Source organism: Nicotiana sylvestris, chromosome 12 (genome assembly GCF_000393655.2).
Source record: "Nicotiana sylvestris chromosome 12, ASM39365v2, whole genome shotgun sequence".
Lineage (NCBI taxonomy): Eukaryota > Viridiplantae > Streptophyta > Magnoliopsida > Solanales > Solanaceae > Nicotiana > Nicotiana sylvestris.
In genome coordinates, this window is record NC_091068.1 from 160,821,941 (window position 1) to 160,894,029 (window position 72,089).

The 72,089-nt window shown below is 40.9% G+C and overlaps 2 protein-coding genes, 1 long non-coding RNA gene and 1 other non-coding gene across 4 annotated transcripts in view; 2 read left to right on the top strand and 2 right to left on the bottom strand.

Annotated features, from left to right (window-relative positions):
- Positions 1-5,721, bottom strand: part of LOC104244694 (cyclase-like protein 3) — a 6,309-nt gene extending 588 nt beyond the window's left edge. The window contains exons 1-4 of the mRNA XM_009800165.2: positions 5,222-5,721; positions 5,085-5,129; positions 791-863; positions 485-659 (exon numbers count right to left, since the gene is read on the bottom strand). Of these exons, the coding sequence (XP_009798467.1) occupies positions 485-659; positions 791-863; positions 5,085-5,129; positions 5,222-5,600 (672 nt within the window). The 5' untranslated portion in view covers positions 5,601-5,721. The remainder of the gene's footprint in view (positions 1-484; positions 660-790; positions 864-5,084; positions 5,130-5,221) is intronic.
- A 28,659-nt stretch (positions 5,722-34,380) lies between these two features.
- On the top strand, positions 34,381-36,090 carry LOC104210571 (uncharacterized). The gene is made up of 4 exons (XM_070164760.1): positions 34,381-34,686; positions 34,911-35,174; positions 35,267-35,359; positions 35,446-36,090. The coding sequence occupies exons 1-4, from the start codon at positions 34,381-34,383 to the stop codon at positions 36,088-36,090; spliced, it is 1,308 nt and encodes a 435-aa protein (XP_070020861.1).
- Positions 34,606-34,712, bottom strand: LOC138884450 (small nucleolar RNA R71). Its single transcript, XR_011404644.1, has one exon. It is a non-coding gene; the product is annotated as a small nucleolar RNA R71 (small nucleolar RNA).
- Positions 36,091-43,224: 7,134 nt separating the features above from the next.
- On the top strand, positions 43,225-45,509 carry LOC104210570 (uncharacterized). The gene is made up of 2 exons (XR_706919.2): positions 43,225-44,016; positions 45,186-45,509. It is a non-coding gene; the product is annotated as an uncharacterized lncRNA (long non-coding RNA).
- The last annotated feature ends 26,580 nt before the right edge of the window (positions 45,510-72,089 follow it).

Sequence of the window (72,089 nt, forward strand, 5' to 3'; positions counted from 1 at the left end):
AATCCTGAAAAGTTGAATTTATAGAAGTGAAACCAGGTCTTTCTGAACACAACAACAACAATAAACCCAGTGTAAGGTTTGGGGAGGGTAGTGTGTACATTCAGATCTATTCTAAATACACATATTATTTCATTAACAGACGTTTGCTTTATTAAAAAAATATTAACTATTGTTCTAAATTACTTGGAGAGCTTTACTCATAAAAGCCTTCAAAAGGCCTTTCGGCCACTAATGTGGGACTTCTCACTTTATATTACAAACTACAAAAAAAGAGGACTCTATTAATAATTCTAAGAGAAAGAAGAACACTTGCTGCTCAAGACAATGGAGTGCCACATGGTTGAGAAGCGAAAAGGATTAGCAAGTGAAATTTGTTGATATTATGCAGCTGGTAGCAAACAAGAAACTTAAAATACTATTCTTCAACAAAGGGGTTTTCAATCTTACAGGTAAACCGAAATGGGCAAATGGATGCTATACTTACTTTAGGAGCAAAAAGTAGTTGATGAACTTTAACGAGCTGATCCTTGGGATTAATTGCAACAGACAAGTAATCAACACCGACCAGTTTGATGTCGGTATTCTGGACCAGATACTCTGCTCCATCTGAGGTGAATGCTGTATAGGAGGAATCAAATTCTTTCTTGTACATCAACCTCCTGTTTACATTCAAAATATATATACACATTCAACACAACACGGGATGAAAAAATGAAAGAACTAACTTGTTGGGCATTTTAGCAGGGTTGGACCAAAGAAATACCTCCAATATGAACAAAGGAATAAGTACCTGTCGGTGTTTAATGTTCGAAAAAGAACACGTTTTACTCCTCGGGGTATGTTTAATGACCTCATCACTTCAGCTGATTAACAAGAAAACAAGCAAAACTCTTAGGTTTCGTCCCATTGAGACCAAAATATTGTGCAAGGAGAGAAAAAGCTTACTGCTTGGTTCCAAACTATAGCGTATGGGGTAGAACAAGAGATGATCTATTCTCTGTTTTGTTTGGTTTTTCTTTTCAGAAAGACTCAACTAGTAAGAATTTTGGCAATGCGTATGAAAAAGAATGTCAGTAGGCCTTTAAATTACTTTTTGGCTAGATAGTCAGCGAACAAAATGACTTAGTGTAGTTTTAGCCATCCCATTTACTCAAGTACATTAAGACATCTCTATACCAACATCTCTTAAAGGGTGTATTGTGGGCCGGGCCCATCCCGGGACCGCTAGCAAACGGTCTGAAATTTAAAAAGTAGGCGTTGGCCTGCAATTTTAGCCGTTTAGCTTTTTAAAAAATAGTCATTTGGCCCCCAAACTTTTTATAATTATACTTTTTCCTTATTCTCAACTATAAATACTCCCTCATTCTTTCATTTTTACTCACAAATTCATCAATCTCTCTCATTTCTCAAACTCAAATTGAAGTATTCAAGTTTTCACTCATCTTTCATTTCTCAAACTCAAATTCTTAATTCAAGTTAAATCATGCCCGGTAATTCTAGATTGCACCCATTTGTTTTGGAACACTTTAATGTGGTAGAAGAAAATGAAGAAGTTTACATAATAAAGTGCAAGAACTGTGGTCGAGTCTACACTCGTCGTCCAAAGGAGCAGGCAATTTAAGGAGGCATATAAAGAATTGTCTTGCGCGTTCTCCAGACATTCGTATTTAAGATTTTAAGTTGATTTGAGACAATTTGTGTTATTTTAAAATTATTAGACGTATTATGCTTAATGTTTTAGTTTGTTAGATTAATTTGAAGTATTATGTTGAAGGCATTGAACTTTAATTTGAAGTATTAAATGTAAACTTTAATTTGCAGCTTTGATACCGAGTTCATATATATATATATATATATATATATATATAGAGAGAGAGAGAGAGAGAGAGAGAGCTAATGTATACAATCTTATATAAGGCAATATATAAGATGCGACATTATACTAACTACTAAGTGTATAGTATATAAGCTATATTCGAATTTCGAAATAACATTAGCTATATTAAGACATATATATATATATATATACACCAAACTTTGTTTTAACCCCAAACCTTTTATAATTACACTTTTTCCCTATTCTCAACTATAAATACCCCCTCATTCTTTCATTTTTACTCACAAAATCATCAATCTCTCTTATTTCTCAAATCAAATTGAAGTATTCAAGTCTTCACTCATCACTCATTTCTTAATTCTTAAGTCTTCAAGTTTTTCTTTACGTTTTAACAAATGTCTGAACCCCTTTATGTGCCAAGGTGCGAGTGCGGCAAAAAATGCATGATGCAAGACTGTTGGGATGATGGTGAAGTTGGACGCCGCTACTGGGCGTGTATGAACAAGTTTTATAGGGTTCTCGACGAACCTGTTTGCAATTTTGAGGTATGGATTGATGAACCCTGTTAGCAGGAATACTACAAAAAAAAGTTGCAGTATTTTCATTGTTTGTGTTTGAAGCAGTGGGAAAGAGAGCGACAATACAAACGAGAAGTTGCGGAGTTGAAGGAGAAACTCAAAGAGGTGGAAGAAGAAAAAAATAAGCTGGAAGACAAATTTAAGTGGTTGGAGCAGAGAATACTAGGTGGTCGTGATTAGGGCGGTGCACGGATCGGATCGGATTTAGCACATTTCGGATTCGAATTTCGAATTTCGGATTCTAGAAAATGCAATCCGAATTATATCAGATTGGATTGGATTTTAAAGTTTGGATTGGATCGGATTTCAGATCGTATTATTATACCTCAAAGTTAAACTAATATGTATATTTTCTTTGTAAAAGAAGCAATACATTAAGAAAAATTCATGTTTATGCAATTATGAGAGTACTATGGTGCCAATATAGCTAAATTTAGCAATTGTAAAAGTAATAACTTGGAGGTTGATGTAAAGGAAGTACTGACTATCTGAAATTAAAGTGTAGTAATATACATGCCCTAATAATTTCGGATTTCGGATTTCGGATTTCGGATCGGATTAAAATATACCAATCTGAATCCGATCCGAAATCCGAAATTTTAAAAACACAATCCAAAATCCGATCCAATCCGAAATCCGAAATTGAATGGATCGGTTCGGATTTCGGATATCCGATCCGAATGAACAGCCCTAGTCGTGATTAAACAATGACATGTACGTGTTGAGCCTAGTAGTGTATCTTTATGTTTTCCCTGTCATGTGTTTTCATTAGTTATACTGAATTTAAGTTATGTTAAGTTTCTATACTTGTGTTGTACTGTTAAAATAAAGAAGAAACGGGCCTTGACTATTTTTTTTAAAATTTTTTTATCTAAGACAATTTCTTATAAATTATATAGCTTATATATATATAATTTACAAGAAATTGCTTTAGATAAAAAAATTCAAAAAATAAATAGTCCGGAACACTTAGGCTCGTGGGCTCGGCCAATTTAGCCCGGGACCATGTGGGCTTAGGCCCGTAGTGGGCCGGTTCCACCCTTCAGAACCGCTAAGCCTGGGACCGCCAGAGACCGGGACCGTTTGGCCCGGCCCATTTAGCCCATTTAGGCTCGGGCCCAGCCCACAATACAGCCTTAGCATCCCTATATAACAACACATCACTATAAAAGTCAAACTTGTTCGGAACCAATTTTTAAGTTATGTTAAAATATATGTTCTATATAATAGAACTTCACTATAACATCCAAAAATATTCAGAACAAACGAGGTTGTTATAGAGAGGTTTAATTGTACGAGTAATAATATAAACCATTTCAATTGAGTAAATTTCTTCATACCATTATACTTTTGAGGCCAAATTATTTTGTCTCGTCAACTTACTAACCTCGGAGGGTTTATCGGAAATAGCCCCTCTACTTTCAAGGTATGGGTAAGGTGTGCGTACACGCTACCCTCCCTATAACCCCCTTGTGGGATTATACTGGGTTTATTGTTAACTTACTAACCTACTGCATCAGTGGCGGATCTAGAGTGTTGTTACTGGTTTCATGGGCGGCTCAAGTATATGTGGGGCCTAAAGCCAAAGGTTAATATGAGGCCTAAATATTTAAAAGAAAGTTATAAGATATGTTTTTATTTTGAAGTTTATTCTTTTAGCTTTTTGAGATACAAAGTTGTTAATTTTATAATCGATTTTCTCTAATAATTCCTTTTCATTTGATAATATAGCCAACTCATTTAATCTTTTTTGAGACATTGCTGATATTAGATAAAATTTTATCTACCAATAGAAATATAGAACTATTAGAAGCTTAAAAGTATTGTTGAACACTTGAGTAATGAAATCTTGGATAACGAAGGTGAATAAGAATATTTAAGAGAAAGATAGAAAATATGTAAGAGTTTCTAAAATATGAAGAGATTTGAAAAAAGAAAGATGACTTGGACAAATTAAATAGGAAAGAGTAATATTTTTACACGCTATCTAATGAAGGAGTAAGAAGTGAAAAATTGAAACCTTGGGAAAACTATTCATTTACCCATTTTTAAGTAAGCCAAATTATTACCTTATTTATATATCAAAATAGCTTTCTTTTCTTTTATATTAAAAACTCTATTTTTGTATTAAAAGTATTTATATTTTTAAATACCTATAAATTATTATTTATAAAAAAAATGGGCCCCCCAAAATATGGGCTACTCATAGCAGTAGAGCAGGCCCTGGCTGGGTTTCTGAGAACCCAGTAACTTTTGCATAGACGTTGTATTTTCTATTAAGAAATCCACTAAATATTTATAAATATCTAAATGTGAACCCGGTTATTATTATATATTAATTTGAGATTAAGGTAGAAACCCGTAAACTTCAAATCTTAGATTCGTCTCTCTACTACATTAAGCACTACAATCTAAAACTAACACGGGTCCCAAAGAAATACAAGTTGTAAGGCAACTAAAGTTAAAAAGATAGATTAAAGTGATTAAATTTTGTATATTAGAAAGAAAGCTGTTTTCCATAAAACAGCTGAAAAACGAAAAACAGAAGAAAATGCCCTTCAACAACGAAAAATTGCCAATTTTTTCAAAACCAAATCCAAACAAAAATTATTTTTCAGAAATCAAAATTAAACCGATACATATGCTTACTGTTTAACAAAAGACCATACCTGTAATATTCTTGTTCCGTGGAGTTTCCACTACAAGAACAGGACCTAAATTTACAAAACTAAAGTTATCCCAAAATTCTGAAACAGATGATTTTCAGTTTTATAGAAAAGAATAAAGAGATGGGCAAAAGCATTACCATTTAAGGTTCGGAGATCAAGCGAAACGACATCGTAACCGAGCTCGAAAAGAGTCTCATTGAAATGTCCAGGAGCATCAACGTGTGTACCAGAATGAGTAGAAAGGTTGAAGACTGAATCATTTGAGAGATCACCCAATTTGATACTTGTCTGAAGTCTTATGAAGTTGCCTAACCCATTTTTTGAACCGAAAGCTGGCAAATCAGGAACATATTTATGGGAAATGTCAATTACTTTCTTTTGCCTGTAATTTCTCTCTTCTCTCGTGATTTTTTGGAAATCAGAAGTGCTTACTGCCCCGGCGGCGCTGACGACGGAGACAAGTGTCACTACGGCGGCGAGCGACAGCAGGAGGGCGAACAGTGTGTGACTGGTCATGGTGATGATGGGGTTTTTTCTTTTTTTTTTGAATATGAAGAAGAGAGGACTGAAGAGACAGAGGTGATGAAATAGTTGTATGCAGAATAGTGACTTGTAGTTTTGACATTTCAAAGCAGATACATTCAACTATGCTAAAGTCTTTGGACAAATAAATGCAGTTGAATTGGGCAAAACAATTATTGAAATTGGACAAAAAGTTGTTGTGGAATGTCCTACTTTTCTAAGAAAAAGAAAAGTCTCTGAAGGTGGATAATTTGTGAGTGAAGGTTTAAAGATATTGAAATTTTCATTTGAAATACTCTTAAGATTAGCTACATCATTTCCTGCCATTTAGAAACTAGCAACTTCGCTCTTGGGCACCTGCCCCCCTCCAAAGTCAACAAAATTGGCTTTTTCCCCTTTCCCCGTTGGAAATATGGTATATCCATGCACAACATAAGGGGTCTTTTGGCACTATAGATTAGATAGAAACTTGGGATTATTTTATCTCATCTCTCGTATACTACAAATTAGTCCTGAGATTATAATTGGGGATAATTTAGTCTGCGCACCAAATGAGCCATTAGAATTTAGCTGAAGAACGTTTGTGATTCATACATTGATCATATCAAATTCCCCTGGTATAAATGTGAAAAAATTTGGGCCAAATGACTGTAAAGTCCTTGGGCTTCTAATATCTGATAAAACATAAAAGTTTGACAGAAAATCCAATGCTGAATTAACCCCCCACCCCCAAAAAAAATAAAAGCCCATAAAGATTGTCAAGTGGGATTTTTGCCTTCTTTTAAAATATTTGAAACTTATTTATCAAAATTGTTCTAGTTTTGTATATTACCTATTTTAAACAAGGATTACTTACAAATTATATACAATCTATTATTAATGTCTTAAATTAGAGGATTCAGTTACATTTTTTTCTCTCCTCTTCTCTTTCCCTATTCTCTGCCGTCTCTGTCCATACACAATCCATTATTAATGCCTTAAATTAGGGGATTCAGTTACACTTTTTTTCTTTTTTTCTCTCGTATCCTCTCCTTTTTTTCCTTTTTTTTGCTCATCTATGCTCTTCAGATCTATACAATCTGCTCTTACAAAACCCACTTCCCTCCGTCACTCTATTTTTCTAACTATTTCAGATTTCTTTAAAGATACATAGAGTATTTTTGTGGGACAAAACAAAGAAAGAAATCGTGTTTTTTTAGCTATAAATTTCAAAGTAAAATGGAACTACTGTTAGTAGAAGTAGTAGAAATTTGGGGCAACGCCATGTCTGAAAGTACTAACTGTCACTGTTGTTTGCTTGAGATTTACAGGCAGGAAGACTACTATTTATGTCGTGTTTTTCTATTTTGTTTTTCTTTTCTTTTCTTTTTTTCAAAATGATTTTGTCTTTTTCTATAACCAATGTTAACTCGGTACTTTTTGATTTCTTTTCTTTCCTTCCTTTTTTAGAATTTAACTTATGTATTTGATGGCGTCCAAAAATATTTACTCTCTCCGTTCCAATTTATGTGAACCTGTTTGACTGGGCATGAAGTTTAAGAAAAAATAAAGATTTTTGAAATTTGTGGTCCTAAACAAGTCAAAAAGGGACCCAGAGTATTTGTGTGGTTATAAAAGTTTCTCATTAAGGTTAGAATTATAAGTTTAAGCTAAATTGTTACCAAATTTAGAAAGGGGTCATTCTTTTTAGAACAAACCAAAAATGAAATAGATTCACATAAACTGGAACAGAGGGAGTATAAGTTATTTATTAAGTAACTAGACTCATGACACGCGCGTTAATAAGCTTTTGAAAGTCATATTAATTTTTGGAAGTCCTCGATCAACCAACAATATATTAAAAACCCTTCAATAAAATATTGAAAAAGTTGAATGCCGAAATATTTAAATTTGATAAATCTATAACAATATATAAACTAAAAATAAATTTTATATAACTAATTATATAGTATAAAACTTATTTATAACTTATCTACAACTTTCACACATTATTTTTACCTTGTTGAATACAACTATAACATCATACAACTTAAATACAATTTTCATACAAATTTTATACAATATGCATTTTGTATGTAGTTTGTATATGATTTGTATATATTTTGTATGTGATGTGTTCTTCTTTCTCTCTGAAATTTCAATCAAAATTTCCTCTCTTAATACAATTTTGATACATATCAACAGCTTTATGTTTAAAAAAATAGTATTTATAACTTAGATACATATTTATAACTTTATGTAATTACTCCGGGTGTCCGGTCCCACACAGGAGGCGTGGGCTATAACACATGAAATTCGGAAATCGGGTGAAATTTTAGTTTTATAGCACTAAAACGCCAAAAAATGAGTAAAGATCATGTCGAGGCGGTGACTATTGTTCTTTAGATCATTTTTAATGGTCCGACAAAATTTGGCGCGATCCGAATCCGGGCCCATATAGGAGGCATGGGCCAAAACACATGAAATTTGGGAATCAGGCGGAATTCCAATTTTATGGCACTAAAATGCCAAAAAATGAGTGATGGCCATGTCGAGGCGGTGACTATTTCTATTTAGGTCGTTTTTTATGGTCCGACAAAATTTTAGGCGATGCGGATCCGGGCATCGGGGTCCAATCAGGAGGCGTGGGCTATAAAATATAAAAATCTGGGAATCAGACGAAATTCCAGTTTTATGGCCATAAAATGCCAAAAAATGAGTAACGATCACGGCAAGGCGGTGACTATTGTTCCTTAGGTCGTTTTTTATGAGCCGGCAAGATTTTAAACGATCCGAGTCCGAGCACCCAGGCCCATGTAGGAGGCGTGGTAGCACACAAAAATTTGAGAATCGGCGAAATTCTAGTTTTATGGCCCTAAAATACCAAAAACGAGTAACGGTCATAGGAGGCGGTGACTATTGTTCCTTAGGTCATTTTTGATGGGCCAAAAAAAATTTGGTGATCCAAGTCCGGGCGCCCGGGGCAATGCAGGAGGCATGGGCTATAGCACACGAAAATTTGGGAATAGGGCGAAACTCCAGTTTTATGGCCCTAAAATGCCAAAAAATTATTAATGGTCATGGCGAGGCGATGATTATTATTCCTTAGGTCATTTTTGATAGGACGACAAAACTTTAGACGATCCGGGTCCGGACGTCCGGACTTATGCATGAGGTATGGGCTATAGCACACTAAACTATGAGAATCAGGCAAAATTCTAATTTAATAGCCTTAAAACGTCAAAATACGAGTAACGGTCATGACGAGGCGGTGAATGTTGTTTCTTAGGTCATTTTGATAAGTCGACAAAAGTTTAGGTGATCAAGGACTAGGCGCCCGCATGCAGGAGGCATGGGTTATAGCACTCGAAATCTGGAATCTGGTGGAATTTCAGTTGTATTTCCCTTAAACGCCAAAAAATGAGTAATGGTCATGGAGAGGCGGTGACTATTATTCCTTATGTCTTTTTTGATGGGCAGTCAAAATTTGGGCGTTCTGCCCTTGGGCCCATGCAGGAGGGTGGGCTATAATCCACGAAAATCTTGGAATCGGGCGAAATTCAAGTTTTATGACCCTAAAAAGCAAATAATGAGTAATGGTCATGGCGAGGCGGTGACTATTGATTCTCATGTAATTTTTGATAGGCCTAAATAATTAGGCGATCTGGCTCCGGCATCTACGCCCATATAGGAGGCATGGCTTATAGCACATGAAAATTAGGAAATCGGGAGGAATTCCAATTTTATGGCCCTTAAACGCCAAAAAATAAGTAACGGTCATGGCGAGACAATGACTATTATTCCTTAGGTTGTTTTAGATAGGCCGAAAAAATTTTAGGCGATCGGGGTCCGGGCGCCCAGGCCCATGCAGGAGGTGTGGGCTATAGCAAAAGAAGGAATCGGGTGAAATTTCAATTTTATGGCTCTAAAATGCCAATAAATGAGTAACGGTTATGGCAAGGCAGTGACTATTGTTCCTTAGGTCGTTTTTGAAGGGCCAAAATTTTTTTTGGCGATCCGGGTTCGGGCGCCCGGGCCCATATAGGAGGTGTGGGCTATATGATACGAAAATTTGGGAATCGGGCAAAATTCTAGTTTTATGACTCAAAAATACCAAAAAAGGATAACGGTCATGGAGAGGCAGTGACTACTGTTCCTTAGATCAGTTTAATGAGAAGGCGAAATTTTAGGCGATCCGAGTCCAGGCGCCCGGGCCCATGCAGGTGACGTGGGCTATAATACTCAAAAATCTGGGAATCAGACGGAATTCCAGTTTTATTGTCCTAAAACGCCAAAAAATAAGTAACGATCACGGCTAGGCGGTGACTAGTGTTCCTTAGGTGGTTTTTGATTTGCCGACAAAAGTTTAGACGATCCGTCTCTGGGAACTTGGGCCTATGTAGGAGGCGCGGGCTATAGCACATGAAAATCTGGGAATCAGGCATGATTCCAGTATTATGGCCATAAAATGCCAAAAAATGAGTAATGGTTATGGCGAGACGACTGTAAGCACGCAATTTTTGCTTCACGGACAGTCACTCCAAAAGAAAAAGTGACAAAGGACCTCGCTGTACAATTTTCAATTTTCCGTAACGTGTGCTGCTAGTCATGTGTGGTTCTGTCTATTTTTGCTATTTTTTTACATTATTAAACAAAATACAAAACCATAATTCGTTCAGTAAAAGAAAATTCACAAAAAATATTCTAGGGTGCGATTTAATCTATTTAAATATTTTGATAATTATGTTAGGTGTTAAATTAATGTTTGCTTGAACTTCATTTTATTTTTAGTTTTAAAAATTAGAAAAAAAAAGAAAAAAAAAGAGAAGAAAAGAATGAAGAAAACGGTTTGGGCCAAGAAAATAAACCAAAAATAGGCCCAAACCAATTCGAGCCGACCCAGTCCAAACCAGGCCTCAGGCAAACCCCCCCAAACGACGCCGTATAAAGGCGTTTGATCTGAGCCGTCCGTCCAGGCCGATCTAACGACTCAGGACCTCTTTCAGCAACCCGTTTTCAAAACCCGACCCAATAACCGGTCTGACCCAACCCCTCACTTAAACCAAACGACCCCGTTTAACTACCAAACGACCCCGTCTCATTTCTCACCATCAGATCCAAGCCGTTGAGATCATCTGATCTAACGGCTCAGATCCAATCCCTAACCCGTATATAAACCCTCTATCACTCCCCACGCCCCCTATCCGAACCCCCCCCTTCATCGTCCCCAAGCTCAAACACTGAAACCCTAAACCCTAGCAAGCCGCCCTAGCTTCCCTTTCACCAGAACCCGGCGGCACGAACGTCGGTGACCACCTCCTGAACACCCTAAGTCCCCCTCACTCTCCTGAACATGGATCTGCTATCCATTTGCCTCGAATCACTTTCCTTCGTCTCGAATATTCATTTGAAGATTTGAGTCAAGCCCGGACCTATGCCAAATTACCCCATCTTCATACCAGACACTCCCCTGACCCTCCTCGTGACCAAACCAAGCTTGGTTTGGTCCGAATCTACCCACAACTCCCAAAAAATCAGATCTGAAGATCCAAAACCTAGAACACTAATAGCCTTGGAATCCGGCCGGTCTTAATAAGGGTTTGAGGTTTAATGGATCTTAACCAAGGTGTTCTCATGTGAGAACACCCTGGTTAAAATTTGTTCGGCCTCAAATGGTCAAAGTTGAGTCTGATTTGGGTCCGTTTTGATTTCAAACTTTTTCGGTAAGTTTCCTTTTCTCTTTGTTTGGTTCTAATTAAGTTGTCAGCATGCTTCATTGTGTTTGTTTGTTATTTTGTTATTTTCATTCGGATTTCTTCCATCTCTGTCAAAGGCCTCTTATTTGGTCAATTGTTTTCTGTTTGTGTTCTAAATGTACTCTGTGATATACGTGTGCGTCAATTAGATTAGTCGTCAAATGAGTTAATTCATATAGGCCCCCAGTAATTGAACAAAAGTTGTCTGATGCCCTTTAGGTCCCTGAATGTATTGTTTATATGAGCGACTGATTATTACCTGCTATAATTAGTATAGTCGACCTGATAAATGTCGTCGATTAGTTTTCTATAAGTAATGAATCGAATGAGCTAATAATGTCACATGACTAATTAAACCTTGTCACTGACTGAATGCCCAGCATTGTCTGAAATAAGTTTGTTTGCATTGCAAAAATGACTGAAAAGGTTCAGTCTAGGGTAGTCCTGAATTTGAACTTTCACGAGTTCAAAATACCCTGATGATGCAATGGGCAGGGCAGTAATAATCAAGGTTAAGCAGGGGTATTCTGGGGTGTTTAAAAAGAACAGAAGTAATTAGTTTAAGTGAGCTGACAAATAGGGTACTAATTTAGGATTAAACTAATGCTCAATGGGGAACAAGATACGAGGGTATGGGGTTTAAAATGAATAAATAAAATGAGCCCATAACTCTTGATTAAACAAAAACCAGGCGTGGGGAACAGGGGGCTGGCACCAAAAGATGCTTAGGCATGGGCTTAAAAGAGTATGGGCAGACTGCAAGTTGCAGCATGAAGGCAGCTTAACTGCACTGGGTCATTTGGCTTATAAATAAGCTGTTTTAGAACATAAGAAGGGGGGAATTTTTAGTCTTGAGGCTGAAAACTTTTAGTCTGAAAAGAGGTTTTACTGAGTTTAAAGAAAACTGAAAACATAAGGTAGTTTCCAGTAAACATTGTAACCAAACACTGTCTGAAAGTGGTATAAGAGTTCATATTGGTCAAGCTGCCTTGGCCAAGTTCTGTCTGTTTGCATTGACTGAGCTGTTTGTGTTTGTTGAACTGTTGGTGTTGCTGCATCGAATACTCTGTTACTGCTGTTGTTTCCTTACTCTTTCCTGGGATTGCTGGTTTGGTACTCGACTATCTGCTAGTTCTTTTGTTCTGGGAAGTATTGCTGGTTGTCTGTGGGCTGTGGAAAACATTTGATTGTTGGTTTGTTGCTGTGCTGTTGCTGTGTATCTGCTGTTGCTGTGTTTACTGCATACTGCCCAGCTGATCATTCCTTTCTTCTTTGTCCTCTATACCAGGTACACAATTACACTACCAATGTAACTCGAAAGTTTGAGCAATGAGTATAAAAGAGAAGATCTGCAGATGTTGTTTATATACATGTACTGTTGTGTTGAATGTCATGTAGTGTCTAATAGCTCACATTTTTGGATACTGAAGGTAGCTTACAAGCCTAGTTGATGTCAATGTAGGGGATCGAATGATAGTTGTATATGTATGCTGTGAGATAAAAGTATTCTCAATGAATTAGGTTGCATCTCAGATTTAGTTTACTTAGCAGTATATGCTGTAACGTATGCCAAGCATGAAAACTGTACATCATGGGTTAAGTTCTTCCTTTTCTGATTAATGGTCTCATATAACTAGTAAACCACTTGTTAAGACAAAGAACATAAAACTTGCAATATCAACCCCATGAAGGTCGAGTTCAGGTCAAAACAGGCCAAGCAGGCCTGCTTCGAGCAAGCAGTGGCCCAGGTTTGGCCCATCACGCATGGGTTGGATTTGGGCCCATGATTATTTATTCGACTGACTGTGCACGCAGCCTCGTTCCTGATTTTTTTTTTAGCATTTCCGAATTCCGTTACAAATAACTTGCAAGCATGTAATTAATTAGGACTATCTACTGTTTTCAATTGATAGAGACAAACACGACAAGAAACGTAGTTGCTATAGGATACCCCTTTAAAATAAGAACGAGATGAGCCTCGACGAAAATAAACAAAACGCGCAGATGCGGGGCCCTTGTTAAATGCATATTATCGAAGCATTTAGTTTTCAGGACGGGTTGTTTAGCAAATCTCACAACCCTCCTAAAATAACAATACATTAGACTCTTTAGGACGCGCCTTAATAAATCTTACCTTCTTAAATCCGGGTGCACATTTATGTGACCCAAATCCAATTCTCAACGGAGTCGAAATGTGTTTCTAACCACGGGTACATTGATTGTGGCGTGGTTCGAGGTGCGTGTCCATGACGTTGCAAATTCATTTTTAAAATAAGAATGAGATGGGCCTCACCAAATAAAATACAAATTACGGGGCCCTCAGTAAATATTTGTTTTAAAAATTGTTTAGATTTCAGGATGGACCGTTTAGTAAAATTCCACGGTCCTACCCAAAATAAATACGCTAGTCGCTTTAGGCGCGCCTTTAATAATTTAATTTCCTTAAACTCGGGTGCACATTGATGTGACCCAAATCCAAATCTCAACGGAGTCAAAGTATGTCGACGACCACGGGTACATTGATTGTAACGCGGTTCGAGATACATTTTCACAACGTTGCAATTCTTGATAAACACAGTAAATGATAAAAGCGGTTAAAAGTTAAATTTTGCACATAAGTTCACACTTGTACAAAATCAGATAATCAAGCCGAATATAACAGTTGAGAGACCGTGTTAGAACCACGGAACTCGGGAATGCCTAACACCTTCTCCCGGGTTAACAGAATTCCTTATCCGGATTTCTGGTACGCAGACTTTAATATAGAGTCATTATTTTCCTCGATTCGGGATTAAAATTGGTGACTTGGGACACCCTAAATCTCCCAAGTGGCGACTCTGAAATAAATAAACAAATCCCGTTTCGATTGTCCTTTAATTGGAAAAAACTCCCTTGCGCCCTATCGGGTGCGGAAAAAGGAGGTGTGACAGCTCTGGCGACTCTGCTGGGGATTCCTGTAACCCAGAACCACTGGTTCAGGGTTAAGAATTCGAGCTTAGTGTAATTGTTATTATTTGGCTTTATTTATTATCTGATTTTATTACATGTTTTGAGCCTAATGTGCTAAATGCTGCTTTTACTGCTTTGATATTGTTGGAACTGTACATATAAACTGTGCCGAAACCCTTCTCTTCTCTCTTGAGGAGTGCACGCTGGTCGTGACTTCTTTCTGTTAGTGTCATATACCAAAATAGAACGAGGATTCGGAGGAGTTGCAAAATCGGATGGCCTTTTGGTTACCGGTACACAGCTCCCATCCTTGGCCCGAGTTGTCCGCTCGGGTAAGTCAGGTCTAGAACAAATACCCAGGTTATGAACTTAGTATAACAAAGCCACATGCCGGATCCCTAGTAAGAACGTTTATTTGCATCATGCGCATTTGACTTAGGGGACTCAACACAGGGGTTGGGTCCGTCTAGGGCTAGCAACCTGATATGAAAAGACCGTCCTGCTGCATCTTGCTTGCTTTATGCATTTACTTGTTTCAAGGCTTGCATGCCGACCGGTTTCTGAATAACGGATAAGGAGATAATTATTTTTGAAAGATCAATATCCGAAAAATGGTTAAAACTCTGCCAGAATCATGAAAAAAAAATGTGTCTTATTAATTTGTTTTAGTAAGGGTCTTTTATTCATTTCTAAAGAGAAATAGTGTGTCTCTAAAATTCGGCTTATGCCTGAACTACGTCAGTTTGATTCTCGCAGGGTGCAAGATACGTAGGCAACCCCCATCGGGCTCAACTTGTTTTTCAAAATATAGGTACAATCCAAATAACGAAAGTTTTTAACATCGTGCTTTTTCGGAAACAACCAAAATTTCGTTTTTCTAGGAAAAATAGTGTGTCAATTTGTGTATTTGAGTCAAATGAGTCTGGATCTTCGTTTAATCACCCCAATAAACATGCAGAATGAGCATGAGTCCAAGTTTGCCGGTAACAGTTAGAAGCAAAATCCCCCTGGAAGTGCGATTATGGTGGGAGGATTTGGAAAAGTCAGAGCAAGACAAGGTCAAACTGCACCTGGGAGGTTTGGTTGATTTGTTAAAAGTCAGGCCTCGGTGCGACATCATAAAGGCTTTGGTTACATTTTGGGATCCGGCCCACAACGTGTTCCGTTTCTCAGATTTTGAACTCACCCCAACCTTAGAAGAAATGGCGGGTTACATGGACGTCACTGAAGGTTTGAGACACAAATACCTGATCGCTCCAAGGGCTGTGAATTCACACAAATTCATGGATCTGTTGAAGATAAGCAAAGGAGTCCCATACGCTGAACTGGATAGAGGTTTTTCTACCCTACAATTCATATACCAGAGGTACGGGAGCAAAGGGGGATTTAATGATCCAGAAAGTGGTATTTGCAGCAGGGGAAATCTGGTAAAATGGAAGGAGCATAGGCGGTTCGCTTTTATGGTGGCATTTTTGGGCCTTGTGGTGTTTCCCTGAAAAGATAGAAATATCGACCTGAAGGTGGCTGGAATCGTCAAAATCCTGATTACCAACGATAAAAGCATTCTTGCTCCTATGATAATGTCAGAAATATACCGAGCCCTCATGGCTTGTAAGGCCGGAGCAGACTTCTTCGAAGGGTGCAACTTGTTGTTACAGATGTGGATGATCGAACACTTGTGTCACCATCCTCAGTATATGCGCTACATGTCTACAAATGGGGGCTACATCGAGGGTTATAGCCTAAGGGTTTCAGGTTTCCAATCACTGGGAGGGTTTGAAGAATGGATATCCTATCTCCGGGTCATCACCGCAGACCAAATAAACTGGACTTTGGGTTGGCTTTCTGTGGAAGAAATCATATACATGCCCGCCACTGGTCCTCATTTCCTCTTGATGGGACTCAGGGGTATTCAACCTTATGCCCCTTACAGGGTAATGAGACATTTGGGAAGATGTCAAGTACTACACCCGGACGAAGATCTCAGCACTTATGCAGTCGAGGTCAGCAGTGACGGCCAATTTCCTGAAAAGACAGTTCGTTGCATATGGAGTGAATGCCAGTACTTGACGGCAAATACCCGGGTAAATGATGTGTCTAGGGGTGAAGTCTCGCCGGCCTATCTCACTTGGCATAACAAGAAGAACATTGTGAAACGGCCCACCAAACGGCCTCACCTCCAAGAATTTGTTGAGTCATCGCAAGAACAATGGGACTGGCTCGCAAGAGAAGAAGGTTACCTGGTTGAAATCAGGAAGCTGAAGCGACAAGTTGAAAGGATTGTATTCGAAAACAACGTGCAAGTCGCCCAAGAGCAGGCTGAAAAAGACAAGCTAGCCCAAGAGAACCAAACCCTGAAGGCCCGCCTTCGACAAGCCAGTAATAATAACATCGACCGACAAAGGCACTGCTCCGACGAAAGAATGATAGCCAGTTTGAGAAATCAGGTCATCTAGAGCCAAGAAGAATTAGACCAATCAGAGGCTTGCATAGCAAGGATGAGGGTCAAATGGGCAGAAGGTACAATGGCCCGGAGGAAGCGCATACAGCAAATCATGAGGAATTGTGAACTGAGCGTCAAAGCAGCAAAGGAAACAAATTCCGCCCTGCAAGGGCGGATCTTCAAGCAAACACAAGATGCCCAAGCCGACAGGAGACGCTATTACAATGCAATGACAAAGATGGAAAGGCAAATGGATATGTTCCAGGATCAGCTCGCCACCAATGCACAGACGCTAGGATTAAAGAGCCAACAGATAAGGCAGTTGTTCGCAGAAAGGGACAACATTCGAGCAAGAATTGACGAAATCGGGCATTACATCTACCTAAAATGTTTGGCATGCGAGCAAACACCTCGGGAAACCCTCATTGCTTCCATCATGGGCTGCGTCCACCGGATTATGAACGAGTTGAAGAGCTTGCAAAGAGACCTTACACCTAGGGCCGCGAAAGGGCCGAAAGATGCCTCGTGGGTCCCTAAGTTGGAAAATTAGTTGTTGATCGAGTCCTGGTTGTTTTGTTTGTTGTTTCCCCAATGTTGTTTTCTTTTCCTCAAACCAAGTTTAAAACCCTGGAGTCTGTACTGTTGCTATTTTGTTTGAAGCGATGTGTAATAGCAAATTTTGATAATGAAATTAAGCGACTCCGGAAGAATTTCTATGTGTCTTTACTTCGAGGCAGAACTACGCCTGGTCTGATTCACGCGGGGACGTGATACGTAGGCAATCCCCATAAGATTCGACCGCTTCTAATAAAAAAAAATACATAATAACATAAAACACAGGGTTTTTCCAAAATACTTAAAAGGGGGGACGAATGAGCAAACCGGGATGACGCATGTTGTTTGAAGCAAAGCATGTAGAAACGGTTAACTGCCTAGGTGCATTGCATCCTCTGTGTGTTATGATCAAATCTGTTAAACTCTAACGCTAACAAAGTTTGTTGCTGTCTGATTCAGACAAGTTAGTTGTTAAAGAACTCTGGCAACACACTCCTACCAAACCAGATCCAAAGGACCGGTAGCAACAAGCATGACTACTTCAGAGAATAGTAATGAGGAAGAAAGGCCAATGAGCCAGTTGCTAAAAGAAGCGATGGAAAAGATCGAAAGGATGGGACTAGAGATGAATGCAATGCAGCTAGCCCTAGCCAAAACACAAAAAAGCCCTGAAACACTGGGACACATGCCGGAATACCCTCACTCTGGCCCTTCCACAAGCCGTCCAAATCCCCTTTATCATCAAGAAAGAAGCCCTCATGATTCCCAAGCTCCACCACCCCATCAACCTCTCCCAACACCCAATATTCCCATTTTTGTGGGACCAACATCAGCCCCTTTGCAAAGAACGACCAGTGAGCCATTGTTTCAGGCTCACGATACACAATACTATCCCCCCGAGCCTACGTTTCATGCACCCGAACCACAGGCTTACAATCCACATTTGGAAGTACCGGTAGAGGTTGAGAAACCGGTTAAGGCCCCTGAACAGGATGAAGTGTTGAGAAAGTTCAAAAGCCTGGAGCAGTCCTTCAGGAACTTGCACGGATTGGGCAATCAAATCAGTGTAGCATACAAAGATCTGTGTCCTTTCCCAGACGTCCAACTCCCGGCTGGTTTTAAGATGCCTAAGTTTGATTTATATGAAGGGCACGGTGATCCCATGGCACATTTGCGGGGATTCTGTAGCAAAATGAGAGGGGCAGGCGGCAAGGATGAGCTGTTGATAGCTTATTTCGGCCAAAGTCTGAGCGGATCTGCACTAGAATGGTATACCAGGCAGGATTCCAGCAGGTGGTACACGTGGGATGATCTGGCGCAGGCTTTTGCAGGTCATTTCCAGTACAATCTCGAGATAGTCCCTGACCGTCTCACATTATTGAGAACTGGGAAGAAACCCGGGGAAAGTTTTCGCGAGTTCGGGTTCCGCTGGAGAGAACAAGCAGCTAGAGTCGATCCTCCCATGAGAGAGGGAGAGATGGTGGACTATTTTTTGCAGACATTGGATCCAACCTACTTTGGTCACTTGGTGACAACGGTTGGAAAATCTTTCAACGAGGTGGTCAAGATAGGGGTCATGATAGAAGAGGGTTTGAGGTCTGACAAGATCTTGAACTATTCGGCACTCAAGGCCACAACCCAGGCCATTCAGAACGGCACGGGAGGTGCGTTGAGAAGAAAGAAAGAAGAGGTTGCCACGATCGAGGCAGACAGTTGGTCCAGGGCTGGCAGGCCACACTACAACCAACCCAGACCTCACAGGTCAGAATACTCATACAGCCCACCACAAAATTTCTATCCACCTCGAGAACCACATTGTTCCGTACACCAAGCCCAGGCATACACTCAGCCTCTGGTTCGCCCACAATGGCGCGCACCGGCCCCCCACAACACATACCCAGCTCCACATAATAACTACCCACCGCAAAACACCTACCCTCCACCAAGGGCATATAGAAACCCTTCAGGGATAGGCTTTCGGGGAAATCCAGATGCTAGGAATGACAGGTTGCGGAAGCAGAGAACCTTCACGGAGCTGGGAGAAACCTACACCGCTTTGTTCCACAAGCTGCGGCAATTGGGTTTGGTTAGTCATGTCCAGACTCGAGAACCAAATCCCCCACCTCAGAATTTGGATCGATCAATCAGTTGTGAATACTGTTCAGGGATGCTCGGGCATGATACCGAGAAGTGCTGGAAATTAAGGCATGCCATACAAGATCTTATTGACACCAATAAGATCGAGGTCCAGACACCAGAAGCTCCTAACATCAACCAAAACCCACTGCCAGCGCACCACGAAACTCACATGATTGAGTTGGTGTGTGAAGGAGGAGAATTGAGAAAACCCTCACAAACAGTGATGATGATCCAAGCCGCCCCAAAAGAAGTCTCAACCAGTGGAGGAACGAGTGTACAGTCGCAGGGAGAAGGCGTCAAGCCGGTAGTGATATTGGGAAAGAGCCCGTCCGCCATAACAAGCAAACCCGAGCCAAGCAAGTTGGTAATACCAGGGATCCCGCCCACACCGGCGGTCGTGTTGAAAGGGGTATGTAGAGAACGGGTGACCATAAAGCCTGTGGTCCAGCTGCCGATGATTGACAGCAGGGTTGTGCCTTGGAAATATGAAAAGGCGGTGGTGATGTACAAAGGAAAACAGGTGGAAGAAGTCAGTTGTGAAGCGCAAGGGCTGACTCGATCAGGTCGATGTTTTGCTCCGGTGGAGCTAAGAAGAACCAACCCAGTTGCAACCAAGAAACCTGTGTCCGAAGAAGAGGCTGAAGAGTTCCTGAGGAAGATGAAAGTACAGGACTATTCTGTGGTCGAACAGCTGAGAAAAACACCAGCCCAGATCTCACTGTTGTCGTTACTGATCCATTCTGAGGAGCATCGCCAGGCCCTGCTGAAGATATTGAACGAAGCTCATGTACCCAGTGAGATTGCTGTAAACCACCTGGAAACCATTGCCAGCAAGATTTTCGAGGTGAACAGGGTAACATTCTCAGATGATGACCTGCCGGTGGAAGGTACGGAGCATAATAAAGCTCTATACCTAGCTGTCAAATGTGAAGACTCGGTGGTAACTCGAGTATTGGTGGATAACGGCTCAAGCGCCAATATTTGCCCACTATCTACTTTGAACCAGTTGAAGATCGACCACGGAAGGATCCATAGGAACAGTATCTGTGTCCGAGGGTTTGACGGAAATGGAACAGCCACTGTAGGGGATGTTGTACTTGAACTGACCATTGGTCCAGTCCTGTTTACCATGGAATTCCAGGTGTTAGATGCCACAGTTTCTTATAACCTGCTGTTAGGACGACCCTGGATTCATGCAGCCAAAGCGGTGCCTTCCACCCTACATCAGATGGTGAAGTTCGAGTGGGAAAGACAGGAGCTCGTGTTACACGGCGAGGATACAACGTGCACCATGGGCAGAACTATTGTACCTTTCATAGAGACCGCTGATGACAAAGGTCCTTGGGTCTACCAGATTTTCGATACAGGGTCGGCCAACAAAATTTCTGAAGGAGAAATCATCCCGCACCCTAGGGTAGCTGCCGCAACAGTCATGATGGTCTCAGAAATGCTGGGTAATGGATTTGTGCCAGGAAAAGGCCTGGGAGTCGAGCTTCAAGGGATTGTCCAACCTGTCTCCCTTCCTAAAAATCTGGAAACTTTCGGATTGGGGTTCAAACCAACCGCAGCAGATAGGAAGCAAGCGCGAAAAATGAAGAAGAGGGTCTGGTTTCTGCCTAAACCAGTGCCACGCCTCTCAAGGTCTTTTGTTAAAGCAAGTGCCAAGGGGTCACCGGTCCCAAAGATTCTAGGACCTTTGATCGGTATAAATGAAGACCTGAATCAGAGTTTTGAAAGGCTATTCGCGGATGTCAGTGTGGTGGAGGCTGGAGAAGGGTCCAGCAGAGCAGAGATACAGTTTGTGGGGCCTGAGGCCAAGACCAACAATTGGACGGTTACTCCTCTTCCTGTCCGAGGGGAGTCTTGGTAGTAGGCTTTGATTTATGTTTTGTGTGTTTTGTTTTGTCCGGATTATTCAAGGGTGTAATCCAAATTTTACTTTCGTTTTTGTAAAAGTGTGAACCCTTTTATCCCGCAAGTTTAATAAAGTTCTTTTCTTTTGTCCCATTTTAATTTTGTTTTGTTCTTTTTCTTTCTGAACAGTTCTCTTTTTACTGGTTCTAATGACATGGCATGCACAGCGGATCTTCGACCTAGTCTAATAAATCAATCTGAATCTGACTCAATGATGCAAGAGGTCGTTTGTGATGATGAATCTGAATGTGATGAAGGTGAAGCCTTCGAAGAGATAAACCGAGAATTATGCCAATTTGAAGAAAAACCCAAGCCTAACCTAAATGACACTGAGGCTGTAAACCTAGGAGACGCTGATAACGTCCAAGAAACCAAAATCAGCATCCACATTGAGCCGAATGTCAGGGAAGAATTGATCAGAACCCTCATGGAATTCAAAGATGTTTTTGCATGGTCCTATGACGATATGCCTGGATTAAGCACAAATTTAGTGGTTCACAAATTGCCCACTGACCCGGCATACCCTCCGGTCAAGCAAAAACTAAGGAAATTTAAAACAGAAATGAGTGTAAAAATCAAAGAAGAGGTGATTAAGCAGTTGCAGGCAAAGGTCATTCGGGTCACTCGATATCCCGAGTGGTTGGCCAATGTGGTACCAGTCCCAAAGAAGGATGGAAAAATCAGGGTGTGCGTCGACTACCGCAACCTCAACAAAGCAAGTCCCAAGGACAATTTCCCGTTACCCAACATTCATATCCTGATCGATAATTGCGCTGGGCGCGAGATCGGATCCTTTGTGGATTGCTATGCGGGTTATCATCAGATCCTAATGGACGAAGAGGATGCTGAGAAGATAGCGTTTATTACGCCATGGGGAACTTACTGCTATCGGGTAATGCCGTTCGGATTAAAGAACGCCGGGGCAACGTACATGCGAGCAATGACTGCCGTGTTTCATGACATGATACACAAAGAAATCGAGGTGTACGTCGATGATGTGATCATCAAATCTTGGCGTCAGGAGGACCATGTGGCAGACCTAAGGAGATTTTTCCAAAGACTCCGCAGGTATGATATCAAGCTTAACCCGGCCAAATGCGCATTCGGGGTTCCATCAGGAAAGTTGCTGGGATTCATCGTCAGTCGACGGGGGATTGAGTTAGACCCCTCCAAAATTGAATCCATCCGAGATTTGCCGCCTCCAAGGAACAAAACAGAGGTAATGAGTTTGCTGGGTAGGCTCAATTACATCAGCAGGTTCATCGCTCAACTCACAGCGACTTGTGAGCCCATATTTCGGCTGCTGAGAAAGGATGCTGCGGTAGGTTGGACGACAGAGTGTCAGGAGGCTTTCGACCAAATCAAAGGGTATCTGTCTAATCCACCCGTATTGGTCCCGCCTAAGCCTGGGAAGCCCTTAATCCTTTATCTAACGGTCCTGGAAAATTCATTTGGTTGTGTACTGGGGCAGCATGATGACACATGAAGGAAGGAGCAAGCCATCTACTATCTTAGCAAGAAATTCACAGTACATGAGGTCAAGTACACTCAACTCGAAAAAACATGTTGCGCCCTAACTTGGGTAGCTCAGAAGTTGAAGCACTACCTGTCGTCATATACTACTTATCTCATATCCCGTTTGGACCCATTGAAGTATATCTTTCAGAAACCAATGCCCACGGGAAGGTTGGCAAAATGGCAAATTCTGCTCACAGAGTTTGATATCGTCTATGTGACGAGGACAGCCATGAAAGCTCAGGCACTGGCCGATCATTTGGCAGAGAACCCCGTTGATGAAAAGTACGAGCCTTTAAGAACATACTTTCCCGATGAGGAGGTAATGCACACTAATGAGATGGAATTAACTGAGGAATCGGGTTGGAAGCTTTTCTTCGATGGAGCTGCAAACGCAAAGGGGGTTGGAATAGGAGCGGTACTCATTTCTGAAACAGGACGCCATTATCCTGTTACAGCTCAACTACGCTTCTATTGCACCAACAATATGGCCGAGTATGAGGCTTGCATTCTGGGTCTGCGCTTGGCTGCTGACATGGATGTCCAAGACGTCTTGGTCTTGGGAGACTCGGACCTCTTGGTACATCAAATTCAGGGTGAATGGGAAACACGAGATCTAAAACTCATACCATACCGACAATGCTTGCATGATCTGAGCAAGCAATTTCGATCGGTGAAGTTCAAACACATCCCGAGAGTTCACAATGAGGTTGCGGATGCCTTGGCCACCTTAGCATCAATGTTGCACCACCCTGACAAAATGTATGTTGATCCTCTACACATCCAGGTCCGTGATCAGCACGCCTACTGCAATGCCATAGAAGAAGAAGCAGACGGCGAACCCTGGTTTCATGATATCAAGGAATACCTCAGGATGGGGATATATCCAGAACATGCCTCTGGGGACCAAAAAAGAGCCCTTCGGCGTTTGTCTAATGGTTTCTTCCTCAGTGGGGGAATATTGTACAAAAGAACCCCGGATTTGGGATTGTTGAGATGCATAGATGCCAGTCAAGCAACGACGGTTATGGCAGAGGTACATGCTGGAGTTTGTGGGCCACACATGAGCGGATATGTGTTGGCAAGAAAGATCCTTCGAACAGGGTGTTATTGGCTCACCATGGAACACGATTGTATCACTTTCGTGAGGAAATGCCATCAGTGCCAGATACATGGAGATTTGATTCATTCTCCGCCAACAGAGTTACATACGATGTCAGCACCCTGGCCGTTTGTGGCATGGGGCATGGATGTCATTGGGCCCATCGAGCCAGCAGCATCCAACGGTCATAGGTTCATTCTAGTGACCATTGATTACTTCACCAAATGGGTTGAGGCTAAAACCTTCAAATCAGTAACCAAGAAGGCAGTGGTGGACTTTGTTCACTCCCATATCATCTGCAGATTTGGGATCCCAAAAGTGATCATCACGGATAACGGTGCGAATCTTAATAGCAGCTTGATGAGAGAGGTATGCCAACAATTCAAGATTACACACCGCAATTCCACCCCATATCGTCCCAAGGCGAATGGAGCAGTCGAAGCAGCCAATAAGAATATCAAGAAGATACTGCGAAAAATGGTGGAAGGGTCCAGACAATGGCACGAGAGATTACCCTTTGCTTTGTTGGGTTACCGCACTACCGTCCGAACTTCCATAGGCACAACTCCTTATTTGTTGGTGTATGGAACTGAGGCCGTAATACCAGCGGAGGTCGAAATTCCGTCCCTCCGAATTGTCGCTTGAAGCCGGGATTGATGATGATGAATGGGTAAAAGCTCGATTGGAACAGTTGAGCCTGATAGATGAGAAAAGATTGGCAGCAGTGTGTCATGGTCAGCTGTACCAGAAGAGAATGGCAAGAACATATAATAAGAAGGTGCGCCCCAGGAAGTTTGAAGTAGGGCAGCAGGTATTGAAGAAGATCCTCCCACATCAGGTCGAGGCAAAAGGCAAATTCGCCCCAAATTGGCAAGGGCCTTATATCGTGACCAGAGTATTGTCCAACGGTGCTTTGTGTTTGACAGATGTCGAAGGTAGATGTGTCGACATGGCTATCAATTCAGATGCGGTCAAGAGATATTATGCGTAATTTATTTAATTATGGCAATTTTTGGTTTACTTGTTTGTATTTGGCATTTATTGGATAATGAGATGACGGAGGCAATTCTTTCTTCTATCCAAACACTTTTAACCCTTGTTTTCCCCTTTGAGCCTAAAGTTATTCTTTCATACCCCTCTTTTGGAATCACTAATGGAAAAGACATGAAAAAAAAAGAAAGGAAAAGAAAAAGAAAAAGAAAAGAAAAAATGATGAAAAAAAAGAAAAGAAAAAATAAAATCATAAGGAATATAAAACTGTGGGAACTACGTTTGACCTGATTCCTCAAAGAGGATACGTAGGCGCCTCACGGCTCGGTCATAGTATGCATCATAGCGAGTATAGGATGCATAGTGTACATAGTATGCATAATAGGCACAGTGTGCGTAACGCACATAGTGCAACATAAGTGTAAAAAAATAAATTCCCCAAGCAAGAAAACTGGGGCAGAGGTTATGTTTTAAGTTCCAACGAAGTTTTGATTCCAAAAGTTGTAGCACATCACCCATCAAATTATTTTCATCTTTATAGCCTTTCTTTAACCCCATACCAGTGCCAACATCAAACGTCCAAAAGACCTCCCGATCAATGTTCAAGAGATGTCAAGTCAGGCAAATACGGCCGAGGATAATACACCGATCCCCAACAAAGAAGAGGGTCGCAAGACTGGGAATGAATTGATGGTCAAAGGAATCCCCAGAAGAGAGGATCGTATCTACAACGCCCCGATTCCTCGAAAGAAATAAAATGAGAGAGTCTTATCGGTAAAAACCTTCACAGGCACCGAGAGGCGATGTAAGATGAGGGATATGAAATGAGAGAGTCTTATTGGTGAAAACCCTCACAGGCACCATAAGGCGCCGGGAGATGAGAGAAAAGAGAGAGTCTCATTAGTGAAAACCCCTCGAAGGGCACTATGAGGTGACAAGATAGATCAGCAAAAGCTACCATATTCGCAACGAGATGGACAACCATTTATCATCCCCAGCAAGTCAGACCATCGGGCAAATCGATTGATACAAATAGACTGGGTCAGGAATCTATGGTGCACGTCATGATCACGGGGACCAGTCAGGTCCTCCAGATAAGTTCTTCTGAGTTTCTTCTCCCCACCAAATATGGGTTCAGAAAGATTTTCTTCTTCTAGCTTCTATCTTTTCTTCCTAAAATTTGTCTTGAAAAGAATTTTTCAAAGCTTACTACCAGAAACCAGAGGGGAATTCATCCAATGCAGAATAATACAAACAGTCTTAGAAGCCGATCCCAGGCAATGCAGTGATCGTCCCCGACAATTTTGGAGGAAGTAAGCTCCTAAAGGGAGTGGTGTCGGGAGTTAATTGAAGGCCAAGCACATGTTTAAAGAGAAAGCAGAAAAGGGGATTAATTGAAGGCCAAGCCCCAGCAGGCTAGAGACCCCCTGCAGGCAACTTTGCCCACTAATCAATCACGGGACATAGAGCAAGAAAAGAGAGGAAAACAAAGGATTGATGGTGGCAGCAAGATGCAAAGCCAGGGAAGTCACCAAAAACCGGGGCAGAAAATTTTCCGCCGATTGTCGAAAATTTTCTCGGAAGAATGGGGAAGCAATTTCAATACATTTAAGTTCTAGGTCGCCCACCAGTATAATGCGGGAATACATTTAAGTTCTAGGTTGCCCACCAGTATAATGCGGGAATACATTTAAGTTCTAGGTTGCCCACCAGTATAATGCGGGAATACATTTAAGTTCTAGGTCGCCCACCAGTATAATGCGGGAATACATTTAAGTTCTAGGTCGCCCACCAGTATAATGCGGGAATACATTTAAGTTCTAGGTCGCCCACCAGTATAATGCGGGAATACGTTTAAGTTCTAGGTTGCCCACCAGTATAATGCGGGAATACATTTAAGTTCTAGGTCGCCCACCAGTATAATGCGGGAATACATTTAAGTTCTAGGTCGCCCACCAGTATAATGCGGGAATACATTTAAGTTCTAGGTCGCCCACCAGTATAATGCGGGAATACATTTAAGTTCTAGGTCGCCCACCAGTATAATGCGGGAATACATTTAAGTTCTAGGTCGTCCACCAGTATAATGCGGGAATACATTTAAGTTCTAGGTCGCCCACCAGTATAATGCGGGAATACATTTAAGTTCTAGGTTGCCCACCAGTATAATGCGGGAATACATTTAAGTTCTAGGTCGCCCACCAGTATAATGCGGGAATACATTTAAGTTCTAGGTCGCCCACCAGTATAATGCGGGAATACATTTAAGTTCTAGGTCGCCCAACAGTATAATGCGGGAATACATTTAAGTTCTAGGTCGCCCACCAGTATAATGCGGGAATACATTTAAGTTCTAGGTCGCCCACCAGTATAATGCGGGAATACATTTAAGTTCTAGGTCGCCCACCAGTATAATGCGGGAATACATTTAAGTTCTAGGTCGCCCACCAGTATAATGCGGGAATACATTTAGCTCTAGACTGTGGAATCAGTAGCCCCACCTGAAGACGGAAGGTTACAACAGAGATCCCCAAACAGGAAACAATAAAATCCCCAGCGCCAAGGAGCAGAAGGCTGCCAAAGCAAGCGCACATTCAAAAGGAAGAAGGAACGCGTCTCAGAAGAAGCAGTTCGGAAACATTGTAGCATGCCCAGTATAACAATGTTGATGAAGAAACATACCATTGAAGAAACCATTGAAAGATTTAAAGAAGAAAGCCATGTTCCCAGCAAATCAAACAAAGTGATGAAAACTGGTGTTCAGAAAAGTCGAAGGACCAGCATAATCTGCCAAGTTCACAAAATAAAGGCGTCAGAGGAAGGCATTAGCCGACAAGAAAGCAAGACAACAAGAACAAGTTGGAGATAGATGAGATCTCATACTCTAGCTTAGCTTCTTGTTTTTCCTTTCAAGATCAATGTAACAAGGAGATCAGTGAGCGGTAGCATCCTACAGCAGCATGCAACAGCGCACAACAGCAGCAAGCACTACAGTCACACAGTAGTCCCAGCTACCAAAATTTCCCGAACTACATTGACCTGATTCCTGTTCAAGCCTAGGATATGTAGGAAACCTCTGAAGCAAAGGTTCGGTCAAATCTTTTTCTAAAAAATGCTTCACACGGAGTACTCAGATGAGCAAAAATCACCCGCTTTATCTTTGCGCGAAAACCCTTCGTGTCTTCGGGCAAAGAGGGGCAGCTGTAAGCACGCAATTTTTGCTTCACGGACAGTCACTCCAAAAGAAAAAGTGACAAAGGACCTCGCTGTACAATTTTCAATTTTCCGTAACGTGTGCTGCTAGTCATGTGTGGTTCTGTCCATTTTTGCTATTTTTTTTACATTATTAAACAAAATACAAAATGTGTATGTCATGGTAATTAGACCATAATTCGTTCAGTAAAAGAAAATTCACAAAAAATATTCTAGGGTGCGATTTAATCTATTTAAATATTTTGATAATTACGTTAGGTGTTAAATTAATGTTTGCTTGAACTTCATTTTATTTTTAGTTTTAAAAATTAGAAAAAAAAAGAAAGAAAAAAAAGAGAAGAAAAGAATGAAGAAAACGGTTTGGGCCAAGAAAATAAACCAAAAATAGGCCCAAACCAATTCGAGCCGACCCAGTCCAAACCAGGCCTCAGGCAAACCCCCCCAAACGACGCCGTATAAAGGCGTTTGATCTGAGCCGTCCGTCCAGGCCGATCTAACGACTCAGGACCTCTTTCAGCAACCCATTTTCAAAACCCGACCCAATAACCGGTCTGACCCAACCCCTCACTTAAACCAAACGACCCCGTTTAACTACCAAACGACCCCGTCTCATTTCTCACCATCAGATCCAAGCCGTTGAGATCATCTGATCTAACGGCTCAGATCCAATCCCCTAACCCGTATATAAACCCTCTATCACTCCCCACGCCCCCTATCCGAACCCCCCCCCCTTCATCGTCCCCAAGCTCAAACACTGAAACCCCAAACCCTAGCAAGCCGCCCTAGCTTCCCTTTCACCAGAACCCGGCGGCACGAACGCCGGTGACCACCTCCTAAACACCCTAAGTCCCCCTCACTCTCCTGAACATGGATCTGCTATCCATTTGCCTCGAATCACTTTCCTTCGTCTCGAATCTTCATTTGAAGATTTGAGTCAAGCCCGGACCTATGCCAAATTACCCCATCTTCATACCAGACACTCCCCTGACCCTCCTCGTGACCAAACCAAGCTTGGTTTGGTCCGAATCTACCCACAACTCCCAAAAAATCAGATCTGAAGATCCAAAACCTAGAACACTAATAGCCTTAGAATCCGGCCGGTCTTAATAAGGGTTTGAGGTTTAATGGATCTTAACCAAGGTGTTCTCATGTGAGAACACCCTGGTTAAAATTTGTTCGGCCTCAAATGGTCAAAGTTGATTTGGGTCCGTTTTGATTTCAAACTTTTTCGGTAAGTTTCCTTTTCTCTTTGTTTGGTTCTAATTAAGTTGTCAGCATGCTTCATTGTGTTTGTTTATTATTTTGTTATTTTCATTCGGATTTCTTCCATCTCTGTCAAAGGCCTCTTATTTGGTCAATTGTTTTCTGTTTGTGTTCTAAATGTACTCTGTGATATACATGTGCGTCAATTAGATTAGTCGTCAAATGAGTTAATTCATATAGGCCCCCTAGTAATTGAACAAAAGTTGTCTGATGCCCTTTAAGTCCCTGAATGTATTGTTTATATGAGCGACTGATTATTACCTGTTATAATTAGTATAGTCGACCTGATAAACGTCGTCGATTAGTTTTCTATAACTAATGAATCGAATGAGCTAATAATGTCACATGACTAATTGAACCTTGTCACTGACTGAATGCCCAGCATTGTCTGAAATAAGTTTGTTTGCATTGCAAAAATAACTGAAAAGGTTCAGTCCAGGGTAGTCCTGAATTTGAACTTTCACGAGTTCAAAATACCCTGATGATGCAATGGGCAGGGCAGTAATAATCAAGGTTAAGCAGGGGTATTCTGGGGTGTTTAAAAAGAACAGAAGTAATTAGTTTAAGTGAGCTGACAAATAGGGTACTAATTTAGGATTAAACTAATGCTCAATGGGGAACAAGATACGAGGGTATGGGGTTTAAAATGAATAAATAAAATGAGCCCATAACTCTTGATTAAACAAAAACCAGGCGTGGGGAACAGGGGGCTGGCACCAAAAGATGCTTAGGCATGGGCTTAAAAGAGTATGGGCAGACTGCAAGTTGCAGCATGAAGGCAGCTTAACTGCACTGGGTCATTTGGCTTATAAATAAGCTGTTTTAGAACATAAGAAGGGGGAATTTTTAGTCTTGAGGCTGAAAACTTTTAGTCTGAAGAGAGGTTTTACTGAGTTTAAAGAAAACTGAAAACATAAGGTAGTTTCCAGTAAACATTGTAACCAAACACTGTCTGAAAGTGGTATAAGAGTTCATATTGGTCAAGCTGCCTTGGCCAAGTTCTGTTTGTTTGCATTGACTGAGCTGTTTGTGTTTGTTGAACTGTTGGTGTTGCTGCATCGAATACTCTGTTACTTCTGTTGTTTCCTTACTCTTTCCTGGGATTGCTGGTTTGGTACTCGACTATCTGCTAGTTCTTTTGTTCTGGGAAATATTGCTGGTTGTCTGTGGGCTGTGGAAAACATTTGATTGTTGGTTTGTTGCTGTGCTGTTGCTGTGTATCTGTTGTTGCTGTGTTTACTGCATACTGCCCAGCTGATCATTCCTTTCTTCTTTGTCCTCTATACCAGGTACACAATTACACTACCAATGTAACTCGAAAGTTTGAGCAATGAGTATAAAAGAGAAGATCTGCAGATGTTGTTTATATACATGTACTGTTGTGTTGAATGTCATGTAGTGTCTAATAGCTCACATTTTTGGATACTGAAGGTAGCTTACAAGCCTAGTTGATGTCAATGTAGGGGATCGAATGATAGTTGTATATGTATGCTGTGAGATAAAAGTATTCTCAATGAATTAGGTTGCATCTCAGATTTAGTTTACTTAGCAGTATATGCTGTAACGTATGCCAAGCATGAAAACTGTACATCATGGGTTAAGTTCTTCCTTTTCTGATTAATGGTCTCATATAACTAGTAAACCACCTGTTAAGACAAAGAACATAAAACTTGCAATATCAACCCCATGAAGGTCGAGTTCAGGTCAAAACAGGCCAAGCAGGCCTGCTTCGAGCAAGCAGTGGCCCAGGTTTGGCCCATCACGCATGGGTTGGATTTGGGCCCATGATTATTTATTCGACTGACTATGCACGCAGCCTCGTTCCTGATTTTTTTTTTAGCATTTCCGAATTCCGTTACAAATAACTTGCAAGCATGTAATTAATTAGGACTATCTACTGTTTTCAATTGATAGAGACAAACACGACAAGAAACGTAGTTGCTATAGGATACCCCTTTAAAATAAGAACGAGATGAGCCTCGACGAAAATAAACAAAAAGCGCAGATGCGGGGCCCTTGTTAAATGTATATTATCGAAGCATTTAGTTTTCAGGACGAGTTGTTTAGCAAATCTCACAACCCTCCTAAAATAACAATACGTTAGACTCTTTAGGACGCGCCTTAATAAATCTTACCTTCTTAAACCCGGGTGCACATTTATGTGACCCAAATCCAATTCTCAACGGAGTCGAAATGTGTTTCTAACCACGGGTACATTGATTGTGGCGTGGTTCGAGGTGCGTGTCCATGACGTTGCAAATTCATTTTTAAAATAAGAATGAGATGGGCCTCACCAAATAAAATACAAATTACGGGGCCCTCAGTAAATATTTGTTTTAAAAATTGTTTAGATTTCAGGATGGACCGTTTAGTAAAATTCCACGGTCCTACCCAAAATAAATACGCTAGTCGCTTTAGGCGCGCCTTTAATAATTTAATTTCCTTAAACTCGGGTGCACATTGATGTGACCCAAATCCAAATCTCAACGGAGTCAAAGTATGTCGACGACCACGGGTACATTGATTGTAACGCGGTTCGAGATACATTTTCACAACGTTGCAATTCTTGATAAACACAGTAAATGATAAAAGCGGTTAAAAGTTAAATTTTGCACATAAGTTCACACTTGTACAAAATCAGATAATCAAGCCGAATATAACAGTTGAGCGACCGTGTTAGAACCACGGAACTCGGGAATGCCTAACACCTTCTCCCGGGTTAACAGAATTCCTTATCCGGATTTCTGGTACGCAGACTTTAATATAGAGTCATTATTTTCCTCGATTCGGGATTAAAATTGGTGACTTGGGACACCCTAAATCTCCCAAGTGGCGACTCTGAAATAAATAAACAAATCCCGTTTCGATTGTCCTTTAATTGGAAAAAACTCCCTTGCGCCCTATCGGGTGCGGAAAAAGGAGGTGTGACAACGGCGACTATTGTTCCTTAGGTCATTTTTTATGGGCCATGATGATAGGCTACAATATTGTGTTTTAGCCTCTTATTGCACTCTAATTTACTGCACTTTAATTGAGTTTGAGCTTTAATCGCTAATATTTTGCACTAATTGTGTGTTTCATACCTTGTATGAGTGATTCTGAGTCATGTAGATATTGGAACTAATTCGAGCTATTTGCAGCTTGGAATTCTGAGTAAAATCCCAAAGGAATAAGTCGAGATCGTGTTCGGGGGTTGAGGATCACTTCTGGATATCAAAACTCAAGAAAGAAGCAATTGCTGAAAAAATACACTAGCGCGACGCACTGTGCCACGCAACAGTGTAAATTTATGTCAAAACTTGGCAAAGTTCAGAGGGCACTCAGGTGCGCGATCGTGCACTGGGCATGCAAGTTAGGCAGTGTTCTTTCCAAAGTGCACGGCCACATGCGCGTGCACACTCCCATGTGCTTGGCCGCGTCGTATAGGAGAAGGTGTTGGGCTTGACCCTACTTGGTATATATACATGGAAAAATGATATTTTCTGGACTTTTGACACATCTTAGACCAAAGGAAGCTAAGCAGGAGGTGGAGAAGCGAAATCACAAGGATTTCATCATTCAATCCTCACTCAAGACAAGAATTTGGATCGTTTTATGCTTTCCTTTAACTTAAACATATTTGTGATGAATTACTCCATATCTATGGAGTAGTTCCCTTTAGAGTTTGATAGATTTGGTGTATTGATATTTGTTTGTGGATTATACTCTAGTTTATGTATTGAATCGTTTTGGATGTTTTAATCATTGCATCTATATTCACTTGTTCACGTAATCGAGGGAGGCATAACTTGTGATATTTTTGCATTCTATTTTGTTGGTTGAATTCATTAATTCTTCTAAGTAATCGGAAGAGGCTAGTTGAATTGTTGATTAAACCTAGCTAGGAGGATAATCAAGAGAGGTTCTCCTAAAGACCAATCTACTACGAATTCTTGCATACCTTCACCGAGCTTAACTTAGTTCATCTTCTGAGGCTGAGACTTAATCGAGAGAGGAGTTAATAATCAAGTGAATTTGAGAGACTCACTTGAACAGTAGAAGTGAATTAACTAGAGTTAGATCCCAAACAATTATCTTGCACCTATCCTATCAAAATCATATCTTCCCACAATTGATAACCTTCTTTTCTCATTACTTGCGCCGATTGTCATTAGCGAATAGTTTAGACTCTTAGTTAATTTTAGTTTTAATCACAAAACTCTTAATTGTTGATTATCTTAGATAGCAATCTAGCTACAAACTACGATAATACTGTTTGACTCCAATCCATGTGGATACGATATTATATTTTACTATATTCGACTAGCGAGCATATTTAGGTGTGTGTTTTGCGCTCGTCAAATTTTGGCACCGTTGCCGGGGATTAACAATCAATTGTGTTTGAAATAGTTTGTAGTGCTAATTCAGGAATTTTTTATTTTATTTTATTTTTCTCTTTATACGGTTGGTGTTCTTTGGTTGTGCGCAGGCTATAGATTTAGATTGGTGCATAACTCGATCTTCTAGGAAAGAAGTGCAACCATACGAACCAGAAATCGAGAAACAACTGCGACAATTAAGGAAGGAAAGAAATCTCCCCGAGAATACAGAGAAGGTTGAGCAATCCTTAACAAAAGAAAATATGCCTGGAGATGTCAATAATGTTGATTTGGCTGCAAGAGAGGCATCCCAGGAACAAGAAAAGCTGCACGGGATGCTGAGGAAGCAGCTCTAAGAGATGCACAAATTGCCTATGAAGAGAAGAGGGCTTAGAGAATGGCTCAGAATTAATCTTTGGCTGCAGATCAGTTCGGAAATATAGCTCCCGGTGATGGGAGACCACTGGGAGATTATGCTAGATCGGTCTACAACCAAGGCTTATCAAGTGTGAGACCACCTATAGTTGCAGCTAATAATTTTGAGCTGAAGCAAGGGTTGCTCCAAACTCTTCAAAACAGCTATGTCTTTAGAGGAAAAATGAACGAAGATCCAAACAATCATCTAATGGACTTCGAGGAGATAATGAACACATTTCAGTACAATGGTGTTTCACAAGATGCAGCTTACTTAAGGGCATTCCCCTTCACACTTAAAGATGATGCAAAGCACTGGCTTCGAAGCTTGCCTAATGGATCGATTCGAACATGGGATGAGATGACCAGAAAATTTCTTGACAAATATTTCTCATCAGCTAAGACGGGCAAGTTTAGAAGAGAAATCCATAACTTCTGCCAGAACGAGGTTGAAACTGTGTTTGAAGCATGGGAAAGTTTTAAGGAGACAGTCAGAAAGTGTCAACATAGCGGAATTGAACTCTGGATGCAACTCCATTACTTTTTGGATGGACTGACATAGGCCTCACGTAGAATATTGAGCAATGCAGGTACAAATAGATGAGTCACAATGCTAGATGAGTTACCTAAAGATGCAAATCAGTGGCCCTCTGAAATTGCTGAAGAAGAAGATCAATTGGTGTTCACCAAGTTGATTCTAACACATTTGTGCAGGTACAAATTGATTGCATGGCCACAGAAATAAGGAAGCTGACCTTAGTCTCAATACACAGTGAGCCTCATGCAACTTGTGATATATGTGGAAGAGGACATCCTACTCATGAGTGTCAAGCCTCAATGGAGGAAGTGAATGTAGTGGATAATTATATCTTCAACGCAATGGGTCAAAAGCACCCTGGTTTTTCATGGAGTTCACCTGGGGGTACTGCAAATGCATGGCAACAAAATAATCACAGATTTCAGGGACAGGGAGCCATAGTTTTTTTTTGAATCAGCCAAGACCACAGTTTCAATCTCAACAATCCAATCAGCTAGGGCTAGAGGATCTGATGAAGTCCTTTATTGTCCAGACGGATGGGAGGCTAGATGCTCATGGTGCTGCTATCAAAGAACTTGGCACAGGGTTGCGAAACTTGGAGAAGCAAGTGGGAAAAATTATCACTGTATTGTTTGACAGAATCCCAGGTACTCTGCCAGCCGATACTGAGAGAAATTCCAAGGAAAAGGTGAATGTTGTGACCTTGAGAAGTGGGCAAGTGTTGAAAAATCCCACTCCAATCCAAAAAGAGGTTGTACTGGAAAAAAAAGTGGGGAGGAGCTGAAAATTGAAGTTGATAAGAAGAAGAAAGACAAGAAGGGGACTGAGAAAACGAAGAAGGAGGAAACTTCAAGAAGGGAGGAATCGAATAAAGAGAGCAAGCACATGTTTGCTCTACCTTTTCCCCAAAAGCTATATAGAGAAAAGCTGGACAAGCAGTTTGAGAGATATCTGGATGTGCTGAAACAGGTCAATGTAAATTTACCATTCACAAAAGTGCTCTCCCAAATGCCAGCTTATACAAAGTTCTTGAAGGAGATCCTTACAAAGAAGAGGAAGATAGAAGAGACCTCAGTGGTCAAAATCACAGAGCATTGCAGTGCAAACTTGCAAAACAAACTCCCACAAAAGTGTGGAGATCCAGAGAATTTTACTATACCTTGCTCTTTAAGCACTCTTAACTTTGCTAAATCTTTATGTGATTCTGGTGCCTCAATTAATCTAATGCCTTTGTCTATTTACAGGAAGATGGAGAATAAGATTGGAGAGATAAGGTCTGCACCAATATCTTTGCAGCTAGCAGACCAAACAACTTTGATACCTGAAAGGATAGTTGAATATGTCTTAGTGCGGTAGATAAGTTTTTATTACCTGTAGATTTTATAGTGGTAAAAATGGAGGAGAATAAGGAGGTCCCCCTTATCTTAGGAAGACCATTCTTAGCAACGGATAAAGCTATATTAGATATACGTGAAAGAAGACTCATGCTTAGAGTGGGTGAGGAGATTGTAACATTCGAGATAAATGTAGAAACGGGGGTGAAAAAGGAGAAGCCAGTTAGACGTGTTGAGTGGAAGGTGAAGAGTTTGAAGGAGAAAGCTCCATTGATTAAGGAAGATAAGTGTGGGGTGTATCCCAAGAAGGCTGAGAAGAAGCTATCTACATGGATATGTGCACTGGTTCCGGCAAGAAGAATAGAGCCCGACTTTGATTCAGAACCCGACTAGATATTAAGGGAAGTTTTCTCTACCATATGTTTTTTAATTGTGTGTCATGGGGACATGCCACAATTTAAAGTGTGTGGTGGGGGATATATTTGTATGTTGTATGTATGTTAGTATTAGTTTTTAAGTTTGTTGGTTATAGAATAGAGAGATTAAAAAACAAAAACATAAATTTTTTAAAAATTTCAATTTTTCTCGACGATGTATATCATGTCGACAGGTTTCTTGAGGAATTAAAGTCAAAAGAAAAAGACAAAAAGATTTTCTTTTGTTAGGTAATGTACTAATTCCCCCTTAGTTTTTCTTTGGGCCGTAGTTTTTTTCCAAGGGTTTTATTTGAACCGGGTGTAGCTAATTTTTTTTAGTTAGTAGTAGGAAACCTTGTGCTATAATGTGAATTGAAGCTATATCTCTTAACTTTATTATACCTTGAGAATAGTGAGTGCTTTAGTTGTGACGCTTAGACTCAATTTTTGACTCTTGTATAAGTACCTTAATTTGTATGATAACTGCTTTGACTAGAGTGCCTTGATGAGTCCAATCCTGAGTGAGTTATGTGCTATGTGTGTGCAAAGTTTTTGTGTTATTCTGTGCATTGCATTCGATATCTAGAACTAGCCTCGTGTATTTGCAAAGAGAAATAGTAGTTTTATTCAGTCTTGAAAAATGATATAGGCGTTTCTTTGTTGATCCAGTTATATATTTTACCCACCTAATTATTACGAATATTAAGTAACTCCTTTGAGTCTGTAATCTTGTTTCTTTGGCAACCACATTTCAAGCCTTACCCATTTATTTGAAGATCATCTGTTTAAACTTTTTCACCTCTAATGAGCACTTGAAATTGTATGAACTATGTAAAAGTTGAAGTGTGAGGTGGTTGGTTTGGCTTTTGCTTGGAACTAGTGAAATAAGGAGAAAGGTGCGATATTTTGAAAAAGTAAGAGCCATTTGAATTGGAAAAAGAAAATAAAAGGAAAATAGTTGTATTGTTGTTCAAATATTCCTTGATAGTGGTAACTCTTGATATAATTGTGCTTAAAGAAGTATGAGTTAATGTATATTGAAGTGAAGGTGGAGTTATGGTTTGCTATAAGTATGAGGTTTTGAATGTTAAAGTGTACGTATTAAAGTGCTTAGGGAGGTGTAGCCACTCTTATATCTAAATGTATCCTACCCGTCCTGCAACCTACATTACAACCACTAAAGTCATACTTGATCCTTGACTGGATGAGCTCAAATTAGTAGAGTAGTACACTACGGGCAAGTCTATGGCTCATCTTTTGTGGCATATGAATGTTGTTCTAAGAGTGAGAGAATTCTTTCTATTTAAAGTTCCTAATTGATCTTAAATTTTAGTGTTCCACTACTCTCTTTTGTTGTGTTAGGGCACTTGATTCATGAAGGAAATGTAATGTTGTTCACCTCTATATTAGAGTAAGTGAGCGGGTTGTGAAAAATACTTGGTACTTGTGAGTCAAATCTTTAGGTGAAGATGTTACACTATTGTGCTTAGTCTATTTTAAATTGTCACGACCCAAACTGATGGGCCGCGATGGGCACCTGGTACCTTACTCAACCGAGTACCAACGTAATGTATCGTTCTTATTGCATCATCATATACACATGACATATGGGCCTAATAGGCCAACACGATCCTTTATAAACTCAAAACATAGGCCGACAAGGCCGTGCAATCTTTCACGTCAAGACATATATCTACAAGCCTCTAAGAATACATAAATGTAATAAAGGTCGGGATAGATTCCCGCCATATCAAACAATACATGTCTAAATTATACTAACCGAACGAGCAACTCCGAAGCAAATGGAGTGCACCAACATCTTTTGCTGAGCTGATAGCCTACTTGGAGGGCTCTCGACCTGTCTATCGGGAGCTGCGGGCATGAAACACAACGTCCCCAGGCAAAAGGGACATCAGTACGAATAATGTACCGAGTATGTAAGGCACATAAGTAAGTACATTAGAGACATGGAAGAAATATAAAGTACATGACCCAACCTGCAAGTATGAATAACTTTGTAAATCATAAATTACTTTTAGCGTCATGCATGTGCGTATGAATGTCATGTCGTGCATAGGTACATGTTTTATAACATCATCAGCCTCTGAGGGTATTCCATTATATCATACCGGCCACTGTGGGCAAAATCATCATTGTACACCAGCTGATCAAGTGGTGGTGCATATATAACGCCATAACCTTTCTCATATCCCATATATATATGTTTACATATATATGCGTATATAACGTCGTTTGAGTACATTCATATATATGCGTATATAACGCCGTTTGAATTATATTTCAGCCACTGTGGGAAACATCATCATCATATACTAGCTGATCAGGTGGTGATGCGTATATAACGCAGTAACCTTTTCCCATATCCCATATACATATATTTATATATATATGCGTATATAACGCCATCTGGTCATGGGTCAATGCACATGAATGCAATGCATGAGAAGTACGTCAATAAAATCATTCGAAAGGTCATAAGACCACTTTGCCTCTTGAGCAATATATAAAGTAACATCTTTTCAACATTCATATTTTTCTGAAACCCAAGAACAGATGATAAAATATTATGACACATGGAAATTCAAGAACATAAATATTTCTAATACTTCTATGAATAGAGTCATTCATGGAATTTGTGCATTTGCACGTTTCGTTCGTATCATATAGATCATGCCAAAAGAAAGAAGAGATAGCCTTAACATACCTGAGTCGATTCTCTTGACAATCCCTCTAACACAGGTCAATTGCGACAATTACGTAACGGAGTATCGAAGAAGGAAAAAACCCGTACGATATTTTTGATAAATATTATACTGTGTTCTCTTAGAATTGCGTCTTACGCTGCAATTATAAAATTCTAGATTGTGTTACAAAATATGTAACTTGCTAGTATGGCGTTGAAGCCCATATAGGCTGCCATGGAATTGTAGTATAAAAGAAGTAAAGAAGAAGTAGATGATGTTAATTTTAGGGGCATGTGATATTGAATAGATTGTAAATATAATGGAATGAATAGGATTAGTTTGTCACTTTAAATGGGAGCACACGTATTTACACATACAGTAGTGCTTTTCATAAGACATGGATACGTGTTTTCTTGAAAAGTGTATTAATTCTTATCCAAAAGTCTTGATTAAGCTTATCCACAAAAATTATTTAATTAATTTGATAATCTCCCACTAACCAATAATCCCCATAATTAAGAATTATCTCAAATTACTTTATATATTGCTCATTTTTATCATATCTTATACACCTCTCTATCATGGCCACGTGGTACCTTGTATGATACTAGTCCATCAATACCGAGTATTTTAGCTTGGGCCATATTTTATCCCAAAACGTCAAACTTTGACAAAATTCTTTTTCTTAGACTTGCTCCCCTTTTCACCTTCATGAATTTAATAATCACTTGTGAAATAACATAATCATTATAATACCCAAAATAAATCTCATTCCCGAATTTGCGTCGATTAATCTTACGACGAAGCTTTATTGTACGACGACGTTTTAATGTACGAAAATGCGAAATATAATATCTCATTTTCAGACTTTCATCATTTTACTTATGGCGTACTTTCACGCACGAAAACCTGGGGTGTAACAGTATTCCCCCTTTGGAACATTCGTCCTCGAATGTTGACTGGTGCACTTATCGTTTTTGTAACTTATGTCTTCTAAATACTTTGTGCTCTTCTTTCCATCATGGCAATTGTTCTGTGTAACACCCCGGAAAAATTTTGAAGTACTTAAGCACTATTAAGAAAGTTGATGGGCGCTAATTATATTACTTTGTCTGCGAACGAGGAATATTAATATAATGGATATCAATTGGATATGATAATAAGTGTACGAGGCATATTATAGGTGATTTGGGGTCTAAGGAGAGGCTTAAGTCCGAGCCAAATTGAAAATTTTCATTATAGATGAAAGTTGCAAATGAGTATGCACAAGACCTCAATTTTAACGATCATATCTCCAGTTCTATAAGAAGTTGTGTGATGCATAGCCTATCAAATTAAAGCCCTTTGAGTCTAGTTTCCAAATCAATAAACCGTTCATCATTTGGAGGTGTATACAGAAAGTTATGACCATTTTACTGGGCAGGCATCTCTAGCGCGAACATTAGCGTGAAGTCGCGCATTATGCTGAGTATTCTGCCTCCCGCGCGCGAACAGGCGCACGAGCTCGCGCGCCTGGAAGGTTTTAAATATCCTAAAGACCGTAAATAAGAGAATTTGAGTCATTTCTCAAGCTTAGGGCTTTCTCTACACCCCCAACTCGACCAAGGCATCCAATTGCACACCTAAGGTGAGTTTTTAAATGTGTTTTCATGGTGATTTCACTTCTCAATCACTAGTTACAACATGATTTTGATTGGGTTTCATAGGATTTCTTCAAAATCTCAAGAACACCCCAAAATTGTCTTTCAAGATTTGGTCTTCAAGAGGTAATCCTACACCTTAGACTTACATATATGGAGTTATTATGGAATTATGAGTATGAATCAAGTATTACAACTTATGGTATGGTTATTGGAAGACATAAATTTCCAATTTAAATACATGACCATGGTAGGGATTTAAAGGTGATTATTTGATAGGATTTGTTGGTTGGGTGTGAATGGATGGTCATACATATGTTGTTGGAAGTTATAAATTGGTTGGGAATGATGGTGGAATGAATTGTTGGTTAATGGTGATGATTGGATGAACCAATACTATAGTTATGAGATGTAAATATCTATGCCTACAAGGTGTTTGATAATATGTCTAAATGGCATAAGTTATGGAATTTGTTACTAATATTGGTCTCATTTAATATTGTATTGTAGATTGAAGTTGCTTAAGTGTATTGGATCATGGTAGTGTTATTAAGGGGCGAATTTGAGGTATGCATGGCTAACTTTAACTCGTGAAGAATCCCCTTGTTATGACGAGCATATGGTATGTGTACCTTGTATGAAAATGTGTAAATTCATATGGTATTAATTCCTACGACTTGCATTGAGTATATTGAATTATTATGACTAGATTGGAAGCTTCGGACGAATTCTAGAGGGCAAGCGTGTTGCAGAGTAGCTTTCCGGGCTAGTTCGAGGTGAGTAATTGATGTAAATGATATCCTGAGGGTTTGAAACCCCGGAATTTCACATCGTAACGCTATATTGAGGTGACTTACACGCCGGATAACGGCGTGGGGTAGAGCACCATTGGGGATTGTGACTTGGTCTGTCCCGAGAGATATTTTTACCGTGTTTTCTACTTGAACTAAATTGAGAATCATCCTTACTTGGATTTAATTGTTATATTTGGGTTTCTTGCCAATTATTTGAATCCTTCAGGGATTGACATCACTGTTTTCGCATACATGCATATCATTTGATCTCAGTCCAAGGTTTTAAATACTATTTTGCAAACTCAGCCATCTTTCTAAGATTTGAAAACTTAAATGATATTTCTAAATGATATTTCGGGCTGAGAACTACTGTTTTACAAATGCCCAAGGGGCTTATGATGATTTCTGGACTGAGTATGGATCGGGCTGCGTGCCGCAGCAGTGTTACATTGATATTGAGGCTGAGGGCCTGGTTGATTACATTGATATGAAGGCCGAAAGCCTGGGTGATTATACTGATATTGAAATGAGGCCGAGGGCCTAGATTTGATGTCACGAGATGGCTTGATATTGCGTTTGGGCTGTAGGAGCCCCTCCGGAGTCTGTACACACCCCCAGTGAGCGTCGTCGACGATAAATAAAATAGATGGCTCGGGCTGCATGCCGCAGTGGGTACTAGAGAGTACCATCATATGCATTGCATTGACTCATGCATAGAGTGTACCATCATATGCATTGCATTGCACTCATGCATTTATTCCTTATCTGCATTATCTGCCATAACAATTATGTGCTCTTATTTCATTGACTGGTTGCTTCATACTGTTCTGAGCCTGAGGGGCTGATACTGTTCTGAGATACTGAGCCCGAGGGGCAGATTTCTACTTATGATTTTGATACTGAACCCGAGGGGCAGATTTCTAATTATTATTTTGATACTGAGCCCGAGGGGCAGATTTCTACTTGTTATTTTAATACTGAGCCCGAGAGGCAGATTTTTACTTGTTATTTTAATACTGAGCCCGATGGGCAGATTTCTACTTGTTGTTTTGATGTTGAGCCCGAGGGACAGATTTCTACTTGTTGTTTTGATGTTGAGCCCGAGGGACAGATTTCTACTTGTCATTTCACTGCTAAATTACCGGTTGTAAGCACGTAATTTTTGACTCGCGCAAATTTTAAAGTTAGTTTTAGTATTTTAATATTTTTAAATATTTACTTGACTTTATTTTAATATAATTTTAATCTTTTTAATTTTAGTCCTAAGACATAAAAAAAACATAAAATAGTTTTATTTATTGTATTTATCGCTTTTTTATATTTTTATCTTTAGTTTAAGATCAATTAGTATATTTTTATTCATGGTATATTAATATTTTGGTAGGATTTTTGAGTTCGTCTTTGTCCAACAAGAAAATTTATAGGCCCAAAGGTGTGAGTCCATTTTTTTTAACTTAAACCCAATTATTTTTAGCCCATTCTTCCCAACCCATTAGCCCATTTATGTGCAAGATTTAATCATAGCCATCTATTTCCTTTTAATCCAATGACCATCACCCCTTCCCACCTTCATATAAAATACCCAATTATAAAAACCCTAAGCCAAGTCTAACTCCTAGTCTAAAAAAAAGGGACCAGCCGCAAAACTCTAACCCATCGTCTTCTTCAGAGGATCGAAGGACAATCTGCCATTTTTTTTTTAATAAAAAAAAATGAAGAAGGCCCAGCCTTCAGCTGTTGGAACGTAAAAGAGAATCGCTCGCACCCCTGAACTCGCCGGAAAACCTAGCCTCCCATCCTCGACCCCGTACATAGCCAAAAGACCCATGATCCTTCATCTTCTTCTTCATCTACAACCAGCAGCCTTCGCCGGAAAACGAGCAGCACCCTTTTTCTTCCACCCCTCACCAGCCGCGCAGCAGCTCCTCCTCTCAAAAAACATCATAACAGCCGCACCAGCTCTTCTTCACCACTCTCACCACCACCGCTCGACGGAGAAGCTCCACGCTGCCGAGCAGCCTTCAGATCTTCCTCTCCAAAAAAGAAGCCCCAAACCCCAAAAACCTCCCTTCACCTGTCCGTCCACCACCACCCTAAACACTTCGCCACACACACACATACAGGAACAGAAAAATGATCAGAAAGAAAACGAAAAATAAAGGCTGAAAACAGTAAAGAATCCAAAGCTCGTTTAGCATCCTTTTCCGGCGAGTTTCGAGTTTTCCGACTGAGTGTCAATGACTGTTTCTATTGGTTCCTTGTTGAAGTCCGATCAAGGTTCGTTTGAGGTGGCTTGAACCCGTCGAGCTGGCTGTCTGAGATTCTGTTCCAGTTCTAGCCAATCCGTCGCTTATCAAGGTCCTTTCCGTTTGATTCGACTTCACGAAACTGAGGTCAAAATTCTTTCCCAGTTTTGTTCCTTTAAAGCTTATGTGTGGTGATATGATTCTGTGAATTCATTGATATTTGACTATTTGACTTTTGAATAGAACATTTGCCTTAATGTGAATTTCGTGGCTAATTTGATTTTAGTCATGCACTGTTATTTGATTTTAGAACAATCAAAATTTGATTGCGTGTTTTGCCTTAATGATGTAAGAAAAGGGAGTATTCTATTGATTTGAAACAGAAACATTTGCTATTGAACAATAAATTGAACATGGAGAAAAAATTGGACCTTAAACATCTTACTACTTTTATTTAATTGCCTTTTAACATCATTAGTATTATGTTTAGGCCGTTGATACTTGGGTAGGCAAGCCTTAGGATTTTTGTTAGTTTCGAGGCGAGAGGTTGGTCCCGTAGTTAAATTTATCCGAGGAATGCCCCGTGAATTTTGTATATATTATTATCCGGGGTATGCCCCGAAGAACAATGTAAATATTTTGGAGGCCTTGGCGAACATGGTGGAGAAGTCGTAGCATAGGTTAGCTTAGGATTTTTCTTTTCTTTTCCTTTTCATTTTTCTTTCATTTAGGTAAGGACGACCTCGAGCCTCTTGTGTGTTTATTTTATTTTTGTGTGCTTTACCTCAATTTGAATATTTTGAAAGCCGACAAGATCAAGTATGCAACCGTACTAGTTACGGGACTCGGGGAATGCCTAACACCTTCTCCCCGAGTCAAATGAGCCCCCTTACCCTAATCTCTGGTGTAGACTTAGTTTTAGAGTTCAAAGTATTTTGAACGAAAAATTATTATTTTTTAGAAAAAACGGTGACCTAATACACCGAAATCAAATGTTAGGTGGCGACTCTGAGTTATATCCTTCTGAACACAATTTTGTCACTTTTCAAATTGAAAACCCTTCTCAAGCTTTACTAAATTCTTTTATTTATTAAGAGGGTTTAGTGAAGTTTGGTTAAAAAAGGGGTGTGACACCTGTTTTACTGGTTCAAAAGAAATTTCACATGATATTTCACTGAATTTTTATTTTAAATGATTTCACTGCTTCTGTATAGAATGTTGTGTGCCTTAACATGTTTTCTTACCTTCAGTCATTATTTATATTTATTACTCACTGAGTTGGAGTACTCACTTTACTCCCTGCACCTCGCGTGCAGTTGCAGGTATTTATTCACCCGGTAGTGGGTATTAGCTGCGTGAAGGCAGCGTTGTAGAGGTTTTTGCGAGGTGACTGCTAGCGTTCGCAGCACCACTGTCTCTCTATGTTATTCATTATTCTTGTTCAATGTATTTCTAGACCGTAATGTGGAAATTTCATTCTTAGAGATGCTCGTGACTTGTGACACCCCAGTTAGGGCTGAGTTGGGTTGGATTTCCGTATTTTATCTATACTTTCCGCTATTGGATATTATTAAACCATGTTTATGGCTGGCCTTGTTTTCATGGGCTTAATTATCAATTTTGTTACTTGCCCATTTGCATATTCTTATCCTTGCTCCTGTCTTCTAGAACCTTGTCGCTTCACCATACAATAACTTTTGACCTACACATCTCTATTTATATTACTTGCAACCTTTCAACTTGCCTACATCATAGATTTCCTTATGTCATTTGGAATATCAAACGAGACATCGCATTGTCTCTAATTCTTCTTTACTCTGTTAGTCAAGCTTTTTGATACCTAGACCATAGGTTGGAAGATATGCTAATGACGATGCTGCTATTATTTCTGGATACTGAATCCCCATACTTATAGCTTTCTATCCGAAGTATGGACTATTCACGATCTTCTGTCTTTGAGTATGTCATACGTTGTTCACCCTTACCTTACATACCTTACAATCTCACATCGTATCTTCTATCTCTCTCACGACCTCCCTTCCACCTAGGTGTAATTCACGTCGATAACTTGAAGCTCTATTATAATACTCGCACCTCTGGTACATACACAATTTGGTGGGAACTTCGTACTGACTTCTTATGAGGCTGGTACTTCTTCTAACTGGGTTCCTTGTAGAGCCATTACAGATTATGGTTGTTGTGTTATTTCTCTTAAACATCTGATACTAAGAGTGATTCTGTCATGTTCTCCAGCACAACTTCTATAATTTTTCTAGGTCCAATAATCAGACTCCTGATTTACTTAGGTGATGTAATTCTTTAGTTTCCTCTTCCTTTTGATCTGCCTTTACGTAGGCTTAAGCTATCTTCCGATCTGTGGCTCATGGTATCAGTTATTACCTTAGCCTTTTATGGCGTTATGAAATATTTATGATACAATCTTCTAACAATTCAATCCTTTATCAATGCCCTAGGCTTAATTCTTTTATTCCATCTTAGCTTTCTTTCAATGTAAGCTATTACTTTTCCTGGTCTTTTTGCCCCCTCGTTGCGTCCATACTTAGATTATCTTAGTGACCACACTTGCCAGAGCTTTTATACAACTCATATGATCTCGAATATTACCTTTAACTCTAACTTCCCATTCATTAGCCAAGGTAGGTGCCACTTTCCTTTGGAATGCTTACAATGTAGTTGTGAGATTGTTGTTACATGACTATTTCCTCTTTAGGTCGTTGTGCTTAGGTTGAAGCCTTCTTTTTTATCTCCTCAGCTAGTTTTTTATTGTAGTACTTATGGCAAACCCTTGACTCTCGTAAAGCTGTGAGCTTATTACGAACCTTTTTGATGTCTTTACTAGCCTATAATAACCTCTATAGTTGCTTACTTCCATGCCCTTGTGCTTGTATGGTTGCTTCTGAACGGATATTTTGATTGCCTTTCCAGTGGCACTTTCTTTTATCCCTGTAACATTCATACGTATGTTTAACTAACTCGACTCTTGTTTGAATGTTTCTCAAGTATTATAATTATATTCTCCGAGATTGAATTCTCCATGTTGGGTTCTACTATGTTTATCTTAAACAATCTGATGACTCGTCTGTAACCTCCTATTTAGCCAAAACTGAGATATTCCTGACCAATTACTAACTACTCGTTGGCCCATTCTCATATCAATATTCATCGTAATCTTTCTTGGTTTATTTCCTTTGTCTTAACTTACGTCTCGTACTGACTTCTTATTTATTAATAATAGCTCGGGCAAGAACCTTTACTTCCTCTCCTTGATGTCGTGCTTGCACAATATTCTTGAATCGTAGCGTATCTATAAGATTTGGTTAAGTGTCATCTCATTCCTTTTTCATTTATTGCATTCTTCCTTTACCATTCCATAGTCACTAGAACCCCTTTATTTTAGTCACCAAAACCCCTTTATTTTAACTTAATGCCACATCACTCCATATTCCCCCCCTTTAGGGGTGTACTAAGAGCTGAAGCTACGAGGATCTACCTATAGATGTTTTACCTCTTCATCTTTGGCGTCGTTTCTCAACATCAATGATCTTTACTCGCCATGCAGCAATCCTTCTGTACCAAGGATAACAAATTCCCTTTCTCGCGAGGGTGACACTTAGCGTAACTAGCACATATAGTCCCTTAAGCTTAATTTTGCTCACATTGCTTGCTTTAGGGAAGCGTCTTTGCGAGTGACCATCCTCTGAATTCATCATGAATTTTCTTTTGTGGTCCATTCTATCACCGCCGGAACAAAATCTGAAATTCCCATGATGCCGAGTACTTTCCAATCATTCAGTCCCTAATTCATATTTAGTTTATCTTGTTTACCAACCCATACTGATTTCTATTACTCTGGGGATTAACTCTCCCCTTTGGTAGTCGTGTTGGAGTCACAAACTTGTTTCTCAAAATGAGTATATAACCTTATGGCCTATACTATTTTGTTCTCTTAAGGCCCATCATCTTTCGTCTCTTTCTTCACTTGACTATAGGTTCTGTAACATTCTACCGTTTTTATCCATGTATCACACCTTATTCATAATGCTTCATTATCTCTCTTCCCATTACTCTGCTAATATTTCTGCATATCCCTTTTCCTGTGAAAACTTCAATACGACATTCTTCGCTTTTAGCTTTCCTTTTCTCCATCCAGTGGCTCTTCAAGTTTCTTAACATTCTCGCTTTACTAGGGACGCAAGCCACACTAAGGTAATATTTATCCCTTCACGGCTTATAGTGCATGTCTTTGTAGTACTCATAGCTATACTATTTTAAAGTGTACCATCTGGGTGTCTCACAAGGAGATCTATTAGCACATTTGTCATTTCCTTCGAAAATGTCAACTAAAACAAACAATTCATCCATCATATCTTCTTATAATATTTCTATTAACCCCCATAGGGCATATCCGGAATGGGTGCGACCAATTGTATATACCTGTTACATTTAAATATAACTCTAAAAGCTTATGTTCCTCTGCCTGAATTATAAACACTGTTAACCTTTGTTAACTGGGCGCCTCGTACCCTTCTTCATCTTGTTTCTTTTACTTGCTGACACTTGTACTTATCTTCTTAATCTCTCATTGTCCTTCACCATAAAGATGGATAGACATTCTTTCCTTAAGGCTTCTTACCAGGAAGTTTACACCTCTCAGTACACCCATGATCTGCTAAAGACCTCATATTTACATATCGTAGGCATCATACAAAAATCCAATTTCTCTTACTCAGCTCTTCCACAACTATCTCTCTTTCCAACATTCTTTCCAGTTGTAGGCATCGTCTTATTACGAATAAAAGAGAATTTCGAAACTTGGATTCTTATAAGTGAGCTCTATCACACGATCTAGAGTAAGAAGAAAGAGTGACAATCCTAAATGCCCTGTAGCCTCCTGCTTATAAGTGTGGTGCACGACACACCCATAAACAAGACTCTACTAGACATGGCTTGTAGACATCCCTAGGAAAGAACGGCTCCGATACCACTTTTGTCACGACCCAAATCGATGGGCCGCGACGGGCACCTGGTACCTTACTCAACCGAGTACCAACATAACGTATCGTTCTTATTACATCATCATATACACATGACATATGGGCCTAATAGGCCAACATGATCCTTTATAAACTCAAAACATAGGCCGACAAAGTCATGTAATCTTTCACGTTCAAGACATATATCTACAAGCCTCTAAGATACATAAATGTAATAAAGGTCGGGATAGAGTCCCGCCATACCAAACAATACATGTCAAAATTATACTAACCAAACGAGCAACTCCGAAGCAAATGGAGCGCACCGACATCTTTTGCTGAGCTGATAACCTACTTAGAGGGCTCTCGACCTGTATATCGGGACCTATGGGCATGAAATACAGCGTCCCCTGGCAAAAGGGGCATCAATACGAATAATGTACCGAGTATGTAAGGCACATAAGTAAGTACATCAGAGACATGGAAGAAATATAAAGTACATGACTCAACCTGCAAGTATGACTAACTTTGTAAATCATAAATTACTTTTAGCGTCATGCATGTGCGTATGAATGTCATGTCGTGCATAGGTACATGTTTTATAACATCATCAGCCTCTGAGGGTATTCCATCATATCATACCGGCCATTGTGGGCAAAATCATCATTGTATACCAGCTGATCAGGTGGTGGTGCGTATATAATGCCATAACCTTTCTCATATCCCATATACATATATTTACATATATACGCATATATAACGCCGTTTGAGTACATACATATATATGCGTATATAACGCCGCTTGAATCATATTTCAGCCACTGTGGGCATCATCATCATCATATACCAGCTGATCAGGTGGTGATGCGTATATAACGCCGTAACCTTTTCCCATATCCTATATACATATATTTACATATATATATATGTATATAACTTCATCTGGTCATGGGTCAATGCACATGAATGCAACGCATGAAAAGTACATCAATTAAATCATTCGGAAGGTCATAAGACCACTTTGCCTCTTGAGCAATATCTAAAGTAACATCTTTTCAACATTCATATTTTTCTGAAACCCATGAACAGATGATAAAATATTATGACACATGGAAATTCAAGAACATAGATATTTCTAATACTTCTATGAATAGAGTCATTCATGAAATTTGTGCATTTGCACGTTTCGTTCGTATTATATGGATCATGCCAAAAGAAAGAAGGGAAAACCTTAACATACCTGAGCCGATTCTCTTGACAATCCCTCTAACATGGGTCAATTGCGACAATTACGTAACGGAGTATCGAAGAAGAAAAAAACCCGTATGATATTCTTGAGAAAGATTATACTGTGTTCTCTTAGAATTGCGTCTTGCGCTGCGATTATAAAATTCCATATTGTGTTACAGAATATGTAACTTGCTAGTATGGCGTTGAAGCCCATATAGGCTGCCATGGAATTATAGTATAAAATAAGTAAAGAAGAAGGAGATGATGTTAATTTTAGGGGCATGTGATATTGAATAGATTGTAAAGATAATGGAATGAATAGGATTAGTTTGTCACTTTAAATGGGAGCACACGTATTTACACATACAGTAGTGCTTTTCATAAGACATGGATACGTGTTTTCTTGAAAAGTGTATTAATTCTTATCCAAAAGTTTTGATTAAGCTTATCCACAAAAATTGTTTAATTAATTTGATAATCTCCTGTAAGCACGTGATTTTTGCTTTACCGGCAATCGCTCCAAAAAGAAAATAAAAAATAGCGACAAATGACTGCGCTATACAATGTTTCAAGTTTTCCGTTACATGTGTTGTTAATCATGTGCGGGTCTGTCCATTTTGCATTTAGTCCTACCGATCAAAATACAAAGCGTGTATGTCAGGGTAATTAAATTCGGTCGTTAAAAGAAAATCCACAAAAAATATGAAATGCATCTAGGTGGTGATTTAAACCTACTTGAATATTTCAATATGCGAGTGATAACTGTGTTAAAGGTTTAAATTAATAATTGTTTTAATTTCTATTTATTTAATTTTAAAATTAGGAAAAAAGGAACAAAAAGAAAATAGTGCAAGATTAACCGGACTTGGGCCTATTTGTTTTGAATATTCTAAGCCCAAAAGCAGCCCAAATCAGCAGCCCAAGCGACCCATTCCCCAGGCCATCAAAACGACGTAGTTCAACACCAAAACTACGTCGTTTCAGGGATGGTTAATCTGAGCCGTTCATTTCCAGTGATCCGATGGCCCTTATTAGCCCTCATGACCCGACCCATTCCCGTTTTTGACCGACCCCTTGATTAACCAAACGGCACCGTATGGTCTAGCCTCCCCAATCCTGGCCATCAATTCTAATCAATCCAACGGCCAGGATTGAATCAGCCTCCCCGTATATAAGCCTCCTATCACACCCCACGCCCCCTATTCTAACCCCCCCCCACTCATCGTCTTCATCCAAACACTGAAGCCCCCCCAAACCCTAGCAGCCGCCCTAGCTTCCCTTTCACCAGAACCCGGCGGCATGGACGCCGGTGGCCACCTCCTGAACACCCTAGGACCACCTCACTGTCCTGAACACAAATCCACTAACCACGAGCCTCGAATCACTTCCGTTCGTCTCGAATCTTCATTTGAAGATTTGAGTCGAACCCGGATCTATGCCAAACCATCCCATCTTCATACCAGACACTCCCCTGACCTTCCTCGTGACCAAACCAAGCTTGGTTTGGTCCGAATCTACCCACAACTCCTAAAAATCCAGATCTGGAAATCCAGAACTTGAAACACATGCACCTGGGGAACCCGGCCAGTTTTGACATGGGTTTGAGGTCTAATAGACCTTAATCAAGGTGTTCTCATGTGAGAACACCCTGATTAAAGTTTGTTCGGCCTCAAAAATTCGAAGTTGAATCAGATTTGGGTCTGTTTGATTTAAACATTTTGGTAAGTTTTCCTTTCTTTTGTTTTATTTCTAAATAAGTTGTCAGCATATCTCTTTGTGTTTGGTTGTTATTTTGTTATTTTTTTGGATTTCTTTCATCTCTGTAAAGACCTTTTATTTGGTCAATTGTTTTCTGTGTATGATTTGAATGTATTCTGTGATGAACATGTTCGATTAGATTAGTCGTCAAATGAATAAACTTATATAGGTTCCCAGTAATTGAACACAAAATTGTCTGATGCCCTTTAGGTCCCTGAACATATTGTTTATGTGAGCGACTGATTATTACCTGCTATAATTAGTATAGTCGACTCGATAAATGTCGTTGATTAGTTTCTATAACTAATGAATCAAACGAGCTAATAATGTCGCATGACTAATTGATACTTTGCCACTGATTGAAGGCCCCAGCATTGTTTGAAATAGTTTGTTTGCATTGAAAAATGACTGAAAGGTTCAGTCTAGGCAGTCCTGAATTTGAACTTTCATCAGTTCAAAAATGCCCTGATGCTGCAAAGGGTCAAGACAGTGATAACCAGGGTTTAACAGGGGTAGTCTGGGGTTTGCAAAGAACAAAAATGATTAGTTTAAATGAGCTGACAAGTAGGGTACTAATTTGGGATTAAATTAATGCCAATGGGGAACAAGACATAAGAGTATGGGACTTAAATTGAATAAAAAATGATGCCCATAACTCCTGATTAAACAAAACCAGGCGTGGGAATAAAGGGGGCTGACACCAAAAGATGCTTAGGCATGGGCTTTAAAGAGTATGGGCAGGCTGCAAGTTGCAGAAAAAAAGGGCAGCTTAACTGCACTGGTTTTTGGCTTATAAATAAGCCATTTGAGAATTTAAACAGGGCTGGACTTTGGGGTCTTCAGAAAGAAAAAAAACTTTAGTCTGAAGAGAGGTCTAGTGAGTCCAAAATCACAATAGCGTAAACACAAGGTAGTTTCCAATAGACATTGTAACCAAACACTGCCTGAAAGTTGTACAAGAGTGCATATTGGTCAAAGCTGTCTTGGCCAAGTTCTGTTGCTTGCATTGGCTGAGTTGGTTGTTGGTTGTTGAACTGTTAGTTTTACTGCATTTGAACCCTCAGTTACTGCTGTTATTTCCTTACTCTTTCCTGGGATTGCTGGCTTGGTTTCGACTATCTGCTAGTCCTTGTATTCTGGGAGATATTGTTGGTTATCTGTGGCTGTGGAAAACACTTGGTTTAGTTGGTTGTTGCTGTGTTGTTGCTGTGTATCTGTTGTTGCTGTGTTTACTGCATACTGCCTAGCTGACCATTCCTTCCTTCTTTGTCCTCCATACCAGGTACACAATTAATACCACAAATGTAACTGAAAGTTTGAGCATGAATGCAAAAGAGAGGACCTGCAGATTGTTTTTTTTATATATGTACATGAACTGTTACTCTAAATGTCATGAAATAGTTACATTTTTGTTTGGACAATAGAAGCAGCCTACATACTAAGTATATCAATGTAGGTTAACGAATGCTAGCCTTGTATGTATACTGCTAGGTGAAAATATGCCCAGTGTAATAAGTTGTATTTCAGACTTAGTCTGATGGTGTAGTATATTCTCTAATGTAGGCCAAATAGGAAAGCTATCCGTTTTAGTTAAAGTTCTTTCTCCTTTTGCCATATTGTCACATAAATTGATAAACTCATTTCACAAAACAAAGAATCAGTTCAGGGCCTCAACCTCATGAAGGTCGAGCCCAAATCGAAGCAAACCAAGTAGGCCCGCGTAGAACAGGCAGAGGCCCAGGTCTGGCCTATCACGCATGGGCTGGATTTGGGCCTATAATTGTTTGTTCGGCTGACTGTACATACAACCTCATTTCTGAAATTTTTTTAGCTTTTCTGAATGTCATTACAAACAACTTGCAAGCATTTAATTAATTAGGACTATCTACTGTTTTCAATTGATAAAGACAAACACGACGAGAAACGTAGGTGTTATAGGATATCCTTTTTTTTTAAAAATAATAATAATAATAATAATAATAATAATAATAAAAGAAAAACGAGATGAGCCTCGATGAAAATAAACAAAACGCACAGACGCGGGGCCCTTGTTTAAATGTGTATTATCAAAGCATCTAGGTTCCAGGACGGGTTGTTTAGCAAATCTCACAACTCTCCTAAAAATAACAATACGTTAGACTCTTTAGGACGCGCCTTAATAAATCTTACCTTCTTAAACTCGGGTGCGCATTTATGTGACCCAAATCCAATTCTCAACGGAGTCGAAATGTGTTTCTAATCACGGGTACATTGATTGTGACGTGGTTCGAGATGCGTGTCCATGACGTTGCAATTTCATTTTTAAAAAAAATTGAGATGAGCCTCGCCAAATAAAAAATGTACACAGCTACGGGGCCCTCCAACTGTATATATATATTAAAACACTTAGAATTCGGGACAGGTCGTTTAGCGAACTTTTCGGCCTTACCCAAAACAACAAATACGCTAGTTGCTTTAGGCACGTCTTAATAATTTACTCTCCTTAATTCGGGTGCACATTTATGTGACCCAAATCCAAATCTCAACCGAGTCAAAATATGTCAACAATCACGGGTGCATTGATGCAACGTGATTCAAGATATGTTTTCACAACGTTGCAATTCTTGATAAAAACAGTAAATGATAAAAGCGGTTAAAAGTTAAATTTTGCACATAAGTTCACACTTGTATAAGATCAGATAATTAAGCCGAATATAACAGTTGAGCGACCGTGCTAGAACCACGGAACTCGGGAATGCCTAACACCTTCTCCCGGGTTAACAGAATTCCTTATCCGGATTTCTGGTACGCAGACCATGATATAGAGTCATTCTTTTCCTCGATTCGGGATTAAAATTGGTGACTTGGGACACCCTAAATCTCCCAAGTGGCGACTCTGAAATAATTAAACCAATCCCGTTTCGATTGTCCTTTAATTGAAAAAAACTCCCCTGTGCGCCCCGCGGGCGCGGAAAAAGGAGGTGTGACAGCTCTGGCGACTCTGCTGGGGAATGGTAACCCAGAACCAATGGTTCAGGGTTAAGTATTCGAGCTTAGAATAAATTGTTATTATTTGGCTTTATTTATTATCTGATTATTACATGTTTTTGAGACTAATGTGCTAAATGCTGCTGTTACCGCTTTGATATTATTTGAACTGTATATAAACTGTGCCGGAACCTTTCTCTTCTTACCTCCGGGGATGTGCTCACTGGTTGAGACTCCCTATTCTGTTAGTGTCATACCCTAAGTAAAAGAGGCTCGGAAAGTTTCTAAGCCGGCTGGCCTTTTGGTTCCCGGAAAGGAGCTCCTTCCTCAACTCGAGTTGTCCGCTCGGGTACACTGTCTAGAACACCGACCCAGGTTTTGAGCATAGAATAACGTGACTTCATGCCGGATCCCTAGTAGGAACGCTTATTTGCATCATGTTGCATATGACTTAGGGGACTCAACACAGGGGTTGGGTCCGTCTAGGACTAGCAACCTGATATGAAAAGACCATTCTGATGCATCCTATTGTTTTCCGTGCATTTATTTGTCTCATACCCGCATGCTGACCGGTGTTTGAATATTTGGAATATTGTGAAAAAAAAGGGAAATAACGGTTAGGAATTGATTGTTTATTGTTGAAAAAAAAAAGAAAAACAAATACTGTCAAAACTATGCCAAAATTTTGAAAAGTCGTTGTTCTGTCTTTCAAAAATAAAAATCAATAGAAATATAGAGTTTGTCTTGTCATAAAAATAAAAAAAAAGAGATCTTATTTTTTGGTTTTTTTATGAAAATAATAATAATAATAAAAAAAAAAGTCTTGTGCTGTCTTTACTTTTATTATTTGTTGCAAATATATGTATATATATATATGAAAAATTCAAAAGTTTTGCTTTACTTCAAAATGTATATATATCTTTATTTGTGGCAAAAGTATTCATCTTGCTAAAGGTCTAGAAAAGTCCTTTCAGGCTCCCAGTTTTCGAAACAAAAATCCGAAATATTTTCCGTTATTGACTTCTTTAGAAAGTTTTTATATGTATATACGAAAATTCAAAATTCACAAAAAATCGCATATATTTTTGTTTTTATCAGGATAAGTGTCGTTTGTTAAAATCTTATTAATAAATGTGCAGAATGAGCACGATTCCGAATGAACCCTTTTCAATCATGAATAAAATTCCCCTCCAATTGCGGCTCTGGTGGAATGATTTGGGCAAAGAGGGGCATGACGAAATCAAGAAGTATCTGAAAGGCCTCACGAGTTTGTTGGATATCAGGCCACGAGGAGATATCATAAGGGCACTAGTCCCCCACTGGGATCCTGCGCACAATGTCTTCCGTTTCTCAGATTTTGAACTCACCCCAACTTTAGAAGAAATAGCAGGGTATATCGGCAGCACTGAGACTCCTTTGAGGCACAAATATCTGATTGCTCCAAGAGCTGTAGCAATACACCGGTTCCTGGACTCCTTAAAGATAGTCAGAACAATTCATAACCCTGACTTGGCAAAAGGTTTTTGCAGCATGAGTTTCGTATATCAAAGATATGGTCACATAGGAGGATTCGACAAGCCAGAAAACCAGTTGTGCAGCAAAGGTAATCGCCAAAAGTGGGAAGAACATAGACGGATTGCTTTCATGATAACTTTTCTAGGACTACTAGTATTCCCAAGAAAAGACGGGAATATTGACATAAAGATAGCAGGGGTCGTCAGTACGTTGCTCACACAGAGTGATAGTACGTTGGCGCCCATGATAGTATCTGATATATTCCGGGCACTCACTTCTTGCAAAGCCGGAGGAAGCTTTTTCGAGGGTTGCAATTTGTTGTTGCAAATGTGGATGACCGAACACCTATGTCACCGAGCCCAGTTTCTGAGCCATGGATCCGCTGGAAAGACCTGCATAGAGGAGTTCTATACCAGAGTTAATGAAACCTACCTACCAGAAGGAGTCACAGCATGGACCTCATATTTCCATACCCTCAACGCCAGTCAAATACAGTGGGCGCTAGGATGGTTACCGATCGACGAAGTCATATACATGCCAGCAGCCAGGCCCCATTTTCTCTTAATGGGACTTAAGAGCATTCAACCATACGCGCCGCATCGGGTTTTAAGGCAACTTGGGAGGTATCAGATAGTGCCGAAAGACGAGGATCTGAGCATCCAGGTAATCGAGATCAGTCCCGACGGCCAGTTTCCTGAAGCAAGGGTTCGTCAAATTTGGAGCCAATGTCAATACTTAGAAGCAAATACTTGTGTAATGAATCGGGCAAAAGGGGAAGTTTCGCCCGGGTATCAGGCCTGGTACAAAGGGGAGACATCATCTGGAAGACCGACCAAAAGACCTCACCTGCAAGAATTTGCCAAATCTTCACAAGAACAGTGGGGCTGGTTGGCCAAAGAGCAGGAATATCTTGTCAAAGCAGGCAAACTGAAACAACAAGTTCAGGATATGAAGTTTGAGTGCCAATTACAGTCTGCTGCCCACAAGGGAGAAAAGAACAAGTTAATCAGAGAAGGCGAGATCCTCAAAGCTCAGATCCGGAGAATGAAAAAAGAGGCTAATAGCCAGCTAGGAAGCCGGGCAGATAAAAGATTGATAGCAGGGTTAAAAGATCAGGTTGCGGAATGCCAGGAAGATTTGGAAAAAGCCAGGGCCAGCACAGCAAAATTGCGAACCAAGTGGGCAAAGGGTGCGATGGCTCGGAGGCAGCGCCTGCAACAAGTCATAAGGGAGTATGAACTGAGCATCGGGACATTAAGGGAAACGAATGCCTCTCTTCGAGAAAGGATCCTCAAGCAAACACGAAATGCCCAAGCCGACAGAAGGCAATATTACGATGCAATGACCAGAATGGAAAGGCAAATGGAGATGTTCCAGGATCAGCTTGCCAACAATGCGCAAACACTGGGATTGAAGAACCAACAGATAAGGCATTTGTTCACAGAAAGGGACAACATCCGGGGAAGGATTGATGAAATAGGGCATTACATCTACATGAAATGCTTGGCATATGAGCGAACACCTCGGAAGACCCTCCTTGTTTCCATCATGGGCTGCGTCCGCCGGATTATGAACGAGTTGAAGAGCTTGCAAAGAGACCTTACACCTAGAGCCGCGAAAAGGCCGGATGATGCCTCGCGGCCCCTTAAATTGGAGAATTAGTTTTGGTCAAGTCCTGTTTATTTGGCTTTGGTTGTTTTTCCATATGTTGTTTTCTTTTTCGTTAAACCGAGTTTAAAACCGTGGAGTCTGTACTATTGCTATTCCTTGCTTGATGTAATTTGTAATAGCAAAATTTTGAGAATGAATTCAATGATTTCACAAGAATTGTGTGTTTCTTTACTTTAAGGCAGAACTACGCCTGGTCTGATTCACGCGGGGACGTGATACGTAGGCAATCCCCATAAGATTCGACCGCTTTTAATAAATAAAAATAAAAATACAAAATAAAACACAGGGTTTCCCAAAGTACTTTAAAAAGGGATGAATGAGCAAACCGGGATGACGTATGTTGTTTGAGGCAAAGCATGTAGAAACGATTAACTGCCTAGGTGCATTGCATCCTCTATGTGTTATGATCAAATCTGTTAAGCTCTAACACTAACAAAGTTTGTTGTTGTCTGATACCAGACAGTTAGTTGTTAAAGAATTCTGGCAACACATTCATACCAAACCAGATCCAAAGGACCGGTAGCAACAAGCATGACTACTTCAGAGAATAGTAATGAGGAAGAAAGGCCGATGAGCCAGTTGCTAAAAGAGGCAATGGAAAAGATTGAAAGGATGGGACTAGAGATGCATGCAATGCAGCTAGCCCTGGCCAAAACGCAAAAGAGCCCTGAGACAGTGGGACACGTGCCGGAGTACCCTCACTCTGGCCCTTCCACAAGCCGCCCAAATCCCCTCTATCATCAAGAAAGAAGCCCTCATGATTCCCAAGCTCCACCACCCCATCAACCTCTCCCAACACCCAATATTCCCATTTTTGTGGGACCTGCATCAGCCCCTTTGCAGCGAACGACCAGTGAGCCATTGTTTCAGGCTCACGATACACAATACTATCCCCCTGAGCCTACATTCCACGCACCGGAACCACAGGCTTACAATCCCCATTTGGAAATACCGGCAGAGGTTGAGAAGCCGGTTAAGGCCCCTGAACAGGATGAAGTGTTAAGAAAGTTCAAAAGCCTGGAGCAGTCCTTCAGGAACTTGCACGGGTTGGGCAATCAAGTCAGCGTGGCATACAAAGATCTGTGCCCTTTCCCAGATGTCCAACTCCCGGCTGGGTTCAAGATGCCCAAGTTTGATTTATATGAAGGGCACGGTGATCCCATGGCACATTTGCGGGGATTCTGTAGCAAAATGAGAGGGGCAGGAGGCAAGGATGAGCTTTTGATAGCTTATTTCGGCCAAAGTCTGAGCGGATCTGCACTGGAATGGTATACCAGGCAGGATTTCAGCAGGTGGTACACGTGGGATGACCTGGCGCAGGCTTTTGCAGGTCATTTCCAGTACAATCTGGAGATAGTTCCTGACCGTCTCACGTTACTGAGAACTGGGAAGAAACCCGGGGAAAGTTTTCGCGAGTTCGGGTTCCGCTGGAGAGAACAAGCAGCTAGGGTCGATCCTCCCATGAGAGAGGGAGAGATGGTAGACTACTTTTTGCAGACATTGGATCCAACCTACTTTGGTCACTTGGTGACAACGGTTGGAAAATCTTTCAACGAGGTGGTCAAAATAGGGGTCATGATAGAAGAAGGTTTGAGGTCGGACAAGATCTTAAACTATTCGGCACTTAAGGCCACAACCCAGGCTATTCAAAGCGGCACGGGAGGTGCGTTAAGAAGAAAGAAAGAAGAGGTTGCCACGATCGAGGCAGGCAGTTGGTCCAGGGCTGGCAGGCCGCACTACAACCAACCCAGGCCTCACAGGTCAAACTACCCATACAACCCACCACAAAATTTCTATCCACCTCGAGAACCACATTGTTCCGTACACCAAGCCCAGGTATACACTCAGCCTCCGGTTCGCCCACAATGGCGCGCACCGGCTCCCCAGAACATATATGCACCACCACAAAACACTTACCCTCCACCAAGGGCATATAGAAATCCTTCAGGGGCAGGTTTCCGGGGAAATCCAGATGCCAGAAATGACAGGTTGCGGAAGCAAAGAACCTTCACCGAACTGGGAGAAACCTACACCGCTGTGTTCCACAAGCTGCGGCAATTAGGTTTGGTTAGTCCTGTCCATACTCGGGAACCAAATCCCCCGCCTCAGAATTTGGATCGTTCAATCAGTTGTGAATACTGTTCAGGGATGCTCGGGCACGATACCGAGAAGTGCTGGAAGTTAAGGCATGCCATACAGGATCTTATTGACACCAATAAGATCGAGGTCCAGACACCGGAGGCTCCTAACATCAACCAAAACCCACTGCCAGCGCACCACGAAACTCACATGATTGAGTTGGTGTGTGAGGGAGGAGAATTAAGAAAACCCTCACAAACAGTGATGATGATCCAGGCTGCCCCAAAAGAAGTCTTAACCAGTGGAGGAACAAATGTACAGTCGCAGGAAGAAGGCGTCAAGCCGGTAGTAATATGGGGGAAGAGCCCGTCCGTCATAGCAAGCAAACCCGAGCCAAGCAAGTTGGTAATACCAGGGATCCTGCCCACACCGGCAGTCATGTTGAAAGGGGTATGTGGAGAACGGGTGACCATAAAGCCGGTGGTCCAACTGCCAATGCTTGACAGCAGGGCTGTGCCCTGGAAATATGAAAAAGCAGTGGTGACGTACCAAGGAAAACAGGTGGAAGAAGTCAGTTGTGAAGCGCAAGGGCTGACTCGATCAGGTCGATGTTTTGCTCCGGTGGAGTTAAGAAAAACCAACCCAGTGGCAACCAAGAAGCCAGTGTCAGAAGAAGAGGCTGAAGACTTCCTGAGGAAGATGAAAGTGCAAGACTATTCTGTGGTTGAGCAGCTGAGAAAAACACCTGCCCAGATCTCACTATTGTCATTACTCCTCCATTCCGAGGAACATCGCCGGGCCCTGTTAAAGATATTGAACGAGGCCCATGTACCCAGTGAGATTTCTGTAAACCACCTGGAAACCATTGCCAGCAAGATTTTCGAGGTGAACAGGGTAACATTCTCAGATGATGACCTGCCGGTGGAAGGTACGGAGCATAACAAAGCTCTATACCTAGCTGTCAAATGTGAAGACTCGGTGGTAACTCGAGTATTGGTGGATAACGGCTCAAGCGCCAATATTTGTCCATTATCCACCCTGGACCAGTTAAAGATTGACCGTGGAAGAATCCGGGAGAATAGCATCTGTGTCCGGGGGTTTGACGGAAACGGAACAGCCACTGTGGGGGATGTTGTACTTGAACTGACCATTGGCCCGGTCCTGTTTACCATGGAATTCCAGGTATTGGACGCCACGGTATCTTACAACTTGCTGTTAGGACGACCTTGGATTCATGCAGCTAAAGCGGTGCCTTCCACCCTACATCAGACAGTGAAGTTCGAGTGGGAAAGACAAGAGGTCGTGTTGCACGGCGAGGATACAACATGCACCATGGGCGGAACCATTGTGCCTTTCATAGAGACCACTGATGACAAGGGTCCCTGGGTCTACCAGATTCTCGATACAGGGTCGGCCAACAAAATTTCTGAAGGAGAAATCATCCCGCACCCTAGGGTGACTGCCGCAACAGTCATGATGGTATCAGAAATGCTGGGTAATGGGTTTGTGCCGGGAAAAGGCCTGGGAGTTGAACTTCAAGGGATAGTCCAACCTGTCTCCCTTCCTAAGAATCTGGAAACTTTCGGGTTGGGGTTCAAACCAACCGCAGCAGACAGGAAGCAAGCGCGAAAAATGAAGAAGAGAGTCTGGTCTCTGCCTAAACCAGTGCCACGCCTCTCAAGGTCTTTTGTTAAAGCTAGTGCCAAGGGGTCAGCGATCCCAAAGATTCGAGGACCTTTGATCGGCATAAGTGAAGACCTGAATCAGAGTTTTGAGAGACTATTCGCGGATGTCAGTATGGTGGAAGCTGGAGAGGGTTCCAGCAGAGCAGAGATACAATTCGTGGGGCCTGAGGCCAAGACCAACAATTGGACGGTTACTCCTCTTCCTGTCCGAGGGGAGTCTTGGTAGTAGGCTTTGATTAATGTTTTGTTTGTTTGTTTGTTTGATCGGATTATTCAAGGGTGTAATCCCAATTTTACTTTCGTTTTGTAAAAGTGTGAACCCTTTTTATCCTGCAAATTTAATAAAGTTCTTTTCTTTTGTCCCATTTTAATTTCTTGTTTTGTTCTTTTTCTTTCTGAACAGTTCTCTTTTTACTGGTCCTAATGACATGGCATGCACAGCGGATCTTCGACCTAGTCTAATAAATCAATCTGAATCTGACTCAATGATGCAAGAGGTCGTTTGTGATAATGAATCCGAATGTGACGAAGGGGAAGCCTTCGAAGAAATAAACCGAGAACTGTGCCAATTTGAAGAGAAACCCAAGCCTAACCTAAATGACACTGAGGCTGTGAACCTAGGAGACGCTGATAACATCCAAGAGACCAAAATTAGCATCCACATTGAGCCGAATGTCAAAGCAGAATTGATCGAAACTCTCAGGGAATTCAAAGATGTTTTTGCATGGTCATATGATGATATGCCTGGATTGAGCACCAATTTAGTGGTTCACAAACTACCCACTGACCCGGCATACCCTCCGGTCAAGCAAAAACTAAGGAAATTTAAAACAGAAATGAGTGTAAAAATCAAAGAAGAAGTGATCAAGCAGTTGCAATCGAAGGTCATTCGGGTCACTCGATATCCCGAGTGGCTGGCCAATGTGGTACCAGTCCCAAAGAAGGATGGAAAAATCAGGGTGTGCGTCGACTACCGCAACCTCAACAAAGCAAGTCCCAAGGACAATTTCCCGTTACCCAACATTCATATCCTGATCGATAATTGCGCTGGGCGCGAGATCGGATCCTTTGTGGATTGCTATGCGGGTTATCATCAGATCCTAATGGACGAAGAGGATGCTGAGAAGACAGCGTTTATTACGCCATGGGGAACCTACTGCTATCGGGTAATGCCGTTCGGGTTAAAGAACGCCGGGGCAACGTACATGCGAGCAATGACTGCTGTGTTTCATGACATGATACACAAAGAAATAGAGGTGTACGTCGATGATGTGATCATCAAATCTTGGCGTCAGGAGGACCATGTGGCAGACCTAAGGAGATTTTTCCAAAGACTCCGGAGGTATGATATCAAGCTTAACCCGGCCAAATGCGCATTCGGGGTTCCATCAGGAAAGTTGCTAGGATTCATCGTCAGTCGACGGGGGATTGAGTTAGACCCATCCAAAATTGAATCCATCCGAGATTTGCCACCGCCAAGGAACAAAACAGAGGTAATGAGTTTGCTGGGTAGACTCAATTATATCAGCAGGTTCATCGCTCAACTCACAGCAACTTGTGAGCCCATATTTCGGCTGCTGAGAAAGGACGCTGCAGTAGGTTGGACAGCAGAGTGTCAGGAGGCCTTCGACCAAATCAAAGGGTATCTGTCTAATCCACCCGTATTGGTCCCGCCTAAGCCCGGGAAACCCCTAATCCTTTACCTGACGGTCTTGGAAAATTCATTTGGTTGTGTACTGGGGCAACATGATGACACAGGGAGGAAGGAGCAGGCCATCTACTATCTTAGCAAGAAATTCACAGTGCATGAGGTCAAGTACACTCAACTCGAGAAAACATGCTGCGCCCTAACTTGGGTAGCTCAGAAGTTGAAGCACTACCTGTCTTCATATACTACTTATCTCATATCCCGCTTGGACCCATTGAAGTATATCTTTCAGAAACCTATGCCCACGGGGAGGTTGGCAAAATGGCAAATTCTGCTCACAGAGTTTGATATCATCTATGTGACGAGGACGGCCATGAAAGCCCAGGCGCTGGCAGACCATTTGGCAGAGAATCCCGTTGATGAAAAATACGAGCCCTTAAGAACGTATTTTCCTGACGAAGAGGTGATGCATACGAATGAGTTGGAATTACCCGAGGAACCGGGTTGGAAGCTTTTCTTCGATGGAGCTGCAAACGCAAAAGGGGTTGGAATAGGAGCAGTACTCATTTCTGAAACAGGACGGCATTATCCTGTTACGGCTCAACTACGCTTCTATTGCACCAACAATATGGCCGAATATGAGGCTTGCATTCTGGGTCTGCGCTTGGCTGCTGACATGGGTGTCCAAGACGTCTTGGTCTTGGGAGACTCGGACCTCTTGGTACATCAAATTCAGGGTGAATGGGAAACACGAGATCTAAAGCTCATACCATACCGACAATGCTTGCATGATCTGAGCAAGAAATTTCGATCGGTAAAGTTCAAACACATCCCGAGAGTTCACAATGAGGTTGCGGATGCCTTAGCCACCTTAGCATCAATGCTGCACCACCCTGACAAAATGTATGTTGATCCTCTGCACATCCAAGTCCGTGATCAGCACGCCTACTGCAATGCCGTAGAAGAAGAAGCAGATGGCGAACCCTGGTTTCATGATATCAAGGAATACCTCAGGATGGGGATATATCCAGAACATGCCTCTGGGGACCAAAAAAGAGCCCTTCGGCGTTTGTCGAATGGTTTCTTCCTCAGTGGAGGAGTATTGTACAAAAGAACCCCGGATTTGGGATTGTTGAGATGCATAGATGCCGGGCAGGCAACGACGGTTATGGCGGAAGTACATGCCGGAGTTTGTGGGCCACACATGAGCGGATATATATTGGCAAGAAAGATCCTTCGAACAGGGTGTTATTGGCTAACCATGGAACACGACTGTATCACTTTCGTAAGGAAATGCCATCAGTGCCAGATACATGGAGATTTGATTCATTCTCCGCCAACAGAGTTACATACGATGTCAGCACCCTGGCCGTTTGTAGCATGGGGCATGGATGTCATTGGGCCCATCGAGCCAGCAGCGTCCAACGGTCATAGGTTCATTCTAGTGACCATTGATTACTTCACCAAATGGGTTGAGGCTAAAACCTTCAAATCAGTAACTAAGAAGGCAGTGGTGGACTTTGTTCACTCCCATATCATCTGCAGATTTGGGATCCCAAAAGTGATCATCACGGATAACGGTGCGAATCTTAATAGCAGCTTGATGAGAGAGGTATGCCAACAATTCAAGATTACACACCGCAATTCCACCCCATATCGTCCTAAGGCAAATGGAGCAGTCGAAGCAGCCAATAAGAATATCAAGAAGATACTGCGAAAAATGGTGGAAGGGTCCAGACAGTGGCACGAGAAATTACCCTTTGCTTTGTTGGGTTACCGCACTACCGTCCGGACTTCCATAGGCACAACTCCTTATTTGTTGGTGTATGGAACTGAGGCCGTGATACCAGCGGAGGTCGAAATTCCGTCCCTCCGAATTGTCGCTGAAGCCGGAATTGATGATGATGAATGGATCAAAGCTCGCTTGGAACAGTTGAGCCTGATAGATGAGAAAAGATTGGCAGCAGTGTGCCATGGTCAGCTGTACCAGAAGAGAATGGCAAGAGCGTATAATAAAAAGGTGCGCCCCAGGAAGTTTGAAGTAGGGCAGCAGGTATTGAAGAAGATCCTCCCACATCAGGTCGAGGCAAAAGGCAAATTCGCCCCAAATTGGCAAGGGCCTTATATCGTGACCAGAGTATTGTCCAACGGTGCTTTGTGTTTGACAGATGTCGAGGGTAGATGTGTCGACATGGCTATCAATTCAGATGCAGTCAAGAGATATTATGCGTAATTTCTTTAATTACGGCAATTTTTGGTTTATTTGTTTGTATTTGGCATTTGTTGAATAATGAGATGACGGAGGCAATTCTTTCTTCTATCCAAACACTTTTAACCCTCGCTTCCCCCTTTGAGCCTTAAGCAAATTCTTTCAATACCCCTCTTTTGGAATCACTAATGGGAAAGATACGAGAAAAAAAAAGAAAAGAAAAGAAAAAGAAAAGAAAAGAAAAGAAAAAGACATGAAAAAATGAAAAGAAGGAAAAGAAAAAAAAGAAGAAGATAAAATCAAGGAATATAAAACCGTGGGAACTACGTTTGACCTGATTCCTCAAAGAGGATACGTAGGCGCCTCACGGCTCGGTCATAGTATGCATCATAGCAAATATAGGATGCATAATGTACATAGTGTGCATAATAGGCACAATGTGCGTAACGCACGTAGCTCAACATAAGCATAAAAGATAAATTCCCCAAGCAAGAAAACTGGGGCAGAAGTTATGTTTTGAGTTCCAACAAAGGTTTGATTCCAAAAGTCGTAGCACATCACCCTTCAAATTTGTTTTCATTTTTATAGCCTTTCTTCAAACCCACACCAAAACCAACGTCAACATCCAAAAGACCTCCCGATCAATGTTCGAGAGATGCCAAATCCGGCAAATAAGACCGAGAATGATACACTGATCCCCAGCAAAGAAGAGGATCGTGAGACTGGGAATGAATTGATAGTCAAAGGAATCTCCAGAAGAGAGGGTCGTATCTACAACGCCCCAATTCATCGAAAGAAATAAAATGAGAGAGTCTCATCGGTGAAAACCTTCGCAGGCACCGAGAGGCGACGTAAGACGAGGGATATGAAATGAGAGAGTCTTATTGGTGAAAACCTTCACAGGCACCATAAGGCGCCGGGAGATGAGAGAAAAGAGAGAGTCTCATTAGTGAAAACCCCTCGAAGGGCACTATGAGGCGACAAGATAGAGCAGCAAAAGCTACCACATTCGCAACAAGATGAACATCCATTTATCATCCCCAGCAAGTCAGACCATCGGACAAATCGATTGATACAAATAGACTGGGTCGGGAATCTATGGTGCACGCCATGATCACGGGGACCAGTCATGTCCTCCAGATAAGTTCTTTTGATTAGCTCCTCCCACAAAATATTGGTTCACAAAGTTTTTCTCTTTTCCATATCTTTATTTTCTTTTCCTAAAATGTGTCTTTAAAGGATTTTTCAAAGCTTACTACCAGAAACCGAAGGGGAATTCATCCAATGCAGGATAATACAAACAGTCTTAAAGGCCGGCCCCAGGCAATGCAGGGATTGTGCTCGGAAATGTTGGAAGAAGTAAGCTCCAAAAGGGAGTGGTTTCGGGAGTTAGAAGCAGACTCCCACATCATGTGTTTTAAAAGAAAGCAGAAAAGGGGATAAATTGAAAACCAATCCCCAGCAGGCTAGAGACCCCCAACAGGCAACTTTGCCCGCCAACCAATTATGGGGACAAAGAGCAAGAAAAGGGGAAGAGAGAAAAATTGCTCGCCAGAAAGGCACCCTCTACCACCACGATTAAAAATGATTAAATCCTTTTGTATGCTGCAGGAAAACAAAGGATTGATGATGGCAGCAAGATGCACCGCCATGGAAGTCACCAAAAACCGGGGCAGAAAATTTTCTGCCGATTGTCGAAAATTTTCTCGGAAGAACGGGGAAACAATTTCAATACTTTTAAGTTCTAGGTCGCCCACCAGTATAATGCGGGAATACTTTTAAGTTCTAGGTCGCCCACCAGTATAATGCGGGAATACATTTAAGTTCTAGGTCGCCCACCAGTATAATGCGGGAATACTTTTAAGTTCTAGGTCGCCCACCAGTATAATGCGGGAATACATTTAAGTTCTAGGTCGCCCACCAGTATAATGCGGGAATACTTTTAAGTTCTAGGTCGCCCACCAGTATAATGCGGGAATACTTTTAAGTTCTAGGTCGCCCACCAGTATAATGCGGGAATACATTTAAGTTCTAGGTCGCCCACCAGTATAATGCGGGAATACATTTAAGTTCTAGGTCGCCCACCAGTATAATACGGGAATACTTTTAAGTTCTAGGTCGCCCACCAGTATAATGCGGGAATACATTTAAGTTCTAGGTCGCCCACCAGTATAATGCGGGAATATTTTTAAGTTCTAGGTCGCCCACCAGTATAATGCGGGAATACTTTTAAGTTCTAGGTCGCCCACCAGTATAATGCGGGAATACTTTTAAGTTCTAGGTCGCCCACCAGTATAATGCGGGAATACTTTTAAGTTCTAGGTCGCCCACCAGTATAATGCGGGAATATTTTTAAGTTCTAGGTCGCCCACCAGTATAATGCGGGAATACTTTTAAGTTCTAGGTCACCCACCAGTATAATGCGGGAATACATTTAAGTTCTAGGTCGCCCACCAGTATAATGCGGGAATACTTTTAAGTTCTAGGTCGCCCACCAGTATAATGCGGGAATACATTTAAGTTCTAGGTCGCCCACCAGTATAATGCGGGAATACTTTTAGCTCTAGAGTTTGGAATCAGTAGCCCCACCTGAAGACGGAAGGTTACAACAAAGATCCCCAAGCAGGAAACCATAAAATCCCCAGCACCAAGAAGCAGACAACTGCAGAGGCAAGCGCGCAATTCAAAAGGAAAAAGGAACGCATCTCAAAAGAAGCAGTTTGGGAGCGTTGTAGCATGCCCAGTATGACGATGCTGATGAAGAAACATACCACTGAAGAAACCATTGGAAAATTTAAAGAAGAAAGTCGTGTCCCCAGCGGATCAAGCAAAGTGATGAAACTGGCATTCAAACGTCAGCAAAGGACCAGCATCATCTCCCAAAGTCACAAGATAAAGGCATCGGAGGAAAGTGGTAGCCGACAAGAAAGCAAGGCAACAAGAACAAGTTGAAGATGGATGAGATTTCAGGATCCTCAGTTTAGCTTAGCTTCTTGTTTTCCTTTGAGCAATGTAATAGGGAGATCGGTTGAGCAGTAGCATCCTACATCAGCATACAACAGCGCACAACAACAACAAACACTACAGTCGCACGGTAGTCCCAGCTGCCAAAATTTCCCGAACTACATTGACCTGATTCCTGTTCAGCCCAGGATATGTAGGAAACCTCTGAAGCAAAGGTTCGGTCAAATCCTTTTCAAAAAATGCTTCACACGGAGTATTCGGACGGGCAAAAATCGCTCGCTTTATCTTTGCGCGAAAACCCTTCGTGTCTTCGGGCAAAGAGGGGCAGCTGTAAGCACGTGATTTTTGCTTTACCGGCAATCGCTCCAAAAAGAAAATAAAAAATAGCGACAAATGACTGCGCTATACAATGTTTCAAGTTTTCCGTTACATGTGTTGTTAATCATGTGCGGATCTGTCCATTTTGCATTTAGTCCTACCGATCAAAATACAAAGCGTGTATGTCAGGGTAATTAAATTCGGTCGTTAAAAGAAAATCCACAAAAAATATGAAATGCATCTAGGTGGTGATTTAAACCTACTTGAATATTTCAATATGCGAGTGATAACTGTGTTAAAGGTTTAAATTAATAATTGTTTTAATTTCTATTTATTTAATTTTAAAATTGGGAAAAAAGAACAAAAAGAAAATAGTGCAAGATTAACCGGACTTAGTTCTTTGAAAAAGAGTTCCGCTCACTTCATCTATTTATTTAATTTTAAAATTAGGAAAAAGGAACAAAAAGAAAATAGTGCAAGATTAACCGGACTTGGGCCTATTTGTTTTGAATATTCTAAGCCCAAAAGCAGCCCAAATCAGCAGCCCAAGCGACCCATTCCCCAGGCCATCAAAACGACGTAGTTCAACACCAAAACTACGTCGTTTCAGGGATGGTTAATCTGAGCCGTTCATTTCCAGTGATCCGATGGCCCTTATTAGCCCTCATGACCCGACCCATTCCCGTTTTTGACCGACCCCTTGATTAACCAAACGGCACCGTATGGTCTAGCCTCCCCAATCCTGGCCATCAATTCTAATCAATCCAACGGCCAGGATTGAATCAGCCTCCCCGTATATAAGCCTCCTATCACACCCCACGCCCCTATTCTAACCCCCCCCCCCCCACTCATCTCGTCCCCAAACACTGAAGCCCCCCCAAACCCTAGCAGCCGCCCTAGCTTCCCTTTCACCAGAACCCGGCGGCATGGACGCCGGTGGCCACCTCCTGAACACCCTAGGACCACCTCACTGTCCTGAACACAAATCCACTAACCACGAGCCTCGAATCACTTCCGTTCGTCTCGAATCTTCATTTGAAGATTTGAGTCGAACCCGGATCTATGCCAAACCATCCCATCTTCATACCAGACACTCCCCTGACCTTCCTCGTGACCAAACCAAGCTTGGTTTGGTCCGAATCTACCCACAACTCCTAAAAATCCAGATCTGGAAATCCAGAACTTGAAACACATGCACCTGGGGAACCCGGCCAGTTTTGACATGGGTTTGAGGTCTAATAGACCTTAATCAAGGTGTTCTCATGTGAGAACACCCTGATTAAAGTTTGTTCGGCCTCAAAAATTCGAAGTTGAATCAGATTTGGGTCTGTTTGATTTAAACATTTTGGTAAGTTTTCCTTTCTTTTGTTTTATTTCTAAATAAGTTGTCAGCATATCTCTTTGTGTTTGGTTGTTATTTTGTTATTTTTTTGGATTTCTTTCATCTCTGTAAAGACCTTTTATTTGGTCAATTGTTTTCTGTGTATGATTTGAATGTATTCTGTGATGAACATGTTCGATTAGATTAGTCGTCAAATGAATAAACTTATATAGGTTCCCAGTAATTGAACACAAAATTGTCTGATGCCCTTTAGGTCCCTGAACATATTGTTTATGTGAGCGACTGATTATTACCTGCTATAATTAGTATAGTCGACTCGATAAATGTCGTTGATTAGTTTCTATAACTAATGAATCAAACGAGCTAATAATGTCGCATGACTAATTGATACTTTGCCACTGATTGAAGGCCCCAGCATTGTTTGAAATAGTTTGTTTGCATTGAAAAATGACTGAAAGGTTCAGTCTAGGCAGTCCTGAATTTGAACTTTCATCAGTTCAAAAATGCCCTGATGCTGCAAAGGGTCAAGACAGTGATAACCAGGGTTTAACAGGGGTAGTCTGGGGTTTGCAAAGAACAAAAATGATTAGTTTAAATGAGCTGACAAGTAGGGTACTAATTTGGGATTAAATTAATGCCAATGGGGAACAAGACATAAGAGTATGGGACTTAAATTGAATAAAAAATGATGCCCATAACTCCTGATTAAACAAAACCAGGCGTGGGAATAAAGGGGGCTGACACCAAAAGATGCTTAGGCATGGGCTTTAAAGAGTATGGGCAGGCTGCAAGTTGCAGAAAAAAAGGGCAGCTTAACTGCACTGGTTTTTGGCTTATAAATAAGCCATTTGAGAATTTAAACAGGGCTGGACTTTGGGGTCTTCAGAAAGAAAAAAAACTTTAGTCTGAAGAGAGGTCTAGTGAGTCCAAAATCACAATAGCGTAAACACAAGGTAGTTTCCAATAGACATTGTAACCAAACACTGCCTGAAAGTTGTACAAGAGTGCATATTGGTCAAAGCTGTCTTGGCCAAGTTCTGTTGCTTGCATTGGCTGAGTTGGTTGTTGGTTGTTGAACTGTTAGTTTTACTGCATTTGAACCCTCAGTTACTGCTGTTATTTCCTTACTCTTTCCTGGGATTGCTGGCTTGGTTTCGACTATCTGCTAGTCCTTGTATTCTGGGAGATATTGTTGGTTATCTGTGGCTGTGGAAAACACTTGGTTTAGTTGGTTGTTGCTGTGTTGTTGCTGTGTATCTGTTGTTGCTGTGTTTACTGCATACTGCCTAGCTGACCATTCCTTCCTTCTTTGTCCTCCATACCAGGTACACAATTAATACCACAAATGTAACTGAAAGTTTGAGCATGAATGCAAAAGAGAGGACCTGCAGATTGTTTTTTTATATATGTACATGAACTGTTACTCTAAATGTCATGAAATAGTTACATTTTTGTTTGGACAATAGAAGCAGCCTACATACTAAGTATATCAATGTAGGTTAACGAATGCTAGCCTTGTATGTATACTGCTAGGTGAAAATATGCCCAGTGTAATAAGTTGTATTTCAGACTTAGTCTGATGGTGTAGTATATTCTCTAATGTAGGCCAAATAGGAAAGCTATCCGTTTTAGTTAAAGTTCTTTCTCCTTTTGCCATATTGTCACATAAATTGATAAACTCATTTCACAAAACAAAGAATCAGTTCAGGGCCTCAACCTCATGAAGGTCGAGCCCAAATCGAAGCAAACCAAGTAGGCCCGCGTAGAACAGGCAGAGGCCCAGGTCTGGCCTATCACGCATGGGCTGGATTTGGGCCTATAATTGTTTGTTCGGCTGACT

Excerpts from the sequence above, each read along its gene's own strand:
- LOC104210571 (XM_070164760.1), top strand. The coding sequence starts at position 34,381 with ATGAACGAAGATCCAAACAATCATCTAATGGACTTCGAGGAGATAATG. Across the intron at positions 34,687-34,910 it reads GGGAAAGTTTTAAGGAGACA|GTACAAATTGATTGCATGGC; the intron begins GTCAGAAAGTGT and ends ACATTTGTGCAG. Across the intron at positions 35,175-35,266 it reads TTCAGGGACAGGGAGCCATA|ACGGATGGGAGGCTAGATGC; the intron begins GTTTTTTTTTGA and ends TTTATTGTCCAG.